The sequence below is a fragment of the Eschrichtius robustus genome, chromosome 3 (genome assembly GCF_028021215.1).
Source record: "Eschrichtius robustus isolate mEscRob2 chromosome 3, mEscRob2.pri, whole genome shotgun sequence".
Taxonomy (NCBI): domain Eukaryota; kingdom Metazoa; phylum Chordata; class Mammalia; order Artiodactyla; family Eschrichtiidae; genus Eschrichtius; species Eschrichtius robustus.
In genome coordinates this window covers 96,846,855-96,918,943 of record NC_090826.1, presented here as the reverse complement: position 1 = coordinate 96,918,943, position 72,089 = coordinate 96,846,855, and the positions used below count along the sequence as shown (strand labels likewise).

Below are 72,089 nucleotides of genomic sequence, written 5' to 3'. Positions count from 1 at the left end.
CTTTTCCTTCCCTTGTGTTTCCTGCCTAGAGAAGTTCCTTTAGCATTTGTTGTAAAGCTGGTTTGGTGGTGCTGAATTCTCTTAGCTTTTGCTTGTCTGTAAAGGTTTTAATTTCTCTGTCGAATCTGAATGAGATCCTTGCTGGGTAGAGTAATCTTGGTTGTAGATTTTTCCCTTTCGTCACTTTAAATATGTCCTGCCACTCCCTTCTGGCTTGCAGAGTTTCTGCTGAAAGATCAGCTGTTAACCTTATGGGGATTCCCTTGTATGTTATTTGTTGTTTTTCCCTTGCTGCTTTTAATATTTTTTCTTTGTAGTTAATTTTTGATTGTTTGATTAATGTGTGTCTTGGCGTGTTTCTCCTTGGATTTATCCTGTAGGGGACTCTCTGCACTTCCTGGAGTTGATTGACTATTTCCTTTCCCATATTAGGGAAGTTTTCAACTATAATCTCTTCAAATATTTTCTCAGTCCCTTTCTTTTTCTCTTCTTCTTCTGGGACCCCTATAATTCGAATGTTTGTGCATTTAATGTTGTCCCAGAGGTCTCTGAGACTGTCCTCAATTATTTTCATTCTTTTTTCTTTATTCTACTCTGTGGTAGTTATTTCCACTATTTTATCTTCCAGGTCACTTTGCGTCCTTCTGCCTCAGTTATTCTGCTATTGATTCCTCTTAGAGAATTTTAAATTTCATTTATTGTGTTGTTCATCATTGTTTGTTTGCTCTTTAGTTCTTCTAGGTCCTTGTTAAACGTTTCTTGTATTTTCTTCATTCTATTTCCAAGATTTTGGATCATCTTTACTATCATTACCCTGAATTCTTTTTCGGGTAGACTGCCTATTTCCTCTTCATTTGTTTCATCTGGCGGGTTTTTACCTTGCTCCTTCATCTGCTGTGTTTCTCTCTCTTTTCATTTTGCTAAACTTCTGTGTTTGGGGTCTCCTTTTCGCAGGCTGCACGTTCATAGTTCCCATTGTTTTTGGTGTCTACCCCCAGTGGCTAAGGTTGGTTCAGTGGGTTGTGTAGGATTCCTGGTGGAGGGGACTGGTGCCTATGTTCTGGTAGATGAGGCTGGATCTTGTCTTTCTGGTGGGCAGGACCACGTCTGGTGGTGTGTTTTGGGGTGTCTGTGACCTTATTATGATTTTAGGCAGCCTCTCTGCTAGTGGGTGGGGTTGTGTTCCTGTCTTGCTAGTTGTTTGGCATAGGGTGTCCAGTACTGTAGCTTTCTGGTTGTTGAGTGGAGCTGGGTTTTAGTGTTGAGATGGAGATCTCTGGGAGAGCTTTTGCCATTTGATATTACGTGGAGTCGGGAGGTCTCTGGTGGACCAATGTCCTGAACTTGGCTCTCCCACCTCAGAGGCACAGGCCTGACACCCAGTCAGAGCACCAAGACCCTGTCAGCCACACAGCTGTGAGAGCTGCCGTGGATTGGGGCAGCCGAAAAGCATAGAGCTGGAGCTGAAAGAGAAAAACAAATACCGTATGCTAACGGTAAAAAAAAAAGGTTCTGAAGAACATAGGGGCAGGACAGGAATAAAGATGCAGACGTAGAGAATGGACTTGAGGACACGGGGAGGGGGAAGGGTAAGCTGGGACGAAGTGAGAGAGTGGCATGGACATATATACACTACCAAATGTAAAATAGATAGCTAGCGGGAAGCAGCCGCATAGCACAGGGAGATCAGCTCGGTGCTTTGTGACCACCTAGAGGGGTGGGATAGGGAGGGTGGGAGGGAGACGCAAGAGGGGTGAGATATGGGGATATATGTATATGTATAGCTGATTCACTCTGTTATAAAGCAGAAACTGACACACCATTGTGAAGCAATTATGCTCCAATAAAGATGTTAAAAAAAAAAGTAACTTACATTCTCAGGTGGAATATCATTTAAGTAGAAATAAAATTATGAAGAAACTTAGGTCTAGTTAGCTAATAATTTATTATACGTTGGTCAGAAAGAGTTATTCACTGACACATAGTAGGTATTCAAAGTGGTTTATTAAAATGGAATTATAGTGGAGGAATGCACTGCATTTTTAATGGAAAAATGAAGTGAGTTTGGAGGCAGATGGTTTACGAAAAATATTTTGCCTATTTCAGAGCTGAGAAGATAAGCTTTCTGCTATAATATTTATGACCTGGAATCATAGAACATCAATGTTAGAAGAGTCTGTGGAAGTCAGCCCCCTCAACAACCAGATAAGTAAACTGAAACCAAGGAGGTTAAAGGACACACTGGGCAATCCAGAAGTCTCTTCTGTTGAACATCCTGATTTTGGCTACTCAGTTTTTGCTTGACCATTTTTGGAATGAGAAGATTTCCACTTTAGAAGGCAATCCATTTTGGTGTTGAAAGCTGTAATGGGCTGAATAGTGTCCACCAAAAATTCATGTCTACTTGGACCCTCAGAATGTGACCTTATTTGGAATGAGGATCTTTGCAAATACAATCAAGATGAGGTCATATGGATTAGGGCAAGCCCTAAGTGCAATGACTGAAGTCTGTCTTAGAAGAGGAGAGGACACACAGAGCCTCTGACACACACAAGAAAGAAGGCCATTTGAAGAGGGAGCAGAGATTGGAGTGATGCAGGTACAAGCCAGGAACCCCAAAGATTGCTGAGATATACCAGAAACTACCGAGATGCAAGGAAGGATTCTTCCCTAAAGCCTTCATTCAGAAGGAGCACAGCCCTGCCAACACCTTGATTTTGGACTTCTAGCCTCCAGAACTGAGAGAGAATAAATATCTGTTGTTTTAAGCCACCCAGCTGGTGGTACTTTGTTACAGCAGCCCTAGGAGACTAATACAAATGGCTTCGAATGTTTTAAATGTATTTGTTCGCTACTGCAATCAGCAGATGTTTAAGGAGCACTCTTTATGTGCCAGGCACTTGGCTAGGTATATCAAAGATAAATAAGACATGCTTCCTGCCTCCATTCCTAGAATGTGTCCATCAGGAAAGACAGCTATGTAAATACATGATTGCAGTACTTGATTAGGATTGTGTATGAAGTTCAGTCGTGGCACAGTGGAGCTGGGAGAACCAGGGACGGTTTTACAAGAGACCTTTATGCTTTGTTTGAAAGAAGGAGCTGAAATCAACCTCTGTGGGAATTCTGCTTGATTCTGCCACCACTAGTGCTATCACCCCTAACTAGTTCAAGGTATGTAGCAACCTGTTACTAGAATTCTTTCACCACAGATCAGTCAAAGTAATTTGTATTTTTATTTTCTTATTTTGGCTGTGCCGCACAGCTTGCGGGATCTCAGTTCCCTGACCAGGGATTGAACCTGGGCCTCTGCAGTGAAAGCACCGAATTCTAACCACTAGACGATCAGGGAACTCCCCGAAGTAATTTTTAAAACGCAACCAGATCATGCTACTCTGCTGAAAACATCAATGGGTTCTTATCACAATGAAAATAAAATCCAAACTCCTTTTCATCATACAGCCCCATAAAATCTGATCCCTCCTAACTTCAGTCTCATCTCCTTATACAGTGGTCTTGCTGTCTGTGAACACTGTCAGGTTTGTTCCCATCTTTGACTTTGCACTTGCTCTGCCCTCAGACCCAAGATCTTCCGTGGCTCCTCTTCCTTCAAGTCTCAGCTCACCTTTTGCAGGGAGCCTTCCCTGACCACCCTATTTAAAAAGCACCCTTCCCCCATCTATCTTATTACCTTTTTTAATTTATGGCACATACCACTAATCGGATTTGTCTATTTCTGCCGGGCTTCCACCCCCACCTTACCGTCCATCCCTGACACCATAGAATGTGTGGTCAGGAATCAGGGATCTTGTTTATACTGTTTGCTGCTTATACTGTTCACTGCTGTGTCCCTAGTGTACAACACATCGGAAGTGTTCAGTACAGAAGAATGAAGAAAAACTTACTCTTTTAGTCTCATGCTTATCATGTCAGATCATATGTCACCATGACTTTCTTTGGGATGAATCCCAAACTGTATTCTTATAATTTCATTTTATAGTCCCAGCCCACTCCCTCCCTGCAAAATTGCACCTTCATCTTTATACCCTTTCTGAGCTGCCCTCTGTGGTATTGGAGCTATCTTAATCTCTAAAATTGTGTAATCTTATTTAAGAATGCACTGAGATTTAGAAAAGTTGCCCAAAGTAACACAGCCGTAAATGGTGTTTCTAGGATTTGAACTTAGATCTCTCTCTGACTAGAGTGCCTTTCTGGTTGTGCTCCTATGGGGGTTTTTGGTGAGTGGGAGGTAAAAATCCAGAATTAAAATAGGAGCCCTGTCCATTTGGACTAGAAATAGCAAACACTTATTATTTGTTTCTATAAAAAGAGCTGGGTGATATTTGTTGAAAGGAATTCTGAAAAGTAACTTTAATTTTTTTTGGACTAAAGTTAATTTGCTGTTATAAAGAAGAAAGTAAACATCATCCGTAGTCTACCACCCAGAGACAACTGCTGTTAACATAAAGAACATTTTTATCCAGTATTGTTCTGTGCAGAAAGAAAATAATGTCATGTCATTTTCCTACACAAATCTTTCTCTGAATTTTGAAATCATTTCCTAATGTAATTATTAGATCAAAGCATATTGCCAAATTTTTTCCAGAAAGGTGACCCCGATTTACATTTCCATGAGCAGCACGTGAGTGCTTTTTCATACCATGCCAATATTTTTGGTTTCCACTTCTTGGATTTTTCTTGATATTAAACTTGGAATATATGTTTATTAGTTACCTACTAACTATCTTCTATGACTTGTCTATATCCATTGCCCATTTTTCTATTGGCAACTTAGTATATTTTAAATCAGTTTTTGAATTTTTATATTGATAATGAAAATTTTGTCATATTTGTGGCAAACTTCCCCTTTTTTGACTTATTTTTATTTTTAATTTGCTTATTTTATTTATTTATTTTTGGCTGTGTTGGGTCTTCCTTGCTGTGCGCAGGCTTTTTCTAGTTGTGGTGAGCAGGGGCTACTCTTTGTTGTGGTGCGCGGGCTTCTCACTGCGGTGGCTTCTCTTGTTGCGGAGCACGGGCTCTAGGTGCGCGGGCTTCACTAGTTATGGCACGTAGGCTCAGTAGTTGTGGCTCACAGACTCGAGAGCACAGGCTCAGTAGTTGTGGTGCACAGGCTTAGCTGCTTCGCGGCTGTGGGATTTTCCTGGACCAGGGCTCAAACCTGTGTCCCCTGCATTGGCAGGCGGATTCCTAACCACTGCGCCAACAGGGAAGTCTCTTGACTCATTTTTTTTTTTAACATCTTTATTGAAGTATAATTGCTTTACAATGGTGTGTTAGTTTCTGCTTTAAAACAAAGTGAATCAGTTATACATATACATATGTTCCCATATCTCTTCCCTCTTGCATCTCCCTCCCTCCCACCCTCCCTATCCCACCCCTCTAGGTGGTCACAAAACACCGCGCTGATCTCCCTGTGCTATGCAGCTGCTTCCCACTAGCTATCTATTTTACATTTGGTAGTGTATATATGTCTATGACACTCTCTCACCCTGTCACATCTCACCCCTCCCCCTCCCCATATCCTCAAGTCCATTCTTTAGTAGGTCTGTGTCTTTATTCCCATCTTGCCACTAGGTTCTTCATGGCCTTTTTTTTTTTTTTCCTTAGATTCCATATATATGTGTTAGCATACTGTATTTGTTTTTCTCTTTCTGACTTACTTCACTCTGTATGACAGACTCTAACTCCATCCACCTCATTACAAATACCTCCATTTCGTTTCTTCTTATGGCTGAGTAATATTCCATTGTATATATGTGCCACATCTTCTTTATCCATTCATCCAATGATGGACACTTAGGTTGCTTCCATGTCCTGGCTATTGTAAATAGAGCTGCAATGAACATTTTGGTACATGACTCTTTTTGAATTATGGTTTTCTCAGTGTATATGCCCAGTAGTGGGATTGCTGGGTCGTATGGTAGTTCTATTTGTAGTTTTTTAAGGAACCTCCATACTGTTCTCCATAGTGGCTGTATCAATTTACATTCCCACCAACAGTGCAAGAGGGTTCCCTTTTCTCCACACCCTCTCCAGCATTTATTGTTTCTAGATTTTTTGATGATGGCCATTCTGACCGGTGTGAGATGATACCTCATTGTAGTTTTGATTTGCATTTCTCTAATGATTAAGGATGTTGAGCATTCTTTCATGTGTCTGTTGGCCATCTGTATATCTTCTTTGGAGAAATGTCTATTTAGGTCTTCTGCCCATTTTTGGATTGGGTTGTTTGTTTTTTTGTTATTGAGCTGCATGAGCTGCTTATAAATCTTGGAGATTAATCCTTTGTCAGTTGCTTCATTTGCAAATATTTTCTCCCATTCTGAGGGTTGTCTTTTGGTCTTGTTTATGGTTTCCTTTGCTGTGCAAAAGCTTTGAAGTTTCATTAGGTCCCATTTGTTTATTTGTGTTTTTATTTCCATTTCTCTAGGAGCTGGGTCAAAAAGGATCTTACTGCGATTTATGTCATAGAGTGTTCTGCCTATGTTTTCCTCTAAGAGTTTGATAGTGTCTGGCTTAACATTTAGGTCTTTAATCCATTTTGAGTTTATTTTTGTGTATGGTGTCAAGGAGTGTTCTAGTTTCATACTTTTACATGTACCTGTCCAATTTTCCCAGCACCACTTATTGAAGAGACTGTCTTTTCTCCACTGTATATGCTTGCCTCCTTTATCAAAGATAAGGTGACCATATGTGCGTGGGTTTACCTCTGGGCTTTCTATCCTGTTCCATTGATCTATATTTCTGTTTTTCTGCCAGTACCAAACTCTCTTGATTACTGTAGCTTTGTAATATAGTCTGAAGTCAGGGAGCCTGATTCCTCCAGCTCCATTTTTCGTTCTCAAGATTGCTTTGGCTATTCGGGGTCTTTTGTGTCTCCATACAAATTGTGAAATTTTTTGTTCTAGTTCTGTGAAAAATGCCATTGGTAGTTTGATAGGGATTGCATTGAATCTGTAGATTGCTTTGGGTAGTAGAGTCATTTTCACAATGTTGATTCTTCCAATCCAAGAACATGGTATATCTCTCCATCTATTTGTATCATCTTTAATTTCTTTCATCAGTGTCTTATAATTTTCTGCATACAGGTCTTTTGTCTCCTTAGGTAGGTTTATTCCTAGATATTTTATTCTTTTTGTTGCAGTGGTAAACGGGAGTGTTTTCTTAATTTCACTTTCAGATTTTTCATCATTAGTATATAGGAATGCAAGAGATTTCTGTGCATTAATTTTGTATCCTGCTACTTTACCAAATTCATTGATTAGCTCTAGTAGTTTTCTAGTGGCAGTTTTAGGATTCTCTATGTATAGTATCATGTCATCTGCAAACAGTGACAGCTTTACTTCTTCTTTTCCGATTTGGATTCCTTTTATTTCTTTTTCTTCTCTGATTGCTGTGGCTAACACTTCCAAAACTATGTTGAATAACAGTGGTGAGAGTGGGCAACCTTGTCTTGTTCCTGATCTTAGTGGAAATGGTTTCAGTTTTTCACCATTGAGGACAATGTTGGCTGTGGGTTTGTCATATATGGCCTTTATTATGTTGAGGAAAGTTCCCTCTATGCCTACTATCTGCAGGGCTTTTATCATAAATGGGTGTTGAATTTTGTCGAAAGCTTTCTCTGCATCCATTGAGATGATCATATGGTTTTTCTCCTTCAGTTTGTTAATATGATGTATCACGTTGATTGATTTGCGTATATTGAAGAATCCTTGCATTCCTGGAATAAACCCCACTTGATCATGGTGTATAATCCTTTTAATGTGCTGTTGGATTCTGTTTGCTAGTATTTTGTTGAGGATTTTTGCATCTATGTTCATCAGTGATATTGGCCTGTAGTTTTCTTTCTTTGTGACATCTTTGTCTGGTTTTGGTATCAGGGTGATGGTGGCCTCGTAGAATGAGTTGGGGAGTGTTCCTCCCTCTGCAATATTTTGGAAGAGTTTGAGAAGGATAGGTGTTAGCTCTTCTCTAAATGTTTGATAGAATTCGCCAGTGAAGCCATCTGGTCCTGGGCTTTTGTTTGTTGGAAGATTTTTAATCACAGTTTCAATTTCAGTGCTTGTGATTGGTCTGTTCATATTTTCTATTTCTTCCTGGTTCAGTCTCGGTAGGTTGTGCATTTCTAAGAATCTGTCCATTTCTTCCAAGTTGTCCATTTTATTGGCATAGAGTTGCTTGTAGTAATCTCTCATGATCGTTTGTATTTCTGCAGTGTCAGTGGTTACTCCTCCTTTTTCATTTCTAATTCTATTGATTTGAGTCTTCTCCCTTTTTCTCTTGATGAGTCTGGCTAATGGTTTGTCAATTTTGTTTATCTTCTCGAAGAACCAGCTTTTAGTTTCATTGATTTTTGCTATTGTTTCCTTCATTTCTTTTTCATTTATTTCTGACCTGATCTTTATGATTTCTTTCCTTCTGCTAGCTTTGGGGTTTTTTTGTTCTTCTTTCTCTAATTGCTTTAGGTGCAAGGTTAGGTTGTTTATTCGAGATGTTTCCTGTTTCTTGATGTAGGCTTGTATTGTTATAAACTTCCCTCTTAGAACTGCTTTTGCTGCATCCCATAGGTTTTGGGTCGTCGTGTCTCCATTGTCATTTGTTTCTAGGTATTTTTTGATTTCCCCTTTGATTTCTTCAATGATCACTTCGTTATTAAGTAGTGTATTGTGTAGCCTCCATGTGTTTGTATTTTTTACAGATCTTTTCCTGTAATTGATATCTAGTCTCATAGCGTTGTGGTCGGAAAAGATACTTGATACGATTTCAATTTTCTTAAATTTACCAAGGCTTGATTTGTGACCCAAGATATGATCTATCCTGGAGAATGTTCCATGAGCACTTGAGAAAAATGTGTATTCTGTTGTTTTTGGGTGGAATGTCCTATAAATATCAATTAAGTCCATCTTGTTTAATGTATCATTTAAAGCTTGTGTTTCCTTATTTATTTTCATTTTGGATGATCTGTCCATTGGTGAAAGTGGGGTGTTAAAGTCCCCTACTATGATTGTGTTACTGTCGATTTCCCCTTTTATGGCTGTTAGTATTTGCCTTATGTATTGAGGTGCTCCTATGTTGGGTGCATAAATATTTACAATTGTTATATCTTCCTCTTGGATCGATTCTTGACTCATTTTTAATAAAATGATGTTCTACCTGTACTGCTAAGCCTTTATCCTAGTAAGTCTTATCTCTTTAATGATGCAGTCATCAGAGTGAATTTTTGTTAATAAAAGTTTTCAGCATTTTAAATTCTTCCACACAAACTTTTTGTCTTCAGCATACTAATTTGATAAAGATCTTTCTCATTTTAATAAGTTGTATGGACTAATTGTCAATAACAAATTATAGCTAATTATCTCTTTGTATTTTAAATATTTTGTAAAAGGAAGGTGACATAAGTACTTTTCCAGAATAGAACCAAGAATGTGAAATTGGAGGAAAAATTTTATGCTTGGAAAATATATTGAAAATGAATGACTTGAGAACTTCTGAGTGTACTTTCTAAGCACTCTCACCATTAAAGCATTTGGCATGCAACCTATCCCCCTCCTGCAAACATCTTTAATTTTGTGATAATAACTCAAATTTTGTAGTAAGAAAAATGGAAAATAGGACCCATTTTACATGGCTTTTCTAAAATCTCTAAAATTTTAGAGAGAATTTATGTCTTACAAACATTTAAGAGGATTTTTAATGGCTTATAATATTAACATAAAAGAGGACAATTTGAAGATAAAAGCAAAAACATAGATTACCTGAAATGTGTAGAACCAACATTTTCATTTTTCTTTCATCACGGTGAAAATTCTCCAAATTCATTTTCAGAGAAAAACTTTCCAGAAGTGATTTCAAGAATTTTTTGTGGTTGGCCTCAGTTCATTTCCATTTGAGGTGTAGTTTTAATAACTTTTTCAAGGCTTTCCACTTTTATTTCCCCATCAGTGGTGTTTTTTAATTTCCTTTTCGTCGTTTTTTTGTTTGTTTTGTTAGGCTCCCTTAGAGCAGGATTCAAGTGGGCTGTGTAAGAAAAGCCATTGAAGATGTAAAAATAAAATTTTAGAATGTTTATTTATGTTTATTTTTAACCTTATTGTTTCAGATCCTAATTTTATTTATGTTACATGGAGTACATAAAATTATATGTATCTAATTCATAAATAAATGCATTACAAGTTTGGAGTAAAAAACAACAACGACAACATTGTAGTTTTTCCAGCTGGGCTCTGTAGAAGGAAACTGGCATATACTGTGTGTCTATAGGGTGTCAGGTACTGGGCAAGATGCTTCACATCCATCCACCCCTAAATGCATGATGGGAGGCAAAGTGAGCCTATTTCTAGCAATTTCCATCTTAGCTCTGGCCAAGATATTGCTAGTCACTGAAGTGCTCAATGTTAAAGTCATGACCCCTGGAGCAGCTATGGGCCAGGTCTTAACCTCTAGTTGCAGTGCCACATGGAGTTCTCTTCATTAATGGCTATGAGAAGAGGAAACGATTAATAATGTTTTAGTTAGTTAGTAAATTAATAAATAAGGCAAATAATATTAATCCTGTCTTCCAAAGGAAACAGCCTAACTCTGTCTCAGGTCAGATTAATTTATAATCTCCTAACCTCTTACATACAGTATGGCTTGGTCAGAAGAGGATCCAAACATACATCAAAGGGCTGATTTGACATCTCACTTGGATGTCCATTAGCATTTCAAACTTAACATGTTACAAACAGAACTCTGGATTCTCCCTTTCTTGCCCCAAGCCTGCTGTTCTCCTGTTTTTCCTTATCTAAATCAATGGTATTACCAACCACCCATTTTTTCCTCAAGCCAAAACCAAGGAGACATCTTTTTTTTTTTAATTAATTAATTTATTTTTGGCTACGTTGGGTCTTCGTTGCTGCACGCAGGCTTTCTCTAGCTGCGGCCAGCAGGGGCTACTCTTCGTTGCAGTGCGTGTGCTTCTCACAACGTTGCGGTTGTGGTCAGTGACTTCTTTTGTTGCCAAGCACGGGCTCTAGGCAAGTGGGCTTCAGTAGTTGTGGCACGCGGGCTCAGTAGTTGTGGTGCACGGGGTTAGTTGCTCCGCAGCATGTGGGATCTTCCCAGACCAGGGATAGAACCCGTGTCCCCTGCATTGGCAGGCAGATTCTTATCCACTGCACCACCAGGGAAGTCCCCAAGAAGACATCCTTAATTCCTCTCTTCTTCACCCCTCACATCTAGTCCACCCATGACTCTCCTACCAAAACATATTCTGGAGCGCCCTATGCATGATCATTGTCACGCTAGCCTTCCTCACTTACCCTCCTGCTGCCCTATAACTGGTTATCCCTGAAGCCAGAGCTTTTAGGGCCACGGACCAACTCATGTCACTCACTTGCTCTCAATCTGCCGTGGTTTCCCACCTCACTTAGATTTAAATCCTAACTCTTTACCCTAACATGCAAGGCCCACATGGGGCCAACAGGGATCTGCCTTCTTCTCTGACCTCATCTCCTACCACTCTTCTCCTTTAGCCTCATGCCCTCCATCCTATCTCCCTAGCATGCCAAGCTTGCTACTGCCTCACAACCTTTGCACCTGCTGGTTTTCTGAGGGTGACAGCAGGGGTGGGGGAAGGAGAAGCCTGGAATGTCTTTGTATAGATAGTAATAATAACAGCATGCACACATATTTATGTGTGCTTACTGTATGGCGGGAACCATGCCAAGGACTTAAACTCATTGAATCCTCACAACAACCCTATAGGATGGACACTGGTATTTCTCCCATTTGGAGATGAAGAAACCAACACACATAGAGTTAAAGTATTTGCTCCAGGTCACGTAGTGTCTTGGGTCAGGGTCCCCAGAAAGCAGGCTCTCAGGCAGAGATCTGCAGTTCGGAGATGTTTTGGAGACTGTCCCTGTGCTCCTGGTAATAACATCTACCAGGAGGTGAAAGAAACAGGACTGGGTGGAGGGAGAAGTTGAACTGTGACACAGCTGCAACAGAGGTCTCAGTGTGGCCTTCAGGGCACTCTAGAACTGAGATGATCCCTCAGAGTTGTCCCGCACTGGAGGCTAAGGGGCCAGGCTTTTAAATACCTGCACGGACAGATCCATGGATGGCAGACTGTCCCTAGGGAAGGGGCATGCATATCTTTATACATGGTAGCTTTCTTTACCAAGGGCAATAACTGGAGAAGGACTTAGCTGTGAACTACCAGCATCCAGCTTTCCTGGCAGTAGAAGAATGAGAGCCCCAGCCCTGGACGGGGAATTTGAGCAGTGCATCACAGTATCCAGGATACATCATGCATTTGTTTCTACTTTGTGGAGCAAATTACCCTAATACTTAGAGGATTAAAAAAACAAACATTTATTAGGACTTCCCTGGTGGCACAGTGGTTAAGAACCCGCCTACCAATGCAGGGGACACGGGTTTGAGCCCTGGTCCCGGAGGATCCCACATGCTGCGGAGCAACAGAGCCCATGCGCCACAACTACTGAGACTGCGCTCTGAGAAGCCCACGCACCACAACGAAGAGTAGCCCCTGCTCTCTACAACTAGAGAAAGCCTGCACGCAGCAATGAAGACCCAACACAGCCAATAAATAAATCAATAAATAATAAAAAAATAAAAACACTTGGAGCTTTCTTTTTTAATAAAAACCAAACATTTATTATGTCATAGTTTCTATGGGTCAAAAATCTGGGGATGGCTTAGCTGGGTGCCTCTGGCTCAAGGCTGTTAAAGAAAAAATTATTCTGACATTTGTTAAAATGGTAAGGAAGACTTTATTCAGGACAATTGCAATAGGTGTCAATGCTATCGCAATAGGTGAGAGAGATTGGGTTCAACTCCAAATACGACAAAGACAGCTGGAAATTTGTAGCCAACAAGTGGAATGAAGGGGTCAGTGGATGAAAAATTACTTAAGAGGAGACATCAAGGGTAGGGGGGATTCTTGCTAAGCTGACTTAATAGGATTCTTGCTGAAGGCAGGCCAGGATGATCAGATATCATGGGTAGGGGATGAGGAATATGATCAGATATCAAGGGTAAGGGGATTCTTGCTAAAGTGACTTAGCAGGATTCTTGCTACAACTAGGCTATGCAGGCCCAGCAAGGATGGGGGCCAAGGTCAAGGCCTAGACAAGAAGAAGGGTCAGAGAGCCTGACTAGAGTTTGGTTAAGTGGAGAGTCTTTGTCAAGGCCTCTCCTGAAGTTACAGTCTCGCTATTGGCCAAGACTGTGGTCTTCTCTGGAGGCTTGACTTGGGAAGGGGGGAGATGGTGGAACATATTCAAATGATATTTAAGTGGTAAAATGGTAGGAATTGTGGGAGAGGATTCTGGGAAGATACAGTGGAGTAGGAAGACCCAGGAATCTGGCTCCCCACCTAGACAACATTTGCACTGGCAGAATAGTCTGATGTAATTATTTTGGAACTCTGGAGTCTGTTGAACGCTTACAACTTCCAAGGGAAAACTTGGAAGGTATATTGTGGTGTATGCATGAGCGAAATATGGTACATACATACAATGGGATAGTATTCAGTCTTAAAAAGGAAGGAAATTCTGGGCTTCCCTGGTGGTGCAGTGGTTAAGAATCCGCCTGCCAATGCAGGGGACATGGGTTCGAGCCCTGGTCTGGGAAGATCCCACATGCCGCGGAGCAACTAAGCCCGTGCGCTACAACTACTGAGCCTGTGCTCTAGAGTCTGCGAGCCACAACTACTGAGCCTGTGTGCCACAACTACTGAAGCCCACGCGCCAGAGCCGGTGTTCTGCAACAAGAGAAGCCACCGCAATGAGAAGCCTGCGCACCGCAAAGAAGAGTAGCCCCTGCTCGCCGCAACTAGAGAAAGCCTGTGCGCAACAGCGAAGACCCAACGCAGCCAAAAATAAGTAAATAAGATAAATAAATTTTTTAAAAAAAGGAAGGAAATTCTGATACATGTTACTACATGGATGAACCTTGAAGACATTATGATAAGTGAAATAAGCCAATCACAAAAAGGCAAATACGTATTATTACACTTATATGAGGTACTTAGTGCAGCCTAATTCTTAGAGACAGAAGTATAATGGTGGTTTCCAGGGGCTGGGGAGAGGCGGGAATGGGGAATTATTGTTTAATAGGTATAGAGTTTCAGTTTCACAAGATGAAGAGTTATGGGTATGAATGGTGGTGATGGTTCCACAACAATGTGAATATATATACCACTGAGCTGGGCACTTAAAAATGGTTAAGGTGGTAAACTTTGTTATGTGTATTTTTCCACAATGAAAAAGGAAGACTTCAATTAAAATATCAGTTGAGGGAAAAATGGTAGGGGTTGCAGCATCTTCATTTTCATATTATTTAGTGAAACTTTCATCTGATTTTTTTAAGGTGCTTCTTTTATTTTTAATTTTTAAAATTTATTTATTTATTTATTTGGCTGTGCCAGGTCTTAGTTGCAGCATGTGGGATCTTTTAGTTGTGGCATGTGGAATCTTTAGTTGCAGCATGTGAACTCTTACTTGCGGCATGTGGGATCTAGTTCCCTGACCAGGGATCAGACCCAGGCGTCCTGCATTGGGAACGTGGAGTCTTAGCTACTGGACCAGCAGGGAAGTCCCTGTTTCATTTGATTTTGAGAGGAAAATTCGAAAAGAGCAAAGAGCTTGTTTGCTGGACGTTAGGAAACCCACAGCACAGATAGGAAAAAGCCGCAAGTGCTGGTTTGCTCCCCATTGTATGTGTGAGAGTTTTCTCCTTCTCATATCTTACCATTAGATTTGAGATAAATTAGTCTTTCCTTGAAAACAAGTTTACACAAACCAATCCCCTCTGTTGACAAATTTGCGTAAAGCAAGCAGTGAGAGCTAGTGCACCTCAGAGGCGACTTTGCTCAGTTGACCTTCAGCTCCGTATTACACTTCCACTGACTAAAAAACACTTCTAAATGGCCCTTGGGAAGTAATTTGCCCAGACAGAAATACAAAGGCAAGAGAATCATTGAAGAGAAGGGCATTTTGTTTGGTGTTTAAGAGCTGAAATAGAGGAATCAGTAATGAAATGTGTGGTAACTTTTGTGATTTAAAAACAACCAGAGCACAAGGGCCCAACTGCTCATCAATGAATCTTTGGGGCCCCAAGAGTAGGTAACTCTGCCCCAATTTGGCTCTAGCTTCGAGAAGCAGAGGCTGGTGCACTAGGATGCAGCAGGTTCCTTAGGTGGTTGGGGCTTGCATTCAGGAAGTATTAGGAAAGTCATGGCACCTGCAGTTTGGGTCTTCATGCCCATGCTAAATTTCTTCTGCTTAGATATGAGTACCAGGGGATTACTGCCTGAAAGTACCCTTGGGGAGTCCCACGGTGACTCCAGAGAAGGGCCACAGGAAGCCAGAAAGACCAGGGTCAAATCCTAGCTCTACCTATCAACTGCACTTTGACTCTGGAGAGATATTTGACTTCCTTATAGCCCTGAGAGTTTGTTTCAGTCGGTCTGAGACAGGATCTAGGAATCTCTATTTTCAACCAGCCCAGCATATGACTCTGATACTAGAATCCTGGTTTGGGGCTGTTTCCTAGAATTGGTAGTACCTAGAGTCAAGCATGAACCCTGGAGCCAGACTGCCTGGGTTAATTCCAGCTCCACCAATTTAGGAGTTGTATACTCTTGGGCAAGTTACTTCACCTCACCGTCTCAATTTCCCTATCCGTAAAATGGTGATAAAGGTCGTACCTATCCCATGGGGTTATTGTGAGGTGATCTCAAGTATGCTAATTGTGTAAAGCATTTAAAATGAAGCCACTTACACAGCAAACGCTGTGTTATTCTTATTCTAGAGCTACAAACCTTTATCTACAACTCCAAAATTAAAAGAATACTAAAAATCAAAAAGTCTTCCCCTAAAGTTTGGCACAAATTAATTTGGCAGCAAAACCTGATCTGAACTGACGGGAGGCTATTGTTAGTCTGTATTTATCCCTTATTCTGTATTAATAAACTTAAGAAATATCAACATGTTTGATTATGGAATTGCTGCTCCACAGCCCCAGAATAGGTGTAACATAATAACTTGTATATTTGTGTATTTCCTAAAAATCTGAAATAGTCTCAATTTCAAAACACAGGAGTTTCAGAGAAGGGAGTGTGAACCTATATTTCATTATCCTTTGTTGGCCAGAGACCCTGTGTGACAACCATTGTGAGAAAACTCGACATCTGGTGGTTGCAGTGGAGAACAAACAAAAACAGAATAAAACAAATAAACAAAATGCCATTATTAAAAGTTCCAATAGTGTAGAGCTTCCAATACTGTATATATACAAAAAATTGATTGTAACTTAAAATTGATTACTAAGTCTAAATTGATTACAGACTCTAAGTTGGAATCATAAATTTTAAAATATTTTAAAATTGCTTTATCAGTTTGCTGAGGTTTCCTGACCCCAGAGTGACTCCTAGCCAGGACGCAGGTGGATTTAGCATGTGCTACTTAGACTAGAATACTCTTTGTTTGATAGTCTTTACTTTCCAATGCTTTCATTCTCACTTTCTGCTCTGAGACTTTCTCTTCTTACCTAATAGAATGCAAATCAAATGCCTTTGGACACCTTTCCCTTTATACCTAACACAACCTTTATGCCTGGGGTCAGCAAACTTTTTCTGTTAAGGGCCAGTTTGGACTTTGTGGGCCATTTGGTTGCACCTACTCAACTCTGCCATTGTGGAATGAAAGCAGTCATAGACATTACATAAATAAATCAGGGTGGCTTGTGTACAAAACTTCATTTATGGACACTGAAATTTAAATTTCATATAATTTTCACAAGTCACAAATATTAGTCATGATTTTTAAAAACCATTTTAAAATGTAAAAAATATTTTTAGCTTGTGAGATGTGCAAACACAGGCAGTGGGCCAGATTTGGCTCATGGTGTAACAGGAAGAGCCAATTCTGACTCCATGTTGGATCTGTTTCTTTTACTTTAAGCTTTGCTTTTTGTTGCTTTTGATATTGTAATCAAATTACAGTCTATAGCTGTAAGCATACATAATGGCCTGCCACAGGGAACCCTGCCCCTCTGCCTGTTAAACTAAAAGGCTTTTGTTCAGCTCACAGACATTCTGACCCTCCCCACCCGTGAATGGCTGCAGAAAAGAAGAAATTAACACATCCCCTCCTATTTTTTGTTTTTTTAAAAAAGATTTATTATTTATTTATTTATTTATTTATTTTTGGCTGTGTCAGGTCTTAGTTGCGGCACGCGGGCTTCTCTCTAGTTGTGGTACACAGGCTCCAGAGCGCACGGGCTCTATCGTTTGTGGCACACAGGCTCTCCAGTCGAGGCGCGTGAGCTCAGTAGTTGTGGCACACAGGCTTAGTTGCCCTGCAGCATGTGGGATCTTAGTTCCCTGAGCAGGGATCGAACCGGAGTCCCTTGCATTGTAAGGCGGATTCTTTACCACTGGACCACCAGGGAAGTCCCCATCCCCTCCTATTTTGCAAGATAAATGGTCTTTTTACTTTACTTCCTCACCTCCTCCCCCCCACCGTCCTACAAAAGAAACTGGCATCGAGAGGCCGATAAGACGGTTTTTTGGGGACCGTAGTCCGCCATCTTCTTGGTCTGCTGGATTGCCAAATAAAGTCGCTATTCCTTGCCTCAACACCTTGTCTCTCGATTTACTGGCCTGTCGTGTGGCGAGCAGAGTGAGCTTGGACTTGGTAACAATGGGAGGGCTATAGTTTGCTGACGCCTGCTCTAACTCAGGGTTTCACAACCAGTTAAGCAGGGATGTCAATTCTTATTGTACATTCTTTTAAAATTCAGACTTCCCTGGAATTTCCCACACTCAGAAGTTATTTGGCAGGTAAGATTCTGTTCAGGGAGCACTTTGGAGTGGAGCCGCACCCCTTATCCCCACCTTTCTGTTGAACCATCCAGGTCTACGTATTACTTTCATTGAGCTTGTCAAGTGAAATACTTTGTTTTGTGCAGGCGTGTAAAATATTGTTTTTCTGTTGCTTTCTTTTCCTTTGCTAACCCAGAAGGCTTAATACCTTTATTATTACTATCTGGTCTAAGACGTTCCTAAATGGAGCAAACAGATTTTTAAAATTTCCTAAATCGATAAAGCCAAAGTCTGATTTTTTTTTTTTGGTTTTGGAACTATCATTAAAAAAATTTTTTTAAAAACTTTGCAATAATCAAACTTACAAAAACGTAAGTAGTACATTATAGATAATCTTCTCCTGACCCATCTCAGAGTCGTTGACCTGATGACCCATCACCCCCTAATACTTCATCAGGAAATTAACACTGATGTTACTACCACATAGTCCTCAGACTCGTTTCAACAACTGTTCTAGTAACGTTCTTGATAGCAAAATGATCCAGTTCAGTTCGTTCAGTTAATGTACGTGTCTTCAGTTCTTTGGTTATTCTTTGACCTTGGTAGCCTTGGCACTTTTGAAGATTATAGGCCCGTTATTTTGTAAAATAACAATTTTCAATTTGCATTTATCTTATACTGCCTCATGATTACATTCAGGTTTTGCATCTTTGGCAGAAATATCACAGAAGGGATGCTGTGTTCTTCTCAATGCATCCTATCAAGTGGTGGAAGACTTAGATTTCTCCCATTTTGTTCACTTAAGGTGAACTCTGCCAGGCTTCTCCATTTTAAAACTCCTCTTTTTTCCATTGTACTTAAAAAATATTTTATGGAGAGGTACTTTGAAATTACTTACATATCCCATTCTTCATTAAACTATTCATTCATTCTTATCAGTATAGACTCATAGTTTTCTCTTTTACTCAGTGATTTATAAGCCATTATTTGGATGCTCAGATTGTTCCAGATTTGCCCAGTAAGTCCCCTAAGGCTGGTTTCTGTGCCCTTTTGACATGCAATTATTTTTTTTGAGTACTTCCTTGCTTTCTTGCTCATCTTGTACTTTTCCTGCCCAGCCATGGAATCAGCCATTTCTCCAAAGACTCCTGGCTCCTTTAAGTGGAGAATACAGTGCCTGAATCTGGATGCTAGGTGTATGCACTGCACTGGAGGAAGAGGGGAACTGCTGCCCCACGGCTCACTTAGTAGACAGTGCTCCCCTATATATATATATATTTTTTTAAAACAACAGCTCCTGTTTATTTTTTAATTTTTATTTATTTTTTTAATTTTTATTTATTTTATTTATGGCTGTGTTGGGTCTTCGTTTCTGTGCGAGGGCTTTCTCTAGTTGCGGCAAGCGGGGGCCACTCTTCATCGTCGTGCACGGGCCTCTCACTATCACGGCCTCTCTTGTTGCGGAGCACAGGCTCCACACGCGCAGGCTCAGCAACTGCGGCTCACGGGCCTAGTCGCTCCGCGGCATGTGGGATCTTCCCAGACCAGGGCTCGAACCCGTGTCCCCTGCATTGGCAGGCAGATTCTCAACCACTGCGCCACCAGGGAAGCCCTCCCGTATATTTCTTTATGTTGAAATTCATGAGTTCACACCAAAACCCAATACCCCCTATATTCAAACCCAATACCAGAGTTTACTCTAGTCTTTTCCCTTTCTGATGTGTAACATCTCCTCTAAAAATGAGAAAGCTGGCTTCCATTATCCTTAATATTTCTGCTTATTTAATCAAGTTCCCTGTTCCTACCCAATCCACCATTGCCATCCCTCCCTTGCATAGATGCCCTCCCCATCCCAAGTGTAGGATGACTTCCAGCACTAGGCCACACCCCCAGCTCCTACCCACACACACCAGGCTGGGAACCCATGGGGATGCCTGCCCCACCTAATGGTGGAATTGTGGGTAAAGGAAAAAGGGGAAGGGGAAGGCTGAGTCTTGTTGAGGTTTTATGTAAATTCCACAAAGGAAGAGATCTTGGTTTTCACTGATGTATCCCAAATACCTAAAACAGATCCTAGCACATGGTAGGCAATAAAAAACACCTTGAAAAATTTATAAAACTATAGGGTCAACAGTTCATTTAAATTCTTTATATTCAAATATTTAACTTCAAGATATTTCCCCATCATAGTAGATTAACTTTTTATAACTATAAAGTTATTAGATTCAGGAAACAGTTAAAAAAAAAGGTTAAATCTCTGATTAGGCAATGTGAAGTTTATCTTAAATTTGGATTTATGTGCATGGATAAAACCTCACAGAACTGCACTGAAAACATCAACATTGTTTGGGACCAATTTAACAAAATAGAAAAGGTATTACTTCTGAACAATATTAACAGATACATTGTTAAATCAGAACACATGGAGACAACTTCAGAGATGGATACAGGTATGGGGGGGGCTGAAGCTCACATAACTTTGGAGGCATTTTTTAAGGAAAAGAATTAGGTACAGGGTCTTCTAAGAGGACTGTGTAAGTGAGGAGCCCTGAATTTTAGGCAGCAAGTCTGCTCCTTGAAGGAAGTCAGAGTGAAAGTGTCCAGGCCCAATGCTCAGCACAGAGCAGGCATACAAAATTTTAAGATATTACTGAAGAACTCTGCATGAAGCCTGTTCTTCTACATATTAGGTCCTAAACAAATCTCTCTTAGATACTGCTAACTGACCCCTGACTTGTCCCTTCTTAGAAAACAGGTTCTAATGAAAGTTTTGCTGTTCAACCAGGAATGACACAGGATTCCAATAAGATCTTATCATTTTAATTGACTTTAATGATTATTGCTCATCTGCAAGGATTAATATTGCATTCATTAAAAATCATTCAATACAAAATAAACTTGTTCCTCCCAAGTTGCTCTCTACACGCTCCCTCTGATGCCAGACATTTTCCCACAGTGTCCTTTGTTACATGGCTTGACAGAGACGGAGCCCTTACCTAGTATTTCTATGGACACAGTAATAGATATGGGAGCAGGGGGCAGGCCAGAGGGCAGCAGGACCTGGGCCCCTTCCCTCCAGCAGAACTCACACGATGGATACCACTGTTGGCCAGGTTACCGCCCCTAAAGGATGTGCTGTTCTGATTGGCTGGTTAAACGCCTTGGGAAAAAGGGCTTGAACCATTAGCATCTACAGAGAAGAAAGCATGGTCACACTGGCAAGGAAGTGGGAAGGGGCTGGTTACGGAGAAACAGGAGAGGGGAAAAAAGTTTTGGCAAGATCACTGACCCCTGCTAGGAAGTCACAGAGTGAAAGCTTTCCTTCTTGTATTTCTATTTTTAATTAATGTCTGTCTTCTCTGATCAATGGCAATAGGGAAATGAAAATTTCTAGTATCTAGCACTAATGCCTGACCCAACTTTGAAGGATCACCAGCTAGAACAAGTTGAGAATTTAGAATCCTGGATAATTATACACTTAAAGCTCATGAGCATAAAGCTCACCTGACCATGCAGAAATGCTGGTAAGCAGGGTGCATGGCATGGGAATACATCTCTCTTATCTCTGAGGATTCTTTCAGAGTGTGAGCCAGGACATACTGATTATTTTCTCTATGCACAAAAACTGCCCTTTAAGGTCTCAGTTCATAAACTTTCTGTGACATGTGTCAATCAAAAGTGGTACTGCTTCTGTAAAACTAAAGTTACATGGGTCCTAAAGCCCCAGACAAGTTATACAGAGCTAATTCCCCTCACCCTGACCCAATTTATCCTTCCTCCTCCCATCCACATCTACCTCCCTTTAAGTATTTTAAATTGCAGAAGCACAGCTGATTATAAATTTGCTCTTAAAGGATAAATCCTAAAGACAGAGCTCAGTGCTGTATACTGAGTAATGGCTCAAGAAATTTGCTTTCAGCACAAGCTGATGGGGCAGAGCTGATAAAATTTACTGTTACGGCCCCAGTTCATTGATGCTATAAACTATGGGCTAGAAACTGAGGGATTATCAGAGTTTGAGATCAGCATTTCTCTAGACTCAACTCTGCACTTTTAGCTCCAAAGGTTCAAAAGATAAACTGATAACAACTAACCACTCAAGCAGCTCCTCAGTATTAAGACTAAACATTTTTCTTACTTAAAAAAACAAAACAAAAAAACAAAAACCAAAAAACAAACAGAACAAAAACAAACAAAAAAAACCCAGAAATAAATGCTAGGGGACAAAATTCAACTTAATAGAGTACAGTCTGGATAAAAACCTGGAAAATGAGAGGGTCTGGTGGGAGTGGAGGAAGGGCTGTACTAAATCCAAGTGGGCCTACCAGATCTTAACAAGCGACACTCACTAGTACACATCTCTGAACCAAACATACCACCTTTACACAGGAAACAGGGCTTGGAACATCTAGGGGAAATTAACATGCACCACCTATATATAACCTACCTGCCTGGTAGGTACCATCCCTGCTCCTCTGAAGAAGTGAAAGAGCACTGATTTCAGCAGCTAAGAAATGGGCTCTTTTAAGGCAATTTAGACATTGCAGATTGTTCCACATAGAAGGTACCTTAGCATTTCCTGTTAATAAGGTACCCAATTAAGACTATAAAGTCCCCAGAAATGGTAAAGAAAGAATCACCTTTCTGGGCTGGGAGAGTAAAATCCTTCTTTAGTGACTAGGGTGAGAAACCTTGAATCTCAGTTTCATCTAAAGAGCCATGAAGCAAGTTCCTGTGTGGTCTGCAGAACTTGGATAATGAGATGAAAAAACAAGAGAGAAATTATAGGAAAAAAAATCAAGAGGAAAGGATTAAGAAGAAAATAAAAGTTTTCTTAAAAAATATGTCTTTTAGAGTCGTGTGGTTCATGTGGACTGGTCCTTGGTAATACGGTCCATTAGTATCTGTAAAGAAAGAGATTGACTGTTTAGTACGTGTGTCTTCCACATGAGAGTTCCAAGAAAAGAATCCAAAACAGAGAACACTCTCCAGGGTCCTTCCCCTGCCCAGGCCAGGGATTCCTGCAGTAATTCCCCAAGGATTATTCCTCCCTGTGCTTCCAAAGGACTTCCAACAATGCCATCTCTAGCTGTATCTCCTGCTCCCTAATACTATAAATCAGTGGTTTTCAACCCTGACAATATATTAGAATAATCTGAAGAAGTTTTACAAAATAAGCCGGGGCCCCATTCTAGACTAACTCTATTAGAATCTCTGGGGGTGAGGCTCAAGCTCCAAAATTTTAGAAAATGCTGACTTCTTTACATCTACTACTAGATATACAATTTCTCTGTTTACATTGTTAGTGTGAGGCAGAGTTCTTGTACTCTTCAAAATTAGCTATAACACTATTTAAGAAAACTGGCTAGCCTGCATGGCTTAATATTGGGGAGAAGAGCTTTTCATTTACTTTCTCCCAAGTTACCTGTAATAATTGGGTTTGAATGGCCCATTTTTGTTGAGTCCCAGATATTTTGCTTGGTCATCTGTCAGCTCTGTCAGGTGGGCATCAAATGATGGCAGGTGCAAGCTGGCAACGTACTCATCTAGGAAGAACAAAGCGGCAGGGGGGCAGACTCCATTTCAAATATGCCTCTCAGGGCATAACTTCCCCCTATTTTCATCTGAAGCTTCTTTGAGAGAGAGGACAAGGCTTGGAATAACTTTGAAAGAATCTAACTCAGAATATTTGCTTAATTTAAAAAAAACCCTCAAAGTTGCCTTTAAGGTATTTCTCTCAGTACATCCAGAGTGCATTTAGAAAGCCATTTGCCAGCGGGACAAAATGGGCCAACTTGTTCCTCCCCATTCTTCTCTGGCAAAGCTTTTGGGTTCACCTCAATGGCCAACATACCATGTACTATTCTCACTTTCCTGCAGCAACTTCCTTAGCTGGATTATAGTCAAATTATGAATCAAAGTGGACACCAGTAAGGTCAAAAGAGCTAAGTCATCAACATTTACTTACGATAAGATCCATAAAGGCCTCAAATCTTAGGATCATGGATTTCTAAGGCAGCTGGCACAAATGTATTAGTTTTCCACAGATAAGCTTCCTGGGCTTTTACCTTTATGAATATGAATTGAAAACCAAAAACCAAAACCCAAAGGTAAGCTGAGGTAAGCTGTTGAAGGGGACAACAGCAAGAAGTTTTTTAGCTTTAAGAGGACAGGGGTTTGGGCTGACCAATGAGAGGGGAGGTGGGCACCATATTCAGAAAGGTAAAGAACTAAAGATGATGCATTATGTCACGTGAACACAACCCAGTTGACCCCTGGAATGACAGAAGACTGTTCGTATATCTCATAGAAGATGGACAATAAAAACTATATTTCTGTTTCTCTCATTTTGGTCCCAGGCTATAATCAGTGGTAGTAAGTTTAATAAACTTCATAAAGCTACTCAGGATAAGAGCATCTACCCTAAACCACTGTGCTAAAGCACCTTTACTCATTAGCTGTAATTCTTACTACAATTTTGCAATATATTTAGTATTATTCTCACTTTACTGATAAAGAAACTGAGGCTCATGGAGATTAGAACTTGTCCCGAGGTCCAAAAACCACTAAGTGCTAGAACAGGGATTAGAATCCTGACTCTAAATCCAATGCTTTTCATGATATTCATTTTACCAAACCATGCAACAGTCTGGGGATCAATATAGGTTTCTACTGCTTTCACTCACCCATTTTCTTAGGAAGCAAGTATACATCTTGTTTGTATCGTCCCTCAGGTGCATTATAGAGTTCTATCAGTGCCAAAGCCTAAGGCGGGAAAAGAGGGTCAAAAAACACAAAAACACTTCTTAGGGACATTAAAAAACAAAAACAGAAGAAATAGATTTAACAGGGTCTTGGGGTAAATACTGAAGTGATCTACCACAGTGGCAGCACGCAGGACTTGGACTGTGGTAAACACCAGCACACACCACAGGAGGATTTACTGGTGTTTTTGTTTAGTTCCTAATAAAAGAAGAGACTAAATACAACTGAGCTGAAACACTATATTCTAAATTAAAACAGCCAACCAAAGGGACACAAACACTGACTCTGCCTGACTGATTATCTTCTACACTTGAGAAAGCCTAAATCTTGACAATTTGTAACCTGAAGAAAACAGGTTGATAAGAACACAGGAGGGCACACTCTCACTGGAACTCTGATCTAGGTCCAGTTCCACTCATCTTAGCGCAGGCTAAGCCGGCCTTTTGTCACATACCTGTGTTGTAGCTGTGATGGACAGAACAAAGGTGGGAACTGTGGAGCAGCTCAGATTGAGCAGACGACCCTGAAACGTTGAAACAGAGCCCTGGTATGAGTTGTGTTATCCCTCTGTCATGTCATGCAAGTCACGCAAATGCAGGAAAGGACTTTATACTCCTCTAGACTCAGTCAGCAGAGGAAGAATTACAGTTCCAAATCAGGACTCTAGGTTTTATCTTATTTTCTGCAAGTCCATCTGAGTCTGACAAACTGAAGGATCAGCTGTGGTCAGGAAGTAGTATGTTACTTAGTAAAAAGTAGATATTTTTTGAGTGATTCTATTTTGGAGACCAGACTATTTGAGAAATATACCTCTATCCAAAGATAGAATTCAGGGAAACATAGGCCAAATATGTTTACCCTGCCGCCCCTCCCCGGATGGCTCTAACCATATTGCTTGTGCTGTACTGCCCGAACCCTTGTGTGTGTGCACCTCTGCCAGAAGGACGACGCGTTTGCCATCTGGCCAGATGACATGATCCACCTGAGAACGTACTCGCTCCCATGTCAGCTCCGGAGTGCGGAGGCTGGTCTGAAAGGAAGAGAGCGCAGTTGACTGGCTATAATGGAAGGAAGCAAAAAAAGGCCTAGCAACAAATCAATGAGAGAAGGCTTACCACATCAATTTCTGTGTTTGAGTGGCCCATATTGCATACGATACAACTGTTTTTCATGCGATCCAAATGCTCCCGTGTCACTACATTCTTATTTCCTAAAAGTAAAGGAGAGTGGCTGAGGAAACAGATCCTGGCGGGGAAAGGTACTGACTGGCTTTCAGTTAGAACAAGGGAGAGAGGTTTGCTGGCACTAAAGAGCATGTATACACTGTGAGGAAAGAAGTGTGCGTTGCATAACAGCTCCTTAGGCTCAGTTATTTGGTTTTAAGATCAAGCAGGATAAAAAGCCATCAAGGAAAAAGGCTCTTTGTTCTGGAAAATATGTTAAGGTTCTGATAGCTTACTCTAGTTCTCAGACTTTTACACAGAACACAGGTCTTACTTACTTTATATAAAAGTCAACTAGATCATTTTCAAGATTTAACCTCAGAGTTAATACTCCTCCATGTACACCAAAGCACTGACACTTACCTGTGCAAGTTATTACGACATCAACTTGCCGGATGACTTCATTTAGCTTTACCACCCTGAACCCATCCATGCTGGAAGAAAAGGAAGGAACACTATGAGCAAAAGCAAGGAGGCAGTGGGACAGAAGCTGGTCACAAAATGAGACAATTAAATGTCTTTCTAAAGTTAAATCCAGGGCTACCTCACTGGAATGGTAGTAATAAGCTGTGCTAAACTATACACACTGGGCTCTTCAGACTCCCCAAGATTCCATCCAGGAAGGGAAAATACCAAGAAGCTCTACGAGTGCCCTATGATTACAATGCAGGGAACAGAGCAATCTTAGTCTTCTCCTTCTTTGAGAAATTTCTCCAAGGAATGGTTAATACAATAATCAAACTCTTAGAAACATAAAGTCCCTGGAGTGAACCTAATGGTATTACCGCTGTTCTTACCAGGCCTGCAGAGCACAGATGGGGTCAATTTCTGTGATATAGACAATTGCTCCGAGGGCCTTGAGAGCAGCACAGCAGCCCTTTCCCACCTGCAGAGCATAAGAAAGAAGTCAGGTCCATTCAGGCACAGATATTTAGTAGGCAGGTAGGCTCTCTGGGAGATGGGAATTAGCCTCCCTGAAACCATCAATCATCTAGCAAGTCTTTGCAAAGATGCTCCAATCCAAGCAGAGGAGAAACAGATCCTGATTATGTTGTGACCCTTAGAGGAGTGATTTAGCAGACATTTCAAGGGCTTTAGCAAGGGCTGGAGCTTGGGATAGTAAAAGAGATAAAGGAAATAAAAGTATCACCATCAAGGAAACAAGACCAAGGAACAGCAACTGTAACCTCTAGTTTCTTGTTCCAGGAAAACCTGATAACTGTCACTTGAGAAACATCTCACTCAAGGACAGCCTAGCAGCTCAGAAACTTCTGTGGGTCATTGTTTATGACACTAAATAAAATCTCTTGTCATCTATTCTAGTTCAGAGATAATCAACTATATGTCACTTCAGATTTTACCCTTCACTCCACTATAAGTCACCCGTGGGACCAAAATGCTACATATTTACTTGCATTATGTCTCACAATGAAAAGGTTACTGTTATAACTGGGGGGAAATGATGCCAACATTCCATAGCATAAGACAAAGTGGTGAAATCTAAAAACTCAATTCGTTCTATATGTCTCTATTCATAAATCTGAATAAAGGACTTTTGCTACTATTTTGAGACACTTTATCTAAAAGCATATTTTAAACCCTGCATCAGTTTACACTGACAGCACAAGTCTCCTTCACTCAAAATTTCTAACAAGTCTGTGAAAAGGCAGACAATGAGGCCCAGCTACTTACCTCACCATAGCCACACACCACCACTTGTTTCCCACCGAACATTACATCTGTGGTCCTCTTCAGGCTGTGGAAACAGACAAGCCTCAACTCAAACATTATTAGCTCAAATACAGTCCCTCTGAAAATTAGAAGTGTGGGCAATGCCCCATAAGAACTTCACCTGGAAGTTGGCTGGGCTCAGTATGAGATAGAATGCCTCTAATAAACTTTTAAAGCCATAGGAAGACCAGGGGGCAAAACTGGAGGGATATCAGACTAACATTATAACCCAAGCCAAATTTACCCCCTATAAATTTGAATAATTATACATTTCAACCTACCCATCTAAAATGGATTCTCGGCAGCAGTATAAGTTATCAAATTTCTGTTTGGTAACAGAATCGTTGACGTTCATGGCTGGAACACAGAGTTTCCCAGCTTTGGAGAGCTGATACAGCCTAAAGGGAGAAGAAAGCCACAAAAACAAAAACAAAGTTAGCTGGTAAAACACAGTAGCTGGCAAAGTCTGCCTAATTCTCTTCAAGCTCTATGCTGCCCTCCCCAGTCTTATTTATTGCCCAAGAATATTAGTAAACAAGGTAATTCCTTGTTATCCCTCCTAACTTCTTTTCATTTTCTCTTCCCCAACTCCCACCCCCTTTTTTTGGAAGGAAAAAAACCTTTCAATTGAAGAAATTTACTTCTCTTTCATAAAAGGGGATACATTTCCTTAGACCAGCATTTTCTTAATCTTTAAAAAAAACCCATGCCTACTTCTGATAAAGATTATCAATGATTCTGATATGGTTCCGTGTGTGTGTGTGTGTGTGTGTGTGTGTTTAAGCATGTGTAACGTGCCCCCAAATGAGAAACACTTTCTCAGATATTTTTTAGGTATTCCAACAAGCAAATAATATTTTGCCCAGTATTGTTTTTTGTAATGTGTATAACATATAGTTTTACAATAGATTTTTTTCGTATTTCAGATATAAAATTATAATCCAAAATTGAATACAGTTTTTCAAGATATATTCACTCCCTACCTCCCAGCAATGACTGAGAATCACAGTGGAATAAATGGGAGAGAAAATGTCTGAACTAGAATCTGAAATAACTTCTTTTTAGGGTCTCCTTGATTTTTTTCAAAGGTAAATACTCAAAAGTTTTATCTAAGGAAGATACTCCCATTTAGTTACAAGCCTGAAACATAGCCCTAAAGCCTAAAAGAGACCAGAAGAATCTGCTGAGGCAAGGACACAAGGGGCAGCTACTCCAGAATCTGTTACCTGTGAACACCAGTCACGCTCTCTTCCACAATGCCTCGGATCTTCTTAAACACGTTTGGATACTTCTTATAAACCCAGTGGGTTAAGTCTCCCCCATCATCCAGGATCTATAGAACAGCCAGAAGACTTCTATGGGCATTCAGGCTGCTAGAGCTGGGGGGAACTTTGAACCCACTTTCTGCACTAGTAAGAGAGCCCTGTATGTTTTGGAGAGCACTCCTCAGAGCTCCTTAGAGCAGGTTTAGACAGTGGAAACACAGTCAAATTTGTTGGTGTAAGATGGTTAAAAGGATTCCTAAGTTTGTTCTAGGCTATGGTGAAGAGTAGTAGGCTAATCACAGACTCATTTTTTAGTCTAGAGCCCTGATATAAAGCCCCTTGGAACATAAAAGGAGAGCTGGGGCAGGAAGGAAAGAAACCAGAATTTTACTCCAAAGAGGTACCATATCATTTTCTTCTATTTCATTCTGCTGTGTTTGAGCCACGTGTGTTCAGCTGGTCTTACCCTTCCCCCGCCTTTCCATTCAGTACTCAGACCCATCCTGAATAGGTATCAAGCTAACCATTTTGGCAACAAAGTAAGTGCATAAGACCAAACATCCGAAACATATGTAGGGAACCATGCTTTGAGGGAAAAAAGGAAACAAATCCATTGTCAAAAGTGTAGGATGAATATGCATTATTACCATGTTGGCTTGCCACCCATCCATGTTCACACAGCGGTCAATACACCACCAGAAGTCATCTTCTGACTCGCCCTTCCAAGCAAACACTGCAACTCCTGTAGACATGGAAACAACTCAGCTCATTCGTCTTTGGGGGAGTGTCCTATACCAACATCACTCTCTGAGATCCAGGTGAAGAGAAAAAGGCTAAAGAAATTATGCTGGAAAGGAAACAACTTATGGAGGGCAAAAAGTCAAAAGAGCATCTTTAGTTCAGAAATTAGTTAAGAATTTAAGGGATTTTTGTTTTTGAAAGTATTTTAGAACCTTAAAATGTTATTCTCTTTGGTCAATTTTATACGTGGAACTTTATTCTAAGGAGATAAAATGAAGTGGGAATCAAAACAAAGCTGTTCACTACAACATTATTTATATTAGCAAATATCTTGAAACAACCGAAATGTTCCACATTAGGAAAACAGTGAAGTAAAATCACATGGCCATATGACTTTTATAAATGATGCTGTCGAAGTTTTCAGTGACATGGAAACTACTTCTGAAAATGTTATATTTACGTTATAAAATTGTATATATACTGAGACTTATTTCATCTCTGTAAAAAGTGAATAGAAAAATGGAAAAATATGTCAAATATTATCTCTGTGTAGCAGGATTTTAGGGGAACCTCTTAAATTTTCTGCAATAAACATCAGAAAAGAGTAAACAAGAAAAACAAAAGTACTATACAGTTGCTTTCTGAGGATCATAGGAAGATGGGAGAACCTTAAAGAAACTTCAGAGTGATTTTCCTTTGGACATTTTAACAATAAAAATTGCTTTATGTTTAATTGAACTCATAAGTAGTTCATATATTTTCAATGCAATATTGAATACCAAATTATCTAATGAACTATCAAATAGATGGTACTTCTTACTTGTGTTCTCTCAAAAGTGAGGAGACTTTTGTGAAAGGAGACCAGCTGAGCTCATACTCACACAGCTCACATAGTTTAAAGTTCTTTCTCATTCATTTAACATTAGAATTGGGCATTTCCCCATATATTAGATTCTTTACAAAGATCATTTTAAATGACTATACAATATTCCACTATGCATATGGACCTTTATTAGCCATTTCCTTCCTGTCGACACTTTTATTACCCTCCACATTTTATAGCCCCTAGACATACATGACACTGTAAAGATAATTCTGATATGTAAAAATTATGTTTAGATAATTATTTTGCAGCAAAGTCAGTGAAAAAAGCTGAGCTTACCAGCCTCAGCCAGTGCTGCAGCCACTTCATTCTGAGTGGAGTAGATGTTGCAGGCAGACCAGCGGCACTGAGCCCCCAGGGCACAGAGTGTCTCAATCAACACCTATATAGATGTATAGGAAGACAGAGTGAGAAGGAGGAGGGCCAGACTTGAGTGGTAATTAAGAGAACAATGCCCAGCAACTCAGCAGCAACAGGTGCTACACTGGGAAGTTACAAAAGGGTGTGTAATCCACTAGTTAGTACACTGTAATCTAACTTTACCCCCCCAAAATGGTCCCACAAGTCTTAATAACATATTTATAACAATCATATTCTTGCAAATCGAGATCTCCCTAAGTCAGGTTGGTTAAAAGTAGGTTATATCTATACATTCAAAGTAGAAAACCCCATTATTGTATAACTGGGAGGTTCCACTTAATAGTTAGCACTTGGAAGTTAGATAGGGAAGGAAAAGCAAGTAAAAAAAAAAGAAAAAGTGTCCCTCCCCACCCCCACTCCCATCAGAAGACCATCACTTTTCTCCCAACAAACTCACCGCTGTCTGGGCTGTGATATGTGTACAGCCCACTATTTTAGCACCAGCCAAGGGCTTCTCCCCCTGAGCACGTTTCCTGAGTGAAATCAGAGCAGACATGTCTGTGAAAGAACAGAGTATTTGAGCTAGGTCTGCACTAGCAATATCATTAATTCCTGCCCCAGCGACATCTAGGGCTGGTCTGGATCTGTTGAGATATGGTGAGGTAAGGAAGAAAAACTCTAAGCACATTTTTTTTTTTTTTTTTGGCCATGCCACGCGGCTTGTGGGATTTTAGTTCCCTGACCAGGGACTGAACCCGGGCCCTTGGCAGTGAGAGCATGGAGTCCTAACCACTGGACCGCCAGGGAATTCCCTCTAAGTATATATATTTGATGCCTGGCAGCTTCAACTGCAGAACAACAGCAGTGAGTTGTCATCTGATCACTGGGAATTTCTCTCTTCCTCTACTGTTTCAGCCTTATATGTATAGGGCTCATATGTAGTCAAATTCTCAAAAGTGATCGAAATGGAAGGTGTCATCATTCATCTGGGAGAAGAGGGAAGTAGTTATGGCATTGGCTAATGGATTCCTATATACTACAATCATCAGACCAGGAAGAAAGACTTTACATCCACAGAAGCCACTTGCTTCTGTTTTTCTACGCTGTCTAATCCTATTCCGTCAGTTTGTTTGAGTTCTGTACTCCTGCCCAGTATAGAACATGCCTCCAATGTGAAAGCAACAAGAGTAAAGAGACATTATTGGGAGTGGGGCTGGGTAGAGAAACCAAGATTTAACTGATTGTCAGTCATTTTTACTCTTGCTCCAGCAGAGGGTGCTCAGGATCAAAGACCAAAAGAGACCCTAGGTCACCACATCCTTAGCTGAAAACCCTCCCACATTTGCTGCTTCTGGGAAATCTGGGTCTCTGAGATTGGCAGCTATGGTAGGATCCCGCAGAACTAACCACCATGTACTGATCCAGGACTTGCTGACTCTGCAAGCAGATCTTTGAATATGGTATCATGCGGGAGGAAAAGAGAAACTACTCTGTGTAATTACCACACGCTGAGAACAGGAAGCAGCAGGGAGAACAAGAACAAGAATCCTGAGGCTCAAGCTCCATATAGATAGATTTGTTTATATAAAAGTCCAAGATACTGGAGTTTCCCAGGAGACTTTCAAGTTAGCTTTCAAGCCTTAAGTTGTTTGTGCATCCTGATGACTAGCAAGTGGGTTGCTTCTGGTCCCCTACCCACTCCCTTTCTTTACCTTGCTCTGCAATCTCAATCTCCCGGCGTCCAAATTCTGCCTGCTTGATGTTCTTCACACAGAAATTGCTGCTGCCCTTGGAGTTGGTTTGCTGCTTTTCTCGGGGGGAAACCTCATCATCAGAGCTATCTGTATAGGACGCAGCTAGAGCCAGGAAAGAAAGAAATGAGGAAAGAAAAACCTCAATGGCCCCAACTCCACAGAGTGCAGTCACCAAGGGACTCTCATTTAAGTTAAGTGAACACTCTTAATTGGAGCCACCTTTTACGTCTCTCTCCGTTCTACTCCTCCAGGGTCTAAGAAACGGTATGAATGAAACTGTTGTAGATCTTTCGGTATTGTGGCCCTTTTACCCCCCCCGCCCCCGATGACTTTGCCATTAGTGCCTGTGATAAGGAGCTATTGATCCCAAACCTGCACCAGCTCAAGAGAACCCCTCAAAATAGGGGCACTTGGTCCCAACTGGGACTGGAACCAGACATGGCAAAAATGGAAGAATAATTTAGGGCATATAAGGAATGTTGTTTCTATAGATCACTAGTTCTCAAACTTAAGTATCTAAAGCATCTGTCAGAATCACATGGAAGGTCTGTTGAAACACAGATGGCTAGGGCCCCACTGCCACAAACTCCCATTCAGTAGGTCTCAGATGGGACCCAAGAATTAGCATTTCTAACAAATTCCCAAGTGCTGCTGATATTGCTGTTGAGAGGATCATACTTTGAGAACCATTAATGTAAAAGAATAAAAACAGTAAGATAACCTTATCTTATAAAATCTTATAAAGAGATTTTACACTAGGTTGCACTAAGGAACACAGAAATGACACAAGAGATGAGCAGCACTGGTTCTATTGCCAGCCCTGGGATCACTCAAGATGTTCAACTTTAAAAAGCAGCTTCACAAAAAGCTAAAAATGTCCTTTCAGATAGATATGCAGGAGAATATAAAACAATCACTCCTTACCTCTCAAATCACTTCTTTTCTCTCATTGAATATTTTCCTGATCACCGTCTCTGCCAGTGTACCAGGTCTCTCGCTGACTTCTACATACACATCCTCCTCTGTCCAGCTAACACAAATACTACTAAAGGTTATCTATCCACTAGGACAATTTAACTCTATCACTAAACTTTTAAAAATGCTCTATTAGGTCCCCATAAAACATGGCCATCAAGATCTTTAAAGACTTCTTAAAGCTTCCATCACTCATCCCAACTTTTTCTCTTATAACTCAATCTTCCAAATTTTTTTCTCTTAGCTATAATTAGCCTGCTTGTCACCTATCACTTTTTGTATCTGTCTCACTCCAAGACACCTTTTCACTTATGATAGCCATTATATTTTGGAACCTTTTCTTGCACACATGCTCATAGTGAGACTGCATACTCATTTTTTTCCGTACTTAACCCTGTATATCACCATTTGTACTTGTCTGCCTATCTTGTCCATAATGGGTTATCAGTGTCACAGGGCAGAGAATAAGTTTTTAAAAATTGTCTACCCGTTTCTTTTTTTTTTAAAACAGTCCTTATACCTCAAGCCCAGTCCTAATGTTAGTAATACAATGCAAACAAGATTATGGCAAAAGAAAATAAATGGCTTTTGGTACAAATTCCTTTGCTGACATTCATAGCAATCTATGACCTTGAGCAAGCCTTTTAATCTTTTAACAATGTTTCCTCAGTTGAACAATGAGGGGGTTGGATTAGATGCCCCATTTCCTCCAGTACTCAAACTAAGATTCTATATACTCTTCCATGTTAATTTTCTAATACCCGCCTCTAAAGCTGAGAAGGGCACAGTTCAAAGCAGAAAAAAAGACTGCTTATATAGGGTTAAGATAGGAGAGGAGAACTAAAAAGAAACAGCTGGAGCCACATTAGTTGGACTCTTTCCCACTCCAGAGGTTAACAGGGGAAGATATTTCAACATAAAGGGTAACCTAGTAAATAAAAAGAGCTAAATACTAATTTTTATTGTTGACAATTCAAGCAGTCTTAAAGGCAAGAAAGAAAAATAGGTGGCAGGGTATATCGTTAACAAAGAAATCAGAAATTATGCTTCCAAAGTACACCTCTTCTTCAAGGCCAGTTCTGGCAGCCAAAATACCATTGATTTTCTCCCTTCTCAATGTGGGTGAATAAACGTGGGAATGGGAACCGGCCCAGTACTACCAACCAGGCACTGGCCACAGACCACACACAGAGACCATCCGGGAGGAAAGTCTCAAGATGACAAAAGCTTCTCCAGCTACAACCCTGCCTGGGAACATTCCCATTGCCCAACCACTAGTTATCAGCTTTCAGCACAAAGACGGGCAGTCCTGACATGAGGCATTTTCAGATCCTAGATAAGTGAAGAGAACTGGGTAGAGCACTAGCTCAAGACTCTGGAAGAGGGAGGAGAGATCAGAGAGAACAGGAAGTTCACACCTACCTGAACTGTAGCTGTCAGTGGAGGACTGAGAAATAGAGCGAGACAAAGATCGTCGACCAGTCTTGGTGGGGAATTTGGTGAACTCCTGCATGTCATCAGCAAACTGGATTTGCTATAAGAGGAAGACAAAAAGTTTAAACTTACAACAAGGGTTCTATGAAATGTTTCATTTTTAAAGGCCATACATTGTCTCCCCTAAAAGCTAATATTATCATGTGGCTCCTACTAAGCCAGCAATTCTTCCACCAGAAATGAGGGCGGAGGACGCTATTCTCTGACTCCTCCCAAAATGCCAATTACTATCTCTTCCCGATGGTTTCAGCAGAATTTTGTGGGGAGAGGGGGAAGAGAGAGAGCTTAAGATCCAACTTCGTTTAGCATTTGTCTAATTTCACAGGTCTTCCTTCCCACGTTCCATAAAGTTTTCTTTTCTCTTATAACCCTGAGACATTAAACTCTTTACCCTTGCTCTCAACTCTATCAAAAAGCAGGCATAATCTCTTAGGGCTTCTGCTTGTTTTTTATTTCAGAATATTCTCTTGTAGCACATTCTTATCCTGAAGTTAGCAATGGTCTTGTTTTTTGAAAGAATTATGAAGAGATGCCTTAAATGGTGATGGACATTGGGGTGCTAATAGTCAGAGTCTGATCATGTACCTATCCTTCACAAAGCCAATGGAATATTGCCAGAACCTTCTATACACAGTATAGAAGAAAATACCAGAATATTCTAATAAAAATTTAAAAACACACATACCATAGTAAATTCCAACTAATTAGGACTAATTTGAAGGAAGGAGAAAATAATGACTTGGTAAACTCTGTATTAAAAACTTTCTTAACCATAATTCAAAAAGAGTCATGTACCACAACGTTCACTGCAGCACTATTTACAATAGCCAGGACATGGAAGCAACCTAAGTGTCCACTGACAGGTGAACGGATAAAGAAATATGGCACATAAATATGGCACATATATACAATGGAATATTACTCAGCCCTAAAAAGAAACGAAATTGAGTTATTTGTAGTGAGGTGGATGGACCTAGAGTCTGTCATACAGTGAAGGAAGTCAGAAAGGGAAAAACAAATACCATATTCTAACACATATACATGGAATCTAAAAAAAAAAATGGTTCTGATGAACCTAGGGGCAGTACAGGAATAAAGACACAGACGTAGAGAATGGACTTGAGGACACGGGGAGGGGGAAGGGTAAGCTGGGACGAAGTAAGAGTAGCACTGACATATATACACTACCAAATGTAAAATAGCTAGTGGGAAGCAGCTGCATGGCACAGGGAGATCAGCTCGGTGCTTTGCGACCACCTAGAGGGGTGGGATAAGGAGGGTGGGAGGGAGACGCAAGAGGGAGGGGATATGGAGATATACGTATGCATATAGCTGATTCACTTTGTTATATAGCAGAAACTAACACAACACTGTAAAGCAATTATACTCCAATAAAAATGTTAAAAAAAAAACCTTTCTTAAATGAAATAAGGCAGAAACAGATAACTTTTGAAGGATACTTGGAAGACTGGCTTTAATAAATAGCAAATAGCTTACAATTAACATTACTTATAGTTAAATTAATTAGTGTTTCTGAAGTGTAGGAAAACACTTCTATTAACTGGTTTAAACCTTCCTGCTAAACTCCTGTTTAAACTCTGATAAACCCTTTCTTTGAAATATAAAATAAACCTCGACCTCCTCTGAAAAACAGAATGGTTTGAGAATCTGAATCAAGCTTCTCCTCACAAGCTGATTAAATCTGAAAAGGTTCCCATGGAGAATTCATTAAGCTAAGTTTGCAGCAAATAATATCTGGAAATGTAACCTATTACAGATTAAAATCTTCTCTCCATAACGCTGGCAACCTGGTTATAGGCATTTTGAAGCCAGGAATAGTAAAACGCCCATTAGTTACAGCTGCTAAACATTCCCCTCCTCTGTCATATGTACCCTCCAGCTAGGGTAGCATCTGGTGGCAGTGTAAGAATCAGGCATAACTGTGCAGCCTAGGCACAGGCAGCTAATATGAGCAAGGCGATTACTGAATTAGTAGGATTCTACAGGTAATGAAGCAGTAATCAAGAGAACACAGACTTGTGTTTTTACACCAAGAATCAAAGCAGAGAATACTGATGTCATAGATAATACTACTGGGCAGCAGTCCTGAAAGAAAAACTTCAGTGTACTTTCATTTTAAACCTACCTTGGCTTAACATCCAACTGGGCAGTTTTTCTTTAGGTTACTTTGTGAAATACAGAGGAGGCAGAGTCCACAGACTGTATTTTTAAGTCTAAGGATAGGTCCTAAAGGAATGGAAGGGAAAGAGAGCTACATATCCTGGCATCTAGACCAGGGTCTTGCACATAGGAAGCATTCAATAATTATTTGTAGAATGAGTGAACCTTTCAAATTTCTTTCTTCTATAAGATCAAATCAATCGAATTTCAAAAATAAATAAGTAAATAATAAAGATTCAAGCTAAACCACAAACACTACACTGAACTTGATTAACAAGTATCTTCGTACACCTGAAGAAGCAGCTTTTTTAGTTTAGGTGCTAAAACTTTAATTAGCTTAAATGTCAAAAAGACAACTGCCTTTCAAACCCAAACCAAACCAAAACCATTTATTGAAGTGGCCACAAGTCAGCATCTGCCCTTCTAGATAGGATTTCCCACTGTATGTTCACATGACTTCTGCAGTCAGCAAAGCTAGATTTACTGAAGAGATTAATCCAGGACCAAGGTAATGACTTTCAACCCAATATGCAGTTATTTTGGTGGCAGAAAAAAAGTCAAGAGACCATCAACACCGTTTAACGCTCTCCAGAGGCAGCTCTTCCTCCATCACCTTCCTTGCTCCTGGCCTAGGCAGCCTATTTGGAAGTTGCTCTCCTCTAATGACTGTTACGATTCCCTCCCTGTTCATCTTTTTTTTTCCCCAAAGGTTCTGGGTATATTCCCAGACACCACCTACCTGGGGGTAGGAAGGGTGGGGAAGGGAAATGCAATAACATTTGCAGCTTTTTTAAATAAAAAATATAGACAGCCTGCTGTGTCAAGACAGAACTGTATTTCTTTAGCAACCTAAGAACTAAGAGTCATAATCCCACCCTGTAGAATGGGATTAGGCTTCAGTAGTCTAAAGCTTAGCAAACTCTTTCCCATCTAAAAATATGAGACTGTTGCAAGACTGCTGCAAGAAGCTTACTAATCACTGCAGCGCCTCATCTCTCAGATAATGAATATGGTCCATATTTGAAGTGGGCAGAGAGTTAACTCAGGCCGTGACATAAATGGGTCGTTGTCTATTCTTGCAGCATTTTGATAACCTCAATGCTTATAAATAAAATGATTCAGCTGCACAAAGATACATGATAACCTTGTCTTCTCTCCCACCCCAAACTACTTGCAGAAGAGAACCTATATCAATAACTGCTGCTGTGAAATGCAGCTTCTCCGCTAGTTTCCATCAGGCCTGCTAGCTCCACTGGCTCTCTCCATAGCTAGTAGCTCTGTCTTCTCCTTGGTGAAGTACCTCCTGGAGTGTTGTTCACCTTCACATTGTAAATAGACAGTGTTGCCAAAAGCAATTTACAGATATCACAAGTTTTCTCTCTAGTGAAGCCAGATCTCAATAATAGCCTTCTAATTGGGTTGGACTCGCTGTACTTAAGCGAAACATGGTCAGTTAGTTGAAAACAAAATACAAAAAATGACTACAAAGTCATTCTGTTTACATTACTTCCTATTTATCATGATTTCTTCCAATCATTATTAAGTCTTAATTGGTATGCTTTCATGTTTCTTCAAATCTAGAGCTGTAAGGAATGCCAGGTCTAATACGATGTAGGATGGGGATGAGGAGGAGGGAAAAGATAGTTGAAGTCCAAAAAGGATCTGAAAATCAAAAAGTCCTATGTTAAAGAACTATTCTGTGTTTCAATACTCACCACCCCATATAAACAGCCTTACCCACAACAAACACACCAGTGTTCTATTTTTTTGGCCGAGCCGCATGGCTTGCAGGATCTTAGTTCCTCCACCAGGGATTGAACCCGGGCCCACGGCAGTGAAAGCACTGAGTCCTAACCACTGGACCGCCAGGGAATTTCCACCAGTGTACTATTCTTGAACTAATATCAATCATATATGAGAAAGGTTAGAATATCAGATTGACCCATTCTGCAAATAGCACATCCAAATACAGAAGTGTACTTGCTGTGCCTTAGCGACTCAATTAAATGTCAGGCCAATTTTATGTGCTATTTTAGAGCACCTTTTAAAATAGCTTGGTGGGTACAATGGTTGACTCTTCTATGTGATACTGAGAATGGTACAAAAAGCTCTACTGAAGAAACAATTTGGCCTATGGTACATCTACCACCTAGTTCTAAGTCTAGTGACAGAGTGAGCTAAAAGAATTGCTCTACAGAACTTAGCAAGAAGAAGGAATCATAGTCAATCGATAACAGCTATAAGACTCCAGAGAAGAAAAACAGTCGTATACTACTTGTTTAGTTGATCTTAATTGATATTTTTTACCATCAGAAGCTGAGAAGTTTACTTCCACAAACACATGGTCTATCTACTCAGATTAAGTAGCTTAATTACACTTCCTTCCAAGGTCCCACCCAATTTTGGCTTCTAGGTCCTAAATCAGAGAATTAACAGCCACCAGAATTCCGCTATGACACTATGGCCAGCGGAGGGTGATCAGGATAATATTCAGAGTATTACTTTCCTTTAGTCAATACATCTAGTAGGCACCAACTAAGTACTCAGTGCTATTTCAGGAAAGATCTATGGAAGATCTATGAAAAGATCTATGGACTCCTTCCAGGACTCCTACCACATCTTTTCTAATCCCCTTTTCACACATCTTCTGGCTAATTTATTCTTTCTTCCACAGATTCTACTCTCACCTGCTCTTTTTTCAGAGGAAATGAAGACAGTATGGCTGTCAGCATAAAAAAAGTCCAAGACCTTTTTTTGATACTTACCACTGATCAGTCTGATTCCCATTTCAGATGAATCCAAAGAAGCAGTTATCAATAAACACCAACTTCTTGGTATAAGAACTATTTCAGACTTTCAATCAGGCAAAAGAAATTTCCCAAAGATGAAAGGCATCCCTTTCTCAACTCGTGGCCCGCAGGTACACCAACAGAAAACAGCTTATCTCAAGGGAATCAATCTCAGGCCACAGAGTCGAATCCAGAGCCACCTCCAGTCACTTCTTCCATTCCCTGGTGCAGAAACCAGTCTTCTGAGACTCGGCAGGTTTTGGCTGCTCACTGTCCTCCTTCCCTGTCTCAAATTTCTTAAGTTCTCAGTTTCCCCAGATGGGGCCTGAGTTTCTAGAGGGAGGGGGTAGGCAATCTAATCACAGCACACATCTCCCTCCCTCACTCCACCGGGCTGTGTCTCAACAGTAACAGGATATAACACACACACACACACACACACTGCTAGAATCCAATTCCACTGTCAGAAGAAACACTCCTTTCAAAATGGGACTCAACTTGATCTTTCTTCAATGTTGGTGGAAGCAAGGGGTGTGGCAAAACCAGGGCCCACACTGCTGAGTCACTTAAGTGGTGAGGAAGGAACATAAAGCTTGAAAAACTCTGCCAAAGAGTGGTTTTACCCTTATCAGCTGCCCCCCCCCCCCCCGCTTCGTATCAGAGAGCACACTTCATTGGTTTTCTATTATCTCCTAAAGTGCTCTAGTGAAAATGAGTGATCTAGGCCTCCAACTGCCAACTAGAGGTAAAATTAAGAGGTTTAAAAAAATGGCAACAAGTAGGAGGAAAGCCTTCCTAATCTTTTGAAAACCACAAATTACAACAGAACATAACATGCAACCGGACTATGTTTCAATGCCTATTTAGCTATCTACCTGTCCAATTGCCTGGCCAGTCCCAACGTTCCTCGTCCTCAATCCGTCTACCAATATTATATGAAAACATTCCAGTCATTCTTCTTTTTCTCCTGACACTGAATTATCATTAACTCTAGGGTTGTTTTTTTTTTTTCGTTGCTGTTTTTTGTACAGGTGACTGAAGAAATCTAGGTTCTTAGAACATACCCATGACTTTACTGATACACCAAAGTTCCCCCCGCCGCACCCCCCAGCACCAGTTGCACTTTCTATTTATTTTTCTAACTTTATTATGATGATTTTCAACATAAAAAAATTAATATAATGAACATTTGTATACCCTCCACCTAGATTGAAGCTTTCCATTTTCCATATTAGGTTTATTTCTCTCTATATATACATATATACACATGCATACTTTCAAACAGTCCTGCAAAAAAAATTTCCAAATATAAAAATTCATAGTAAATTCTTCAGAGTGCATCTTCTAACAAAGATATTCTTCTACAGAACCACTATAACATTATAATACTTAAGAACATTAACAACAGTTCTGTATCATCAAATATCCAGTCTGTATTCAAATTTACTTCATTTTTCTCAAGTATATCCTTCATAGGTGTAAACCCGACTCTTCCAACCCAGGATGGAATCAAGGTTCACTAAATGCATTTGGTTGTTATGTTCTTTTAGTCTCTGCTAATCTAGAAGAGTTCTCCTGCTTCCCACCTGCCCCCGTCCCTGACCCACCCCGCTCTGTGATACTGACTTTTCCTCCCAGAGTCCAAGCCAGTTGCCTTATAGAATCTCCCATATTTTGAATTTTTCAGACTGTTTCCTTCCTGTGAACTGGATGTTCAGTTTTGGGGGCTGGTTAGAAAGAGGTTAAAATTTGGCAAGAATATTTCATAGTTGGTGTTGTATACTTTACTTCGCAGCATATCAGGAGGCACATAAAGTCAGGTTGTTCCACTACTGGGGACACTAACCTGAAACCCTTGGTTAAAGTGACGAACATCAGTCTTTGAAAGGAATATTTTCTCCTTTGCAAGTAAAGGTTAATTTGTGGGGTGATCCTTGTCAGCCTGTGAATGTCCTGTTCCCTAGTGACTTTACCATCTGTTCATAATCCTTGCCTGAGCCAATTATACTGGGGAGGAGGGGGGTTTATAGAATCATGATTCCTATCATTCTTTCCACATATATTAGGCTGGCATGTAAAGAAAAGCTTTTCTTCTTTCTCTTTCACTTTTTTTTTTTAACATGTCATTCATATTTTATTTATCCAATATGTTACACTCAATTATATGAGTGCACTGAATGCTCCAGTTGTCCCAAACAGGGCCACTGGGAGCCTCCTTTAAGCTGACTCTTCTGTTCTTTTGACATGATCCCATTTAAATGATTCCTTTCTTTCCAACAAAAGAAGATATACCAGGCTCATCTTGTTCTTCCTCTGCTTCAGACCTAGAATCAGTCATTTCTCCAGGGAGCCCTGATTTCTTTCAGCGGGGAAAGGTATTTAGAAACTAAAATCTGGATATAATGTCTGCCTATTGCTATAAGAGGTGTCAGTGCTTCTAAGTTCTTTCAGTAGAGAGAGAAATTAATCTTTTTTGTTTTACTCATGAGTTCATATTGATACTTCTATTTCAAATTTAACATTACCATTTCTTAAACTTTTAATTTTCCTATTTGTATCTTTTTTTTATGGTGACAATCTTGGTCTCTAATAGCAATACAATATTTACTTATTTGCTTTAGTCTATACTACACATAAAATAATTTCAAAATTACAAGACTAATATTATTATTAACAATAATCTATGCAGTGAAGTGTCAATATTTCATTGAAGTTCTTTTTTTCCTTAGAATATATTTCACAAAGAGTATGCAGAGTCAAAGTACTTTTTTCTGGGTGATTGTGTAATCTTCCTGATACGTAGTTAGGTTCATTTGTTTCTGTTTATATGCAATTTTAAGATTTCCTTTTTCTTCTCTTAATTTTATTTTTTGACATATAAAACACATCTCAAAAATTTTAAAGGTATACTCAGAGAAGTCTCATTTCCATTCCTATCCCCCCAACTCTGTTCCACTCTCCCCTGTTTTCATTAGTTTCTGGTTTAGCCTTCTTATGTTCATTTTTTGAGGTAGGAAAAGCAGATATGTATTTATATTCTTATTTTCCCTCTTACTCAAAAGGTAGCATGCTAAAATATTCTGCACCTTGTTTTTTTTTTTTCACTTGGAAATCACTTTGTATTGGTTCAGAGAGTACAAGAATCAACAATTCTTGAATGTCGGGAAAGACCAAGCCTGGTTACACATATATACAAACCTTACATGTTTGTAATAAAAAGTCATTAGCCTTAATTCGCAGTCCTCTTTAAAGCCAATACTGATTTTAAGTGAAGCTCACAAGACGTTAAACTTGCAAACCTTACTGCAAAGTATGCTGGGATGTTCTTTAAGATGAAAACTTGTCAACTGCTTACAAATTAGGCAAATCTGTATTCTTCAAACAAATTGCTGTGAGAAGAAAAGTTAACACTGAAAGCAAGTAATCAGTGGATAGCTCTAGAAGGAAGATGGAGTCTGGCATTTTGGAAGGTGGCCACATAGACTGAGTAAATGCCATCTGTGTAATTTCTTAGCCTATCAAGTTGGAACAAGATTGGAGATGTTGTAAGAACAATTCTTCCTTCCTTGATCTGGAAGTCTAGCTTAAATAAACTTGAAAGCCAATTACATCTTTGAAATTTAAACCTTCTTTACATATTCACTTGAGTGAGTGAATCCCACCTGTGATACGGCAGAAGAAATACAAGTAGCTCCCAATAAGTAGCAGCTGAGTCCACGAGGGTCAGCATTCAGAACCCTAGACTAATACTCAACAAAGGTTAATGAGACATTTTTTTTAGTCACCATCCACTGCTTCCCATCAAGTACAGGCTCAAGGGAGGAAAAAGCCATCAAAACTCAATATTAAATAACATTATCTGACTTTAAAGACCTAATGTTAAATACTATGTAGTAACAGGTATTGCTTCCAAAGATGAGTGGGCCAATGGGACTCTTCAGAATCCATTCTGTAGTTAGACTGGATATTTTCAAGTTCAAAGGACAAGGTGAAACCACTTTAAAGACCAGCTGCAGCAAACTTTAGTTTCCACAGCTCTTAAAAACAAAACACAAAATATTAAGCTTCTAATACATGGACAAGACTCTATCAAAGATAATCAGTCACATCAAAAACATGATTGTAGGGACTTCCCTGGTGGTGCAGTGGTTAAGAATCCACCTGCCAGTGCAGGGGACATGGGTTCGAGCCCTGGTCCGGGAAGATCCCACATGCCATGGAGCAACTAAGCCTGTGCGCCACAACTACTGAAGCCCGCGTGCCTAGAGCCCGTGCTCAGCAACAAAAGAAGCTACCACAATGAGAAGCACGCGCACCACAACAAAGAGTAGCTCCCATTTGCCACAACTAGCGAAAGCCCGCGCGCAGCAACTAAGACCCAACACAGCCAATAAATAAATAAATAAATAAATAAATAAATAAATAAATAAATAAAACATAATTGTATTTTTCATTCTAGAGAGGCAGTATTTGCCATCCTTCTTGACGTTCTAACTTGAGGTGTTTACGTTCAATTTTAGATAAGTCTCAGTATAAAATAATGACCTTAGATAGCCTATAAGAAACAAGCTGGTTGAAAGAAATTGTAGGCTGAAACTTCTTCGGAGCTATTGAAAAATAAGAGCTACCTGTTGTTCCAGAATGAATACAGTACAATCCCCCTATTCTCTCTGCCTCCCAGACCTGAAGACAAAAGTTTGGGTTTTCCTGATCTATGACTTTCTGATTAGCCATATTCTAATGAGTAAAGTGGACAGATGAGCAAGGATAAAGGTCTCTTGCTTTTGGCTGTATGGTAAACCAAAAGCCAAAATCAACTCTTGTATAGGAAAAGTTATTCAGCAATTTTACCAGTAACACTGCTAGAATATCACTGATCTAAATGTTTTTCAAACCATTTTTGTTTAAATCTTGGCATACAAAGAACAAGTAAAACCACCGGAGAGCACTCAATTAGGACTTTTTACTTAAAGCTGATTAGCAGTTTGAAATCCACACTTGCTAGCATGGTGAAAACCAAGGTCCTGAATGCCTAGATTTCTACGACTTTCTAGTTTAAGCACCTGCTTCAACATTAGTGGCCGTGGCTAAGATTTTCTTATAGAGGATTTGTATTTTTAAAACATTCTGGAATCCTTTGACTGCTGGATCTACCCTTCACAGATGACAAAACAGAACAGGGGTGGGAGTTAAGTAACTTGCTCAAGGCAATTTGCTACCAACATTAAGATTAACAACAACAACAACAAACCCAGTAAGCAAAAAACAAAACAAAAACAAAAAACCCCCCTACAAAAACAGTACTATTATCCTTCTTTTGTAACAGGCTGGGGGAAACAGCAGCGTTCCCCTTTATTTTCAAGGGGTTAGTTTACAGAACAGTCTACTATTGCACTAAAGCTTTCTGACTTACAGTATCAGTTGAACATGGTGAGCTTTGGGGAGGGAAAAGAACTCTCAGTTCCAAAATCCAGACTGGTTTTGGGAGAAGTGAAATGATGCAAAGAAAAGTAATATTAAGTTGCCAATGAATTGCCATTGAGAGATAACTGCTCCCTAGACTTGGAAAGGGTGAAGAGAGAATAGGAGAGCCCAAACACTGTGGAAGCAAAAAGCTCCACTCTGGCATATGCTTCAACTGTCTTTTGGGGATGGACTAGGGAGGAGGAGAATGTACAAGCAATCTAATCCTGACACTTTACTACGATGAAAGAAATGACCCCAGAGCTTCCCATTGGAATCAAAAGCAATTTAAAAACTTCACCTGGTATGTAAACCAATTCAAATGATTGTGCTAATTTATTTCCCCTAGTTGAACTACCTATAAAGTAGAATTACATATTTGTAACCATATAAGCCTAAAATTTTAGACATGAAATTTATTTTTATTTTTTTAGCTGTGTCAAAGCAAGAAACTACCTTATGACGTAGATTTCTCCCAACAGTGAGTATTTACTTCCTTTTAGGAAAATGCCCCTTCTGTTGATATTTTATATTTGGGTTTTAATGTAATTTGGATTGGATACAGAGTTTATCCTTTACCCCTCTACCCTTTTTTTTTTTTGGCCGCACCTCACGGCATACAGGATCTTAGTTCCCCAACCAGGGACCGAACCCGCACCCCCTGCAGTGGAAGCTCGGAGTCTTAAACGCTGGACCGCCAGAGAAATCCCTACTGCTCATATTTTAAATAATTTCTGCTTTCTTTTAAATGAGAAATATCTGATCTTTTAAAAAATATGTAAGTAGGACAGTTAAATGTAATTTATTTAGTACCTTTCATGTAAGGAGGAAAAGTTCATGTGAAAGATTTAATATTTAAATTTTAGATACTCTTAAACCTTCCAATCCTTAGTGTCCCTAGTCTTTCAGAGCCTCTTAAAAAATATAGTAAGTCCCCTACATACAAACCTTCAAGTTGCCAACTTTCAAAGATGTGAACGTGTTTGCTTGTCCAATCACGCAAGTTAGTTCACGTGTCTGGCAAACGTTGTGCATCCCCTACCAGTGGTTGTGCTTTTGTGTACTTTACTGCATAGTACTGTATAAAGTACAGTAGTACAGTATCTTTATTTCAAGCCCTGGATGTCCAGAAGCAAGTGTAAAAGTAGCAGTGATGTAGCTGGTACTGCTAAGAAGAGCCAAGCAATAACGATGGAAACAAAAGTGAAAATAATTGAGAGAGTGGAGCGACAAGAGGAAGAAGTAACTGAAGAACCAAAGAGATTCACAACCCAGGAAATGGCAAGGAACTTCCTTTATTTGACGAGGCACTGTTAGTTTTTGAGGCACAGGACCTGAACATAGAATGGTACACAAAGGTTGCAGCAGCCTTCAGAATGTTCAGAATGCAATCCAGTGCTACCGTGTTACCTATGATGAGAAAAAAAAGAGCTACTACCCAGACATCACTGGATTGTTTTTTTCAAGAAGGTAGATAGAATTGAATCCAGCAAGGAACCAGAACCTGTGCCATCAACATCAGGTGTGAGTGAACTTGCAGTTTGCCCTCTGTCTCCTGTTGCTGACGATCCTTCACCTCTAGCATCTCCCACCTCCTCTCCCTCCTCCAGTCGGTAACGCTTCTTGCCTGTTCACTCAATGCCAGCCCCTGTATGCCAGCTGCTGTACTGTACTACTGTACTTTTTAAGGTACTGTACTGTAAGATTAAAAATGTTTTCTTAAAAAAAAAAACTCCACCTGTATTTACTTATACACAGAGGTTTTCAATTTGGTATGGTTAAAACTGACCAATGATTTTTTTTTTCTGGTTATCTTGGAAACCTGCTGGCTATTTTCATAAGATATGACGATGCTTTAAAACATGCAGCAAAAAATATATTTTAAGTGTGCTTTTTATCAGCGTTTATTTATCCTGTGCAGAACAGTGATGGGGGAACTTTTCTTTCACACACTAACACTTAGTATAATTAGAGAACATGCCCTTAAATTGAGAACATTCTACTAGGTTCCTTTCTCAACTGTGGTGTACCACTCAAACACTACCCACTTCAAGTCACTTACTTGCACTTTATAACATGTCTGAAAGATCCAGTGAGGTTGGATTTTTCCAATTCAAAATGAGCTATAAGTAAATTTGGGAACCTCCCAGTAAAATTTTTAGATAAAGATACATTTTGTCATTGATGCTTTCCTACTTTCTGGTACCACTTCTCTGACTCTGCTACAACTAAAAAAAAAGTTCTTGTAAGGTTATTAATTTTATTGAAGTATTCTGGACGTAACTGACATAATATGTGATTATTATGAATCACATTATTATGAGATTATAAACTGAATCTTGGTTTCATATCCATGGTAGACATTATATAAAGTACTCATTTAATGAACAAAGAAAAAAATCCTGGCTATATGGTTTTTAAGAATAGTAGAATTTTCCCAAAAACTCAATAGTAGGTTTTAACTATATAGCTTCATAAGCTGAACAGAACCTCAAAATAAATCTAAACAGACCCAGGAAGTGAGGTCCGAAATTCCTTTGATCATTTTAAAGGGCTTCTTTAAAAATAGAAAATAAAGATAATTGGTCGTATGATTATATTCTACTAGATTAGGTAGCTTTGACTTTAATGCATCATTGAGCAAACAATGAGATGTCTTTTATATTAAATAGCAGGTTGTAAGGTTTCACAGCAAAATAGTTTTTCCATATGCTGGAGAGCAGTTACAACTGGAACCATCTAGAGCCTCCTGGCCCCTCTGGGGAGGACTGTGAGCACTGTTCTCTAATGGGCTCTGAATTCATAGAAGTTTGGCCTGGAAGGCCTTGAGTACAGCACTTATTCAGCAACCCCTCAGTGTGGGTCTGGAAAGTTCTCCTTAGACTTAGGCAGAGAAACAAGAATATCCCTGTAAAGACCACCTCAAGAGGTCTTGGCCTGTGGTTATACTAAAGGCCAGATTTCAGGGAGGTAAAGGTAGAACTGGCATAGAACTCTGCAAGCTCGTTGTGCTCCAATCTCTAAATCTGGCTGTGTCTTTTCTACATAATTCTTTCTCCTGTTGCCCCAAATGAAATTTCATTCATATTTCTGTAGTACATGTTACACACTGTACTAACTCTGAGGAATGGTTCTGCCATTCACTCAAGTCAAACACCAACTTTTCTAGGGATAGAGACATACTAATATTGGTATAAATAAAGCAAAGCCTTATCTGCCATCCCCTTTTTACCCTAACGTCTATTTGATAATAAAGCAATAGTGACAGACCCCTTCAGGACTGAAAAGGAATCTTTTGTCTGGGTCTCAAATCTATTCACTTTGGCTTAAGGAGGAAACTGCTCTCCTGGCTACCTGGCTTACCAGCTTAGTTAACTGTCTTTCTGAGCTCTGCCCGTTTTTTCCTATCATCTCTCTCTGATCTTTACTCTTTGGCTACTTCCTCAGTCCCTCAATCAACTCCTTCTGTGATTTTCTATGTTTTGAAGCCAGAATTTCACTAAAAAGTCCTCTCATGATCTTTATAATTTTACTATCTTAATCCAGGAATTCACAATATAAATTATCATGTTAAAGAAATTCTCATATTCTGACCTGATTTTTAATCTATTGAGTCCAAGAAGCTCAGCCAACCAGAAACTAGAGATGGGGACAGAGAGTCAAAATCATTCTTGACACTTCAAAGAGAACACAGACTAAAGAAATGCTATTGGTTTAGTGGAGGTCTAGCCATTCCTTACACTTTTTCTAGAGACACCCTTGAGTTCTTGGCAAATTGCCTTGGCTACACAGATGAAGAAACCACAACCCAGTCCTGCTAGGAGATAAAATGCCCATACACCCAAACTCATGACCTTGCTTTATCCCAATCACGACATTAATCAATTCTAGGCAAGCAAACTGTCTAGGTTTTTAGCCTGGGATCCATGGATGGGCTTCAGGCTGCCAACTCCCCCTTATATGCAAATTGTTACATATATGTAATTTTTCTGGAAGATAAGCACAGCTCTGATAGGGCTCTAAACTCCAAATAGTCGGGACCACTACACCAGACTCACATGACCCAAATAATAACCTCATAAGAATGTAAATGCCACAGGATAGATATGGACCTTTGTCTTGTTCACTGATGTACCCTAAGTGGCCAGCACAGGTCCAGGGACACAGTAGATGCTCAACCTTGAGTTGACAGGGATGCATGATTTCTGGTTATGGCTTACTCTGTATACCTTGGAAAAGAAGAGTAAGTATAGGCTATTTTCAGGACCTCTTTTATGGGGCACAAGATTTCCCTCATGGCCAAAGTCATCCGAGATAGGTGGTGGCTGCATTACCATCCAAATAGCAGATTTCACAACAATTTTGGCTAGCCTTGCTAGATAATCTAAAAGAGTGGTTCTAAATCTGGGCTCTCTCAAGTTTAGCTGAGAAAGCTGTTCCAAAATGCAGATACCATCCCATTTTCCACCTGCCCCTTACTCTCAACCCCTCCCCATTCTGATTAAGTAGGTCTAGGTTAGGGACCCGGTTACGAATATTTTGGAAAAGCTCCCTAGGTGACTCCCTAGCTAGCTCCCTAGCTTTTATTCCTTCCCACTCCATGAGGAGGACTGATCTGAGACAATCTAAGCAGGATCTGAAAAAGCAAACACAAGCACATGGAGTTTACCAGGCTCTTGATAAAGTGACTCAAGGAACACAGGGAACAAATGAGTTAGATAGTCTTGTACAGAAATAAAACAAATAAGGCCAAGGAAGTAGAAAATCTGCTTTTAATACCAACTCCATCTATCAGCTACAGACAATCATTCAGATGGATCCACAAGGGTTTAGGAGAGCATGACAAAGAGCCTGTCTGAGGAAGAGAGACTGTACTTTTACAATGGGTTTGTCCAAATTGGCAAGGTGCTCTCATTCCAAACATGCCCAGTGCTCAGCTAATCCCCTCCCTGTGAGGTCAGAAAAGAATGTGCAGAATTCTGAACCCTCTACTCCCCAAATAGGAGGGGTTCCTTCTCCTGAATGCAAGGGTTGAAACTAATCCCATCAACTCTCCACTCCTAATTACAAACTAGAGAAATGAGGTGCCTCTCAACATAGGTTCTCTCCTTTTTTAATTTATTTTTGAATTTTATTTTTTATACAGCAGGGTTCCTATTATCTATTTTATACATATTAGTGTATATATGTCAATCCTAATCTCCCAATTCATCCCCCCTACCCCCCCGGTGCTCTCCTTCTTAACCTTCCTGATTTGTAAACATTCTTTACTCCACCAAATTAAAAACCAAGCCTTTTCCAACCTCAATTAATTCTCAACTGGCAAATAAGAACAGAAACCACCACCAGAGTAATGTTTCCCTCTGGGAAGTCCCGGGGAAGGGGTGCCATAGGGTCAGTCCATCCAGTATGCATTTTCCTTGGACTTACACTTAGAACACCATGTTCTCAACCAGCTTGGTCTCTTCTCTGTTACAAACCTGAAGTAAACAGATTCTACAGCAGCTACAAGCCTGTTACCAAGGCCACTGTATTGATCAGTATAATTAACATTCACAATTCATCTAGTCCAGCATGACAAGCCAGCTGGGCTATTCTCTATAAGAGCTGAACACTGGGAATCTTCATGTCTTGCTTGCAAAGAAGTCTGGTGCTCTGGACACTAAAAACTCAAGTACTGAATTGGAGGCTGGATGCCACCTGGCCACCCACAGGAAACTGAATTAGTTACCGGAACAACTGAACACATTTGCCATTTCTACAAAGCACAGACTTCTACTTCCAAAGCAGCAAAATTCTGGAGGTCCCCCATTCCCGTGAATCCTGCCTAGGTTACATACTGTGGGGAAACAACCTACACAGAATTCTCAGTGCCAACCAGAGCCCAAGCTCCTGATTAGGGCAAGCACTGGCCCAGTTCCCTGAAGACTGTGACTCTGAAGAAGGTGTGTTTCAAAGACAAGGGCACATATAGCTTTTGAGCACTGAGCTCAGCCTTTGGTGCAGAAGAGGCAGCCAGGGTTGCAGAATGAGAAGAATCAGAAGTTTGCTCAGCACTGCCAGGCAGAGCTGTTGTTTATTACTTTTAGGATTCCAACACAGATTCCAAAATGAAACTGTTCAACTCATCACTGGCCCCCAAATCTCAAACACCCTAAGAGTAAGCTTAAATCAAGAGTAAACCAGGATACCAGTTTCAACTGTGGGCAGTGTCCCTAATGCTAAGGGTTTAAAACTTGGTGGGAAATTCAAATTACCCTTCCCATTATGTCATAAGGACACCTTTAAGCTTCTGGCCTACTGCCTTGTGGTTCTCATGCTACTGGGCTAAGATTCTCAAATCTTAGCCCAAAGATTCTCTTACCTATTTCTGGCATTATAAAGGGATCTACGAAGCTGTTAGAAATTCTCATCAATTTCTCACCTGCAGTTCTTGGTACTCCGTTATCACTCACGTGGGAGGGGGTCTAAGTTAGAAAAACAACACTGGCCAGCTGAAGGGGAAAGTGAGCCAAAGCCACCATGTGAGTCCAACTCACTTCCTCCTAGGGACAAGCATCTCAAAATACTTTACTCAGTAAACAATTATTGTATTATGTACCAGGCCCTACATACTAAACATATGTATGGGATATGATCCTTGTCCTTAATACTGTTGGTCTAGAGAAATCAAATGAAAAGTAAGATTCAGATATCACCGTCAGTCTTGAAAACAGTCTGAGAAGTACTACATTGAAATCAAACCTATTTCTGAGAGACACAGAGGAGCAAATTATTTTGTTTAGTTTTGATACTCAGTCTAGTGAGTCCCCTATTCTAAACACTGCTATGGAATCAACTCTGGAGATTTAGGGGTACCAACAGTTCCTATGAGAGCAATGGGGCTGAGATAGTACAAAAACTCCCAAAAGTTGCTGAAACGCTGGTTTCAGTGTGCATAAGCTCCTCAGCTGAACCCTCAAGGCACTGATAATGAGTCTCCTGGGAAGCTGAGGAGCATCCCAAAGAGGGGGGTGAAAAGAACACCAACAACCTCAGCTTTGTTCCAAGGACAAGCTGCAAGCTGGCAAGTTCATCTCAGCTGTTTCTTGATCTGTAAGGGAGAGAGATACAATGGCTTAGAGGCCTGGCCTTCTAAATCAGGGCTTTTAAAGCCAGGATCCAGAGATGAGTTTCAGGGAGTCCCACAAATCCTCTGAAAGTATAAGTTTTTGTGCTCCTGAATTTTGCCGAGGAAAGAACAGTGATTTTTATAAGATTTTTAAAAAGGGATCTGTGACTCAAAAGATTAGGAACCACTGTTCTGGAGTCTCTAATCCAGTGACTATCTCAGGAGCATTCCCTCACACTGGCAAAAGAGAAACCTATTTATCTACCTTTCACACAGATTTGTCTACTTATTGACCTCCCTTCTGAAGTTAGCAACAGAGGCGGGGGGCGGGGGGTGAACTTTGAGAATTCAAAGAGAATAGCTCTTTTCTACATCTCCAAAATAAAGCTAACTGTCATGAGAGCCCAAAAAGGTTTTCCTTAAAGCCTTTGAGTAAGGATACAATGTGGGGTGGTCAAAGAGGGCAGAGCAGAATCTGTCCTATTGACTTTCCTGACAGGTCTCCTTTTTGATTTCAGGATCCTAAAACCATAATTGGAATAGGTCATAGCCCAGAAACTTTGACTTGCAGTCAAGCCAGTCCTGGGGTAAAGGGAAAAAGTAATTCCCATTATAATACCCATGGAAATCTGTCCTTCAAAGGTTCACCTTAATACAATTAATAAGTACTAGAAGAGTAGGAGCCATTTATTAAAAACAGAACTTCCAAACTCCTGACATTGCTCAAAACACAGTGGTATGAACAGCTTCATTCAGGAGGCCAAAATGAATGGAACAGGGTTACACTCAATCTGCTCCAGGCCTTCAGCCCCTTCATTCTGCTACTCACCGGTTCACCATCCAGCTCACAGAGCTGCACACACTGCAGATCAGCACATTAGCATTTTCCTTGGCACCTTGAGCACATAGGCGCAGTGGGATTCCACTGATGCCACTGTACACACACAGGCTCAGGAAAGGAGACAAAAATACATAAACAACAGGGCTTACTCTAGCTGGGCAGCTCTTCAGATTGTAAAGAACTAAACCTGAGGCAGGTCCAAGATGAACAGCATGGAACAGTGAGCAGTCCCAAACCCCTCCCGTTTAAGCCTCACTGCTAGCACACAACTAAGTACAGGGTGTCCATTTTAAAAGAACTGAACTGGTTTGGGCTGGTAAAGGAGAACACTTTAAGCCCATTAAGCCCTAGAAGTTAAGTACAGAGGCACATTAGCTGAGGCATTGGGGCTTTCAAGACAAGAAAGCAGGAACATGCTTTGCCGTCCTAGATTTGTGGTTCTGTCAAAGTGCTTTCCCAATCTCTCCCCAGCATTCCAAATAATACCTTTCACCAGTAGTTCATTACACTGATTTATTCTGTGTCCTGTTTGGGTAGTAAATGATTAAGCCCCACTGTATATTGCTAAGCAGTACCAATCATTATATACATTCTGAGATTAAGGCACCTGACTGTATCCTTTAGAAAAACTGAACAGAGACAGGAACCAAAATGAAACCAGTATGAGTGTTAACAAAGGCAAAGGGTGCTCCACCCTAGATCTGTAATTGCTATGGAGCAAAGGCCACACATTTCTGCAAGAGAAAATCAGTTCCACGTAATTAAGAGCAGGCTGTTTAGAGCAGAGAGAAACAGTACCTGAGTGGGTGTGAGGGAGTTGGAGTACACAGGGCTGGGATCTGAGGGTGACTATATACAAACATAAGGTCACAGCTCAGATGAGCCTTTGGAATTGTTCCATGCGATTCAAAGATTCTAGTTTGGAAAGACTCCCAAACTATTGCAGGTTGAGGAAATAAACTCCTGGACTCAGGCCAATGTCCGACAAACGCCCACATTCTATGGGTACACTGTGCATTATGGGGAATGAGGTGGGGGAGTGGTCAGGTAGAACACATCTCATTTCTATCACAAGCTCTAAACTCTCCCACTGTCTATGTACTTCCTGGAAATCAACAAATAGTCTAGTGTTCAACAGGCATAAGCTCTACATAAAATAACATTTTTGTCAGGGAAATTTCCTGTTGAAAAGATATTCCAATAGAAACATCTTTGTTTTGGCTCTTTGAGAATATTTTGAAATTCCATATAAAGCAGGGTACTTTTCAGAGTGTAAGAAGGCACTCATTGACTAGCATGCTGGAATAACAGGCATAAACCTGAATTGTACCAGGTAAACCAGGACATATGGTCACTCTAGTTATAAAGGAGTAAGTACACTAATTAGTATTTACTAAATGCTAGTCTCTTCAACAACCTTGTAGGACTATCATTATTCCTCATTTCACAGGTAAAAAAATGGAGGCTCAAACAGGTTAAGTCACCCAGCTTGTCCAAAGGTCACACAACTTTGAGATGGTAGAGGCTGAAGGTAAACCTCACTCCACAAATCAAGTGCTTAACTTACATCATACTACTCCTCCTCCTCACAGTTTTAAGAATAAAAAGGGGGAAGTTAAAGAGGTCTCAGGTAACAGCCAAACAACAGTGGGATAGCAAGAGAACTACCTGAATGAGTCAAAGGGAAATACAGAATCAGAATAGAATTCACAATTCGATGTGAATTTTAACTACTTACCACATGCAAGACACCGATAGTGCTGACAAGAACTGGAAGGAAAATTTGTGGTAAGAATCTGTCTTTAACTTTGGATTCTCGGATTTCAGGAAAAAACTCTGGTCTATGCAAATGTACTGTTCTTCATACATGAGGGGGATGCGTCTGAGCCACCACAATGGGATGTATTCTGAGTTATTACACCCAGTATAAGGTTGGCCCTTCTTTATAAAATTTTAATATTCAAATTTCCAAACTTGAGAAACAGATAGGTATAAATGATTGTCCTTTATTGGCCAGTTCCTTTAAATAACAGCCCCAAGAGAGCATTAAGGTGCTTATTTACAGATTATAACTACTTGAGGTGACAGAGTAAACTTTTAGGAGTCACAGGCAACTAAAGATCTACATGATTCTATGTATCAAAATATCTTTTATAAACAACTTTACAAGAATATTATATTGGGTTACACACACTGGATCCCAATGACACCCTCCTGATGAAACAAAAGGTACACACTTATAATCTTGCCAGCAAGGTATCTAGACAATGAACAGATTTCTGTTACAAGTTAAAAATCTAAAGGAATTTACAACAAAGTAATATGGAAGCTGTGCCTAATGAACTAAACAGAATCAAATAAGAAAAAGAGAGGTAATCAATATCTGGGGAGAAATCTAAAAGAGATAGGATCTTCTTACACCTCTGACTCCTGTTCAAAGACTGGCACTAAAACAGTAGTCATTCTAAAGAGAAGTAAGAGATACTAATGATGTGGAGAAGATAGGAAATGTCAACCTATCAAATCACTTCTCAGTGAATCTAAGAAGTACAGGTGTAAATTCTATAAAACTGCACCAAGAATTAGCCATAACATAATCCTGATAAGAAGAGGATCATCCTAAACATCTAAGCATTACCACTAGGTCTCTACTTGGTATGCTTCCTAAGTCTCAGCTGACCCTTCTGATGAATTACTGCTATATATGCTTTATTCAAATATATCCTACAAAGAATATCCTACAACCAAAATTGTTCTGTTGTGTTCTTTTTCTCCTTTCCCCTATTGTACTGGTGGTAAAGGTCTGACTGTACAGATCCTAGGTCAAATGCCTAATGTATCACTCTAGAAAGTCACCCCAAATGTTCAAAAGTACAGATGCTCTGACAGACCTTCCAGAGAAACATGTCTATCTTACGAGGTTTCATCAACAAGCTTGGGTTTACTCCATGAAAAAAAAAAACTTGACACAATGTCAATTTCCAAAGGCCCAAGGACAAATATCACAGCTGTAACACAAAGTAGCAGAAAAAGAGGGATAAATACCCAGTTATGATGGGGAACTAGCTGACTTATTTGGTTTGACTGATAACTGCCAACATTAAACAAGGATTCTCTTCAGTTGTGGTACAATGTACACCGCCCTTACAACTCAAGGACTCCTTTTCTCTCCCAAATCTTCCTGGCAATTCCATCTGAAAGTGATTGATTCCAATCACCAGTGACAGTCATGAACAAGCCTTAACAGGAGAATCAATACTATAGCTATTAATACTGTCCTGTGAAAATTTCCTTTAGAACTTACTATCAGCAGAAGTTGTCTCCCTGAGGAATTGGTGTGAATTTCCCATGTCTGCTAATGAGACTCTAATTCTGATTTCTTTTATCCTCTGGCTCCTAGGAAGCTTAGAGTTGCATGTGATGATCAGCCTCGTCCACTGTCTTAGCCCTCAGGGTTAACAATGTTTTTTTCCTTTTTTCTATAGTTTGGACTTCCCATCTATATTGTGTGTGTCCTGTGTTATAAGCCATCCCAAATGCTCATTAAAGACAGGGAGTGTAAGTATGCTAATGGACTTCTTTTTAAAAACCACTTTTGCTATCTTAGCTCCCAACACACACCTATCTGCACTTGTTCCAAACAAAAAGCACTTATTTGGCAGATGAGGAAACTGAGGCACAGAAGCTCACTTGCTCAAGGTGGTACCCATTTAGTTGGCTTTTTGACACTCAGATCAAGCTCTGAATCAAACCAAAACAAGTCCTATTATCTACACAGTACTGTGGTAGATCCCAGGGCATACAAAAAGGAGTAAGTTGTGATTATAGTTGAAGAATCTTGCTATCTATGCTTTTAATTGAACGACATCTAGTCTATCCCAAAGTGAATAAAACTTCACTAGTTACAATGGAATCTGATCTGACTGAAGACCATCAAGGTCACCCTGAAGTAACCTATAGCCTCCGACTGGCACCAGAAATGTCCTCATTTCCTGAGGGGCCTCAGGGCTTGGAATGATCCAAGGATTACTTGGTCTAGATCCACGCTGGAATCCTCACAGGCAAAGGACAGCACTATTTGAAGAGGCCTTTTCTCACACCATTCAATACATGCCAAGATAAAATTTTTTCCTCTTACTTTGCTCATGCTTTCTCACATTATCAACACATGGCAGAGGTACAAAAGTGACTTAAGTCATTATGTCCGATTCAGCTGAAGTTATGAAAAAACAGATTACTTAGGACTTGCAATGTGACCTTGACTAGTCCTCGATCAACTCATTAACTAGATAAATGCCTTTCATCATCACTAGGGGAAGGGTAATTAGTCATCATAAAGCACTTTAATACAAAGTGCTGTGTAAATACTAAACAACAAAACTCAGAAAGAGCAAGATTAATAAGAAACACAGGGGTACATTTACCAGCAAATGGAAACTTACAACAGGGTCTTCCCACATTCCTGGCAGAGACCACTCCTTTCAGCTAATGGAATATGAGTCTCTAAAATCATTAGCACTTGGCCTGACAATAGTTCACATTAGCAACATTTCTCCTTGGAAGAAAAGAAGAAAATTTATTCCTGGTAGGCAGCCATAAAGACATCTCAATTACTAGTTAGCCAGATGGACAATTACTATTTGAGTACCTACTATATGCTAGGTACAGAGCTAGGCACGACGGATACAATGGTGAACACAAGTCTCTGCCTTTATGGAGTCTACAATCTACAATACAAACTTTGTCTTATTAATAGTAGCACCTGCAGAAACAAAGCCTTACTAAAATAAAGGCAAGTAAGAAAAAAGATGCCTAATCCCTGAAAAACTAGACAAACAATAGGCTAATGGGGAGAGGAAGAGTTCAGGGAATTAGGTTACCAGGGATTTCCCATTCTTTCCCCTAACTCATCACAGGTACTATCCATATTCCATTAGCTTATAAAGACTGTGACTTTGTCTCCACATAGTGCAGATTACAAAGGTTTACTGCTCCAACAAAGCAGTCAGCTGAACTGAGAACACTAAAAATAAGGTCAGTCAGACTTCTTAGAATCAAGGGATCTTCTACAAAGTTTTTTTAGGCATTCTATTGGTAAGACCTAAATTTTGTGGGAAGACAGAGCTAAAGCACACAATGGTGACCTGTCTTTTCAACCCTGCATTTGATTTCTGGACTGGTAGGTTAATTTCCTTAAAAGAAAAAAAAAAAAAAGCATCTCTCCCACTTATGACAGCTTACCTAGTTCAGCCTGAAGAACTGTAACTATTCCTGCAAACCTTGCTTTGTGCAGCTTATACAAGCAGTGCATCCCATCAAACACTGCAGGAAGAGATAGCTTTGAAACTCTGTCTTTATATAGGAGGGAAATATTTATCCAGGTCCTTAACTGGTTTCAGAAAGGTCACCTCTCTGCAAAGGTTCTCTGGTCTACTGTTAACTGGGTACCAGTTATGTAGAAAATCAAGATGTGTTTGGCAGCAAATGCTCAGAAAGCACAAGGGATCCCAATTCCACCACTCAGAGAGCTGGTGAGATTAAAACCTCCAAAGGCTGCCACTTAATCTTCCATAATAAGAGAATTAGAAGGATGTCCTTTGAGCTCAACCCACAGCACAACAGACTAAACCTGTTCTGCCTCAATAAGTGCAGTAAAGAATGAGCAATCGTTCCTTACCACCCACCCCTCCAACCCACCCAAGCTCCTTTCTCAAGGGATGCCTAAGTGATCTATTCACATGACTCTACGATCAACCTGTATCCATGACAGTATCTGCTGTCACCAACCTCCAAAGGTTAATTTCTTAAATATGTCGAAACTAGACGACCACAGAAGATAAAAATCACAGTTTTCTTTTCAATTTCATGCTGCCCTCATCGTTTTCACCTGCATAAAAGAGCTAGCTCCACGCATTTTTTTCATCTTGCCTCCAAGATCGCACGCAGTTGTTGGATAAGCCGGCCACTGCTCCCAAAGAAGCACTATCAGATTTTCACACTCACCTGAGAGGAGATTTCCCGTACACCCTCATCCCGAGACTGGTCACTGGGGTCACTTCGTTCACCCCCTCCCACTCCCGTCTTCGAGGCCCTTCATCCAGGAAAAGTCAGCCGCAAATTTAAGGCCCGGCCCTGTCGGGTTTCGAAAAGATCCCGGAGGACTTGGGCCGAGGGACAAAGGAAAGTGAGGTCAGAGTCTGCCTTTCCACCTCGGGATAGGCCTGGGGCCGCTCACCCTCCACCCCTCACACCACCTCCGTCGTCCCGGGTCCCTCAAACCTCGCCCCTGAAGTCCCGAACTAGCTGGACCCGAGCCCGGGGCTCGCTCGCGCCCCTTCCGCGAGGCCCCGGCCCGGACCCCCGCCGCCACCCAGAGCCCCCCGCACCTTCTTGGGCGCCTTGGTGACGGTGGCCATGAAGGAGTACTTCTCGGCGTCCTCAATCTCCTTGGCCTGCTTCAGCTCCTCCCCGACACCGGGCAGCGGCATCGCGTCAGGCATCGACATCCCCCGGCCGGCCCGGCCCGCGGCTGACCCGCCGCCCCCGCCTCTTTCCCTTACGGGCGCCCGCCCGCCTACCCGCGCGGCACCCTCCGAGACGCGCTCGCCCACCCTCCTGCCGGGGCCCCGCGCCGAGCCGCGTCCGGTGCTGAGGTGCTGGGGCCGGCGCCTCGTCCGCTCGGCGGTCCAAGACAGCCGGACAGCGACGGCAGCGACAGGAGCACCCGAAGCAAGCAACGCGGAGCTCCGACCGGCCCGCGCCACCACCTCCGCCGCACGCAAACACGCACGCAAAGTAAGGGTAGAGGGCGGTGACGCCACGTCGAGTACTGGCAGCTCCCGGCGGGCAGGGGAGAGGCGGGGAGAAACGGCGCTCTGTCATGACGTCACCACTCTGGACTGGGCCGCCGAAGCCACCCCTTTTTCCTAGCTCGCTCTTGAAGAAGCTCCAGGGGTGAGCCGGGCCCTTTGTACCGCCAGGTGGCGCCATTAGCCTTGTGAGCGGCGCGTGGTTCCTGCAAGGTTGCCGCGGAACTGGAGGGCCTTTGGACTGCGGGGTTCCAGGAACGGCCTCAGAAGGGCGTAGGGATGCTTGTGAGCAGACCAGAGCCCCACACGACACAGCCTACAGCCAGTCCTAGGAAGCTTCCGGGGCCCGAGATAGCCCACTCACTCACTGCCCCCTCCCCAGACCCTTTGAAACAGAAGCCCCTTCCCAAGAGGCAGCGTTTGCCTCTTTGACACCGTAAGGGTGGGCAGAACAGACCCAGAGCAGTGTGGTTTCTGCACAACTCTTAGTGACCTCCTCCACCACCGTCTCTGCTGGGCCTTGCTTGTTTACAGGACCTTGGTGCCGCAGAGCTGATGGGATAGGGCTAATGATGGGTCAGAGGGTGGAGAAGGAGGGGTGGGGAGGGGAAGAGAAGTCGTCGTGTTCCGCCCCCCCCAGTCCGGATCAAGCATTATACTCTAACAGCTTCCAGGGCCGCACCAGGGTATTCATGGACTATTCACGTGCTATTACTGGGCCCTACTATGTGCTACCCCTGTGCTAAGGCCCTGGGTAGTACAGATGTGTGTAATACATTTTATGTTTCGTTAAGCTTTAGTCCAGCTGGCAAGGCAATGTCAGCTAAGGTTGCTTGTCCTTTGACGTTCAAATGACATTGGCTCAAATTCCCACGTCCTGTGGAAAGTCCAATGCTCCCCCCCTTCCCTGATTTCTGTGAATTACCGGGGAGACTTAGATCTTTCAAGGTTACCTCTGGCTCTAGTTTTCTGCCTCATCTAAAGCTTTAGTCACTCTTCTGGTCTCGTGGCTGTTTCTTTAGTTCCTGCTGTCAATTCAAATATGGAAAACAGTCCCTTCTGCTTTCAACCCGCACCCCTATTCCAAAACAACCACAAAAATAATGCCGTAACATGTAGCAGAACTTCTAATGAAGTTTTGTGGGCCACAGGGGAGAGGTTACATCACACCACAAACAATTTGAAGTCACATTTCTGAAATGTTCTGAAAAGTTATTTTGGCTATCTCGTCACCCGGGACTTCTCATTAGCCACACCGCCCCACAAAGCTCCCTGGCCCATGGTCGTTTCATCTCCCTTCCTCCTGTTCCTCGCTTCCCATCCCTCCACCTCACCTTCCCCTCCTTGATTGACGTTGGGAAGCCAGATTCCTCTCTACTCTGCTGAGTGTTCCAGTCTTCCCAGGGCCTTTTTCTTAAATTCCTCCCATCCCACCTTCTTATATCCAGAAACCCAGCAGGTCTCTGGCAGGGTCAGCTCTTTCAAGAAAGAAGTGATTTGAAGAAACGTTTTCCCCACTGGTTTACATTCAAGGTTAGGAAGAGTGTGAAATACTTGCTTCTGGGGTCCCAGAACTCTTAGAGAATCCCACGTTCCAACCACCCAGCCCCATGAGGCTGTCTGTTTGAAGTAGGCTGTGGAGGTGCCTGGAAGGATGCACTTCTGCAGATCTTCATCTTTAACTGTTAGGATTCTCTCTTCTGCCCATTGTTTCAAGCCCCTTGACTTCCCTCTCAGAAGTATTCCTGTAGCAGAAGGGACAAAGAGATGGGGGAGCAGAATACCAGATTGATCCATGAGGGTGCCAGACTGGCACTTTTCTTCTTATTTCCCAGCTGGGGCCAGGAGCTATGCCTGCCTGCCCAGGACTCTTTGGACATATGGCCTAAATAGCTTTCATCCTGTGGGTTTGCCCAAACTGTTGTCAGAGTCCAGGGATCAGAGCTGCCTGCTTAGAGAACAGAGGCAGGGCCAGCTGGAACAGAGGTGAAAACTCCACATCCCTTGAATAGGAAAACATGTGACTTAGGTTAGCTTATTTGAAAAAGAAAAAAAATAGGTGTTTTTGTCTTTTGGGTTTGATTTTTAAAACTCCCGTTGTCTGAGAGCTTTGTGTGTCAGCCCCCCAGCTCTGCCGTGCATGTTAGCATTCAGACTGCAAGACGGCTGGGGACTGGAGTTCAGCCTCTCTTTTATGCCCCCTGCACCAAGTAACAGGTTTTCCCTCACAGTAGGCTCACAGAATTGCCTGCTGCTGCTGCTGCTGACGATGGTGACGACAGGGCCAGGTCTACAGGAAGCTGTATCTTTGCAGTCTGAGGCAAAAAGAGATCAGCAGGTGTGACTCCACTCATATGAGTGCCTGGCCCAAGTAGAGGCTGGGGAGGCTGACCTAGAGGAGTCAAGGTGCTTACATTGAAAGCGGGAGGGCCAGCACTCCCTGTCCTGGTGGAAAGGCAGCCGGCCTAGGTGGTTCATGTCAGGCTAGAGCCAAGGGCATTCCTGGAAACCAGCACGCTGTGGAGGACATGGATGGTCGCCATCCCCTCCCCCCCGCCATGTGTGGGCTGGAGATCAAAGGCTCACCCAGTTGGAGAGTGTGACGACATAACATCGGTGAGAACCACCGCATGCTCCCCCCGCCCCCACCAGATGACCCCACATGGCCCAGCTACGTGCATGACTGCTCATGGATGGAAGAAATGACCTTCCCACCCAACCTGGCCCCAGGTCTAGCTACCAGCCTACTCACTCACCTATCTGAGCTGAGCCTCCGCGCTAGGTCAGGTGGGTGAGTCAGAGCTCACTCCCCTGAACGGCACCATCCAGATGACAAACGTGGCTACCAGGAGCCAAGGTTTGAGAAGAGCAGGGACCCAAGGACAGGTACACCTGTTGTGTGTGGTGGAGGGAAGTCTCCAAAGGGTCTAGAGCCCAGAGGTACCCTGCTCTAGAAAGGAGTAGCCTGAGGAGAGAGATGAACTGGGAGATGCTCTTACCAGAAATATGGTAGCAGGAGGTACCGTATGTGGGCTGGGGCTGGTTCATCAAATGCACTCTTCTGTCTACCCCCAAATTTACCCTCCACATGCATTCATTTCTATTTAATTCATAAGATATACCCTGAATGCTGAAGATGTGCTGCGAGCAGCACTAGATGTTGGGATGACAGAGACAAGTGAAGCGCCGAGCCCTACCTGGGAGTGCTGGTGGGGTGGGGGGATGGGAGGGTGAGCAGGAAAGGCTTTGCAGAGAAGATGCTGCCGCAGCCGATTCTTGACATATAAGCAGCTGGACAAGGCAGGAAAGGGATTCCAGGCTGAAGGAATAGCCTGAGAAAAGGCAGGGCAGTGAAACAGCCTGGCATATTACGGGAACTATAAAGATTTCAGTGTGGGTGGGGCATAGGGTGCAAAGCAGGGTGGAGTGAGAGCTGCAGCCAGAGCCAGATCCCACGGAACCTGGTGAGCTGTGGGTGGCTGGTGGTGACGTCCCCCGGGATGGTGAACACAAGGAGGAGGAGAAGCAGGTCAGGTGGAGGGGCTGCTAAGATCAGGAGTGAGCTTGAGACATGATGAGTTTGATATGTGTGTGGCGTGCACTGTCCCAGAGGCCCAGGGGAGCCTGTGGTGGCTGCTCCCTGCTGGCCTGGCGTGCTCTCCCTGGAGCCCATTCAGCTCCTGGGGTCTGAGCTCCACTCTAGCCATTTCCTTTCTGTCCCGGAGCCCCCTTGTTGCACAACCCTGGGAGGCACAGTAGACACAGTAATTGATGTGAAGGGTGCCCCGAAACATGACTCCAGATTGCTAATCTGCCCTGCTGGCCCTGAGGGGATGCCCAGGGGCAAGATTCCCAGCTGCACCTCTGTGGCTCTGGACGCTGGCTCCCCAGGTGTGCCAGGCTCCTACTTCCCACAGCTCCTGGTTCCCTACTTCCAGCCTCCTTCCCTCCCCTCTCTGCAATCCCAGCCCTGTTGGGAAGAGGCTCCCGAGGGCCAAAGGCTGAGAAAGACTCCTCCTTCTCTGTCTCCTCCTCTGCTTGTTATGATCATATGTATTATTTATTTTACTATTTATTATTACTTTGAACATAATCTTTAGAGGAAAGAAAAACCTGTGAAGATAAAAATCTCTTTAGGTCTCCTTAAGTTCACTTCTTGTTCTTCTCAGTTTGCAGAAGCTCACTTTTGCGTACCTGTGATTGGTAGGTACATGTCATTTTGCGTTCTGCTTTGGTCAAATTACAGTATTTCAAAAACACGTTACCACATACAGAGATTGTTTACATACTTGTCATTGTCAGTGCTTCCCAAGGGTGCCATCATATTGCCATAGGAGCTTGCTTAATTGTTTTCTTATTGTTGTTTGAGTCGTTTCCAACTCAGTGAAATATAAACAGAGTGTGCGTCGGGGTAGGAGTCAGAGTGGGAATGGCTTTCAAGCAAAACGGACAAGCTAGGGTTGCAGCATCAGATCCTGCCAGAGAGAAGGAGCAAAAATGTTAAGCACTGGGGTCGATTGTCCTAGCTGTAAACAGGGCCTGGGGGAAGGCACATTTTCGCCGTCAGGGCATGTGAGGTCCATTGCCTGGACCTCACGATGGCTGACTCATGGGGAGGCTGCATGGTATGGAGGGTAGCTGGGCAGATGGAGGTGTGGCCTCAAGTCTTGACTCTACTACTAACTTGGCCACTGGAATCCTGAGTTTTTCTGGGCCTCCGTTTCCTCATGCAAAACAGGGTGATAGCTCTCCATCTGAGGCTTGTGATGATCCGGTCCAACAAAATAATAAATATAAAAGAGCTTTGAACAACTTGCAAGTATTGTGCAAATGTAAGTTATTAAGATGTGGATCCAGGCTAAAAATCTGGAGGGGAAAGGAGTTATTGTCGAGAATTTGGAACTCTCCCTGTGCCTTGCTTCCCAGCATGACAAGAATAAGCAGAAACCTGATTGCTGCAGAAAAGGATTGTCATTGCTGGTCCTGAGTACTTGTTTACACTGGGATTGTACTTCCTTGAAAAGGTAGGCTGGACCTGCCCCAACCATGAGCAGATGTTACTTCACTGGCCCAACCTGGCCCCGGGGTATGGCTACTGTGTGTCTAGCAGCCCCTCGAAACTTCCTCAGATGCTTTCTTTGGGGGGTTGGACCAGAGAGCCTGATGTATCTTTCTTTAGTTTCCAAAGCTGCAGCCCATAAAAGTTAAGGCTGAGAAGGCATCCAGTAATTGTAAACAATGTTCAAGGAATCTGTTCTGATGATTCTTTGTGCTACTTTGTGTACTTTTCAGAGTGTGTGTGTGTGTGTGTGTGTGTGTGTGTGTGCGCATGTGTATGTGTTTGTGGTGAGGAGCTTACCAAAAAAGGACTCCAGAAATTGTGAAACTGACCTTGGCTTTCAGCCTCTGCCCATGTGTCTGCCAGTCAGTTATTTATTGAGCACCGGCTCTGCTAGGTGCCAGGGAGCCCAAAGTCAACAAGACAGACACAGTTCCTGTCCTCATTGGGCTTAGAGTCAATAGCAGGCCTTTGTCACAAAATCTGGGTCCCCCAATACCTTCTCAGAGAGGAGCCCTCCTCCTCACTCTCTCCATGTACCCTACCCTGCAGAGTCCTTCCTAGAAGTGAAAGTCATCCTCTCCCTGCCCCTGAGACGGTGCCAGGCCCCAGGTTGGGGAGAAGGACAGCAGTCCATCCCCAGAGTTCAGATAGACTTACCAACCCTTGGAGTTGCCCTGAGTCTTTAAGAAGCTTCTGGAATACTGTCTCCCTGGCAGATATCCTTTCCCAAGACAAGGGAGAGTGGGCTGGCAAGGTGGAGGTGCCGGTTTGCCGAGATCAGGCGCTGCAGGGCCTATCTGTGCCTCTCACAGGTACCGCCTCTCCACCCCCTGCCTGCCACTTGCTCCTTGCCGGGCCATTAGGTACCCTGTTGGGGGCTAGTAGAGGCGTTTGCCTCGATTGGAAAGGCGCTGGGACTGGATGGAGTGGGGCAGGCGGAAGCGGCAACTTCCCAAATCTCGGGTGGCCAGGGTCTTGCCCCCTTCACCCCAAAGGCCCTGCCCCGTGGCTGGTTTGTTGGAGCTGGAGGAGAGAGAGTGGTCAGCTGTTGGTTGTGTGGAGGCCTGCTGCTGGGTGGGAACCCGCCTTCCTCACCCTTTCTGGTGCGCAGGGCGGGCCCTATTGCATCACCCTTGGAGCCTCTGCTCCGGCTTTGCAGCCAGCTGGGCCCCTGGAGGAGGGACTCTCCCTGTTTTTCAAAAAACTGTTAACCATTTCATCCTCCTAGGCCTCCCTATAGCAGATCTGGATTCCCCAGGCTGCCCCTCATGCCTGTCTGTCCAGGCCTTAAAAACCCCCCTTCTACTTCACGATGCACAGGTGTTCTGCCTGGGCAGCCTTTTGAGGGTTGAAGGTGCCACCTTACCCAGTGCACGCCTGGCCTCTTCCCCAGGAAAGGAGTTAACCTCCCTCATCCCCACCCTAAGCATTTGTCCCATTCTGCAGCAGTGAGGAATGATTCGTCAGCCTCTGTCATGAGCTCATGCCACTTCCACACTCCAAACAGCGTCGGACAAAGGGTCAACACAATGTTTTAGACCAAGAGGAAGAGTGGCGCAAAAGACAGCGTCTAGGAGCTTGGACATCGGCCTTGCTCCACAGCACCTCTAGCCATTTCCTACAGACCTGCTCGGGCCTTTACCCTCTTTACAGGGCCCAGGGAATGTGTGGGTGGAGCGACGGTCCTAAGGGGCCCAAGGGTCTGATGGAAGAGAGTCCCAAGTACACAGTGTTTCCCTGCTCCTGTAGGGGCTGGGAGAGGAGGCATGGGGGGTGGAGTGGGGACAGGAGGAGTGCAGAGAGGCCCTTCCAGTCAGTAAGGCCCAGGCTACATTCCTGCTCAGGACTTTCATCTCCCAGCCCCAGCATTCCCCTCACTACCCCACCCGTTCCAGGGCCTGAAATAGCCTGAAACTTCATCCAAGCCTAGGCCTAAGTCCCAATTTTAGTTCCACAAACATTTGGCTGCACCATAACTTGCAGAATCCTGGGCTGGGTCCTGTAGGGGATGTAGAGATGAATGAGGCCCAGCCTCTGCCTTCAGGGAGCTTGTAAAACATACCCTGTGACTGTAGTCAAAGGCATGAGATGTCTGTGGGAGAAGAAAGAAAGATGGCTTTCTGTGGAAGGAATGGGAGCAGACTTGTGGAGGAGAGTTGTTTTTGTGGAATCTCAAAGAATGAGTAGGATTTCAACAGGCAGAAATAAGGGGCACTGATTCTGGATGGAAGGAACAGCAAGAGCAAACCTATGGAGGTGTGAAACTTACAGTATGTTCTGGAACATGGCCCGAAGTCTGGTTTGACTGGAACGCAAGGGGAAATATTGAGCGGTTTACAGTTTCCATGCATGTGTCATTTAATTTACCAGTGAGTTTGTCTAGCCTTCTTGCAGGCCGAAGGCTCCCAAGGGGCAAAGGCCTATTGGTTCCTAGAACTGTGCAGGCCAGAAAATGGAGGCCCAGAGAGGTTGATGAAACTTGCTTGGAGCTATACAGCACATTAGTGATAGAGCGAGGACTAGGACCAGGTTCCCCCACCCTTCTCTGTCTTGGCTCAGTTCAGGTCCCTTAGTCCAAGGAGCTTAATCCGTGAGCTGACTGACCCCTTAGGAGGTCAAGAAGACGTTTGAAATGAACAGCCATGCATCAAGGATGAACACAAAGGTTTAGCCACATGTGTGTTCCTCATGGTGTCACATATAAGCGTGGAATGAATAGCCCCACGACACTCGATGGGAAAGAAAGGCCAATATTCTTTATTTTTCCTAGTTTATTTAATCTGGTCCCAAGCCCCATCACAGTTGGTGAGAATTTTAGGATCACTATTAGGGCTTCATCCCTTGGCTCATCGGGTTTTACAAAAAACAAAAAACAAAATCCCCCAGACAAGCAAACAAGGAGCCTGGTCTTGTAGAGTTGGGGCAGCCGGTCCTTATTCAGTGGAGGTGGCCACAGTGTCGCTGCTCCTTGTGCCCCGTGTTGAATGCTGGTCCTTTCTGTCTGTGGGCACTGCTTCTCCAGGCAGGCTGCTAAGCCACCCACTCACAGCGGCCTCTCCCAACAGCTGGCCACTTAGTGGTCTTTCTTCCTGCCTCCTCTTCACGGCCATCTTCATACCAGTTTTTGCCATCCTGAGAGGTGGGAGACTGTGTGTGTTCCAGGTGGCTCTCAACTCCTCCCACCTGTGGACGCTCATGATCCCCCCACCCTCTGCTCAGGTACTGGAAATCACTGCCCCACAGGTAAGCCTACTCCCGTTCCTCAGTTGGAAAACCAGCCCCAATCCTCTGTGACCTCCAGGGCTGGAAGTCCCAGCTGCCCTCCTGGGAGGATGTGGGGAAAATACTTCGCATTCTTTTTGGAAGAGTCCGCAGCCAAGAAAATCAGATACGACTGATTTCTCAATCAGGTTACGCTGCCACATTAAATGTTCAATTAATCACCCTGTCCTACCACCAATGGTTCAGCAGTAGGCGACCAAAATATGGTAAAGGTCATACTGTACAACATGGGGACTGTTGAACAACATGGAAAGATGTTCACCATAGAACTGACAGCTGAAAAAAGCAGGTTTTAAAATAGCATTACAGTGTGAACCAATTTTTTGATAAACATAAAATTATGTGTTTATACAAAGGAAAAAGAACTGAAAAGGTAAACACCAAAATGCTTATGTCCTCTGTGTTGTGAGATTACAGGTCATTTTTATTTTCTCATTTTAGCTTGTTTTTATTTTCTAAAAATTCTACAATGAGTGTGTATTACCTTTTTTGGGTGAGTAATTAGAAGAAAACATTAATTTTAAATGATAAAACTAATGCATACTCATAAAAAAATCTAAAGAAACAGATGTATGTGGGACACAAGTGCAAGTCCTCTTGCCTGTTCACTTCCACACTCCAGGCTTAGAGTGAGGAACTTCACTCCATGTGCTATTTTTTGTATTTTCATACAGGCATTAAGAAAATTGCACAAACAGGACTATCCATATTACTCTACAACAGTTTCCTAGTAAAACTGACATAACAATGTTACCTATATTATTGGGGGTTTTATCACAATTGAGTTAATATATGTAAAGCGCTTAGAGCAGAACCTGGCATATAAAAAGCACTACATGAATTTTAAGAATTTTAGTGTATTTATTATTTAATTTCCCATTCTACTTCACAGACGTCCCTTTATATTAGGACTATATCAATTTAATACTTAGGAAAAATTAAAAATTATTTTTTTGAAAATTGAAACAAATAAATAGCTGATTTCTCATCTGTTCCTCCCACCGCTTGGAGATTGGCTGCCTGGTGGAAAGCTCCCCCTTTGTTGCTTTCACATTGATGACCTGGGCTGGCATTTACCTGAATGACCATGGGCCTCAGATGGGCAATCTATTCAGCCAAATGCCATGTTTACCTAGAGGCCTAGGCTTATCTGAACTATTTACACCTTTCTGGAGGAGAAGGAAGCCGAAAAGCCCTAAGCCCCCTGGAAATCTACATAGTTGTGAACTGCACAGCGACCTTGGCTCACCTGGTTGGTAGATTTTGTCCAGGTGTGGCTGCAAAACAGAGGAAGAAAAAAAGAGATCAGGTTGACAGTGCAGCTGTAGGAAAATGTAAACATTTGTTGCACCTTAAACATTTGTAAACATTTGTTTTCATCAATCACTGAAAACACGTCAGCAAGGAAGACCAGTTTTAATAATTGGCAATAAGATAGTGAGATTACAAAAGTCAGTTATCACTGCAGCCAGCATGACTACCATCTGTATTTTGGATTCAGGAGCAAAACATAGGAGAAATTATATCCAATTCACAGGCCAGCAAATATGACTGTCTCAGAACCCAGAAAGTATCTTTTATGGGATGTTTACCAAATCTTTGTCATTTCTTAGGTGCTCTCCTTTATAAAATAAAGAACTGGCTCATTAATAGGATATCATTATACTCAAGCCAGAAAAAGACATCACAAGGAAAAAAATTACAAATATCTCTCATGAACATAGACACAAAAATCCTCCACAGAATATTAGAAACTAAAATACAACAATATAATAAAAAAGAATAATATACCAGCCCATGTGAGGTTTATCCAGAGAATGAAGGGCTTGTTTAATATCTGAAAATCAATCAGTGTAATTTCCATATTTACCATTTAAAGAAAAAAACAATATGATTATAGCAATTGATGCATACAAAGCATTTGACAGAATTCAACATCCGTTTATGATTTTAGAAAAGATATAAAAGGAATATGGATTACAAAGGAAGAAATATTACTGTCCCTATTCACAGAGAAGACCAAAGAATTCTCATACACCCACAAAAAAATCACCTAGAACTAGTAAGTGTGTTTAGCAAGATTGTAGGATGTAAGATCAATACATAAAAATCAGTCATATTTCTATACACTAGCAATAAAAATTGGAAATAAAAAATGTTAAAACTAATACCATTTACAATAGCTAAAAAATGAAATATTTAAATATAAATCTCCTAAAACATATACAGGATCTATGTGCTGAAAACAATAAAACACTGATGAAAGAAATCAAAGAAGACCTAAATAGTGGAGAGACATACCATATTCAGGGATTAGAAGACTCAATATAAAGTATAGATTTAATTCTCTCCAAACTGATAAGTAGATTTAACTCAATTCTAATCAAAACTTCAGTGGATTTTTGGTAGATAGATACACAAGCTGATTCTAAAATTTATACAGAAAGGTAAAGGAACCAGAATAGCTAAAACAGTTTTGAAAGAACAACAAATATGGAGGAATCACACTGCCTGATTTTAAGACTTACTTCACAGATACAGTAATCAGAAGAGTGTGGTATTGGCAACAGGAGAGACACATAGATCAGTGAAACAGCATAGAGACTCTAGGAAGTAAACACACAAATATGGTCAATTGATATTTTACAAAGGTGCAGAGGCAATTCGTTGCAGAAAGGATAGGTTTTTTTTTCAACAAATTGTGTTGTAGCAGTTGGACATCCATATGAGGAAAAGCAAACCTCATACCTTATATAAAAATTAACTCAGAATGGATCATGAATTTAAATGTAAACATAAAACTACAAAACTTTTAGAAAAAAAAAAATAGGAGAAGATCTTCATGACCTGAGGTTAGGCAAAGAGCTCTAAGGCTTAACAAGAAAAGCATGATCCAAAAAGAAAAATATGCATACATTGGACTTCATCAAAGTTAAAAACTTTTGCTGTAAAAGAAACAATTAAGAAAAATGAAGAGACATGTTACAGACTGGGAGGAAATATTTGCAAATCATATGTCCAACAAAAGATGTGTAGAGTATCTAAAGAACTCTCAAAAGTTTCTTACTTGACAGTAAGAAGGCAAATAATCCAATAAAAATTAGTAAAAGACTTAAACATTTTATTAAAGAAGATAAACAAAGCAAATAAGCACATGAGATGATGTTCAGCATCATTAATCATTAGGAAAATACATATTAAAACCTCAGTGAGTTAACACAACACATGTTAGAATGGCTAAAATAAAAATACTGACAATACCAAGTGCTGATGAGGGTGCTCTCGTATAATGGAACATTGTTCCAATACATTGTTGGTAGGAATGCAAAATGGTGTAGCCATACTGGAAGACAATTGGACAAATTCTTATAAAATGAAAGACAAATGACCATATGACCCAGCAATTGCATTCATATGTGGTTACCCTAGAGAACTGAAAACTTATTTTCCTATGAAAACCTGTACAGGAATATTTATAGCATCTCTATTCATAATTGCCAAAA

At 41.6% G+C, this 72,089-nt stretch overlaps 1 protein-coding gene across 2 annotated transcripts; it reads right to left on the bottom strand.

The window, feature by feature from the left end:
- Nucleotides 1-20,655: 20,655 nt before the first annotated feature.
- Nucleotides 20,656-60,226, bottom strand: AHCYL1 (adenosylhomocysteinase like 1). Of its 2 annotated transcripts, XM_068540453.1 has the most exons (17): nt 59,820-60,226; nt 34,977-35,088; nt 32,538-32,681; nt 31,283-31,383; nt 30,745-30,847; nt 29,489-29,583; nt 28,803-28,909; nt 27,858-27,974; nt 27,538-27,601; nt 26,643-26,731; nt 26,209-26,279; nt 25,738-25,832; nt 25,554-25,652; nt 25,077-25,145; nt 24,544-24,622; nt 23,283-23,403; nt 20,656-22,761 (listed from the first exon to the last, which is right to left on the bottom strand). In XM_068540453.1, exons 1-17 carry the CDS (start codon nt 59,937-59,939, stop codon nt 22,755-22,757), a joined length of 1,593 nt encoding a protein of 530 aa, XP_068396554.1. In that variant the 5' UTR covers nt 59,940-60,226; the 3' UTR covers nt 20,656-22,754. The 2 variants fall into 2 exon arrangements, with proteins under 2 accessions (XP_068396554.1, XP_068396555.1); XM_068540454.1 differs by lacking the exon at nt 20,656-22,761 and having other exon boundaries at nt 23,279-23,403.
- Nucleotides 60,227-72,089: the final 11,863 nt, after the last annotated feature.

Coding starts and splice junctions, on each gene's coding strand:
- AHCYL1 (XM_068540453.1), bottom strand. CDS start 59,939: ATGTCGATGCCTGACGCGATGCCGCTGCCCGGTGTCGGGGAGGAGCTG. Junction 35,089..59,819: donor TCACCAAGGCGCCCAAGAAG/GTGCGGGGGGCT, acceptor TTCCTCTTATAG/CAAATCCAGTTTGCTGATGA. Junction 26,732..27,537: donor TGGTGTGTGGCTATGGTGAG/GTAAGTAGCTGG, acceptor TATGCTCTGCAG/GTGGGAAAGGGCTGCTGTGC.